This window comes from Cibotium barometz, chromosome 35 (genome assembly GCF_041138505.1).
Source record: "Cibotium barometz isolate CiBa-2024 chromosome 35, ASM4113850v1, whole genome shotgun sequence".
Lineage (NCBI taxonomy): Eukaryota > Viridiplantae > Streptophyta > Polypodiopsida > Cyatheales > Cibotiaceae > Cibotium > Cibotium barometz.
Window position 1 is genome coordinate 40,714,708 of NC_141080.1, and position 72,089 is coordinate 40,786,796.

Below are 72,089 nucleotides of genomic sequence, written 5' to 3' on the forward strand. Positions count from 1 at the left end.
TTTACACAATAATTTTTTATTTTTGTTATAACTTACATATATAAGCATACTTACTTATATATAAGAATACTTATATATATAGGCATACTCGTATATATAAGTATGCTTATATATACAAGTATGCTCATATATATAAGCATACTTACATATATAAATAAAGCATAATTATATACTTATATACAAATAAATTTATACTTGTATATATAAGTATGCTTATATATACAAGTATGCTTATATATATAAGCATACTTACATATATAAATAAAGCATAATTATATACTTATATACAAATAAATTTAAGCATACTTTTATACTTATTATATACTTATATAGTTACATACTTATACACACACATAAAATACTTACATAAATAATTATATATCTACATCTATCTAGATATACTTTTATATACATATACCTACATATATCTACATATACTTACATACTAATATATAAGCTTACATACTTACATACAAATAAATATAAACATAGATACAAATATAAATGTACTTATCTCCCACACACAAACCCAAATCATATCATTTCAATCTTGTGGTTACTATGTATATATGGGTGTGAGAGTGTTTGCCTCCACTTTTTAGGTGCTAGCTAGAAACAGTGACTCTAAATATAAAAAAATTTGTGATGGAAGTACATCTTTTATTATTGAAATATTTAATTAATGTTTTTGTGGCGGAAGTGTATTTTTGTGGCCGCAGACCCTTTGTTATTATTGAAGTATCTCTAAGAAAAAGCTGGCATTGATAACACAAGGGTCTCTTGCAATTTTTGGTATATCTCACACATTTATACAAAAATTTGTATTTATCTCCAATGGTGGTCCTATTTTTTTGTCAAATAAACCCACGCATACAAATACACAAATACCAATACACATATACATACAAAACACACAGACACACATACACCCATGCATACAAAAACACACACATGTTTATAGTAAATCTTTACCACATTTAAGTAGAATCAATTCTCTCAATGGAGTCCTATTTGAGTTCAAGTGTTGTTGTGGTCCTATCTATCTTGTTGTCTTTACCAATGTGGATGCTAGAGCTAGTTAAAATATGTGCAATTAGTTGTTCCAGCTTGTTGTAAATGGTAGCAAATAAGGGTATGTAAATGAGCGGTATAGGGTTCGAAATCATAAAGCACTATGTTCTTTTTTTTCATAAAATGAAGAGATGTCTTTGCTAGTAATGTTTTAATGTAATCTAAATGTTTTAGAAAATATTTTTATTCAGGTCTTGAAGAATGTTTTTTATGTCCACATGCTTTTGTTTTGAAATGTTACCCTATTTCATCCACATACATGCTTACTCCTTAAATTCATGCTCTTAACAACGGGTTTATGAGAACAGTTTTCACATGGGTCCCTAGTGCAGGGGCAAGGTGAAAGTGTACCAATGTGGTCAAGAAGTCGTGAATTTGTGGGCAGGTCCTCTAACAAAAAGGCTCGCATTTTATGAAGAGGCCACCTCTAAAAATATGCACTACACTTGTCCTAAGAAACATAGGAGAAGGCCTAAACGTGGTCCTTATATTGATGATGAGGACTTCGAGGATGGGACCATGGAAGAAGAGCCAAAAATAGAGGGGGACTCAAATGTTTTTGTTGCCACTCCTAACGATACAGTGGCACCAACCATGCATACCACTCCCCAAAGCTAACCCTCAAGAAGCTTGACATTTGCAATGGAAGGTGGGGGCATAGATAACAATGAAGGGCATGAGTCAAATTTTCAACCAAAACAGAACCGACATTTTGGAGAGCAAATATCATTGGGGCTCATGAATGATGCTTTGGGTCAGTTTAATGTGACTCGAGGCTCGGAGACTCCTTTGGTTCTTACTTGGTTGCTACAAATGCAATTAGAGTGCTGGGATTTCTATGTCTTCCAATCTTGATCCCAATACGTCTTCTTCTTGTGTCTATTAGTGGTGTAGTAGAGGCCATCACCCAGCCACCACACATAGTTTGGTGCCCCCACTAAGGATCAAAAGGATTTTGTTAGGACTTTGGTCAAAAGGTTGGAGTCCACGTGCTGAGCAAGACCAATGGCTAATTTTGGATCTGATGTGTTCAAAGGTGAGAAGGGTGCGGATGTTGTTGGAGTTAGGGTTAGGGTTGAAACAATGCACACACAAGATAGAGAAGCTTGAGAGCACACAAACTCACTAGATTAGAATAATAAAATGTGTACTAGATACAAAAGATAAGTACACACCCCAAAATGAGTAGATAAGAGGGTGTACATACGCACGGGGGAAAAAACCTCCTAGTGAGGGAAAAAGTACTCGAGCGGTCCTAAGTGCATTCACACATCACTACCATATAATGCTACAAATCCCCCCTAGAGTGATGATCTGAACATGTACAAGATATGGCCAATCAATCCTAAAAAGGTAGTAAGCCCAAAGCTTTATGAAAAGCTTCCAACTTTTCACGAGGAAGAGCCTTTGTGAATAAATCTGCCATGTTGTCATGTGTAGGCACATAGATGAAGCTCATTTCTGCTGCAAAGAGTCTTTCCCTGACATAGTGGTAATGCACCTCAATGTTCTTAGTGCGAGCATGAAACACATGGTTCCTCGCAACTGCTAATGCGCTCTGGCTGTGAGTGAAATTTGTAGTGCTAGATGACTGTCCAACACCCAAATCAGCCATAAAACGTGTGAGCCACACACACTCTACTAGCTATAAGAGCTACCCTTCCTGTACTCAGCTTCATAGCTGGAAGTGACAACTGTAGGCTGCTTCTTGCTGAACCATGATATACATGAATCACCAAGGCAAAAGCAAAACCCACTAGTGGACACTCGTGTGTCCAGCCCAATCTGAATCGCTGAAAGCATGCAGTTGTGACTCACTCCCCTTTGGATAAAATAATCCAAAATACTAAGTGCCTTATAAATAGCAAAAAATCCACTTAACAATCTACCAATGCTTCATACCTGGGCTATGCATAAATCTTCTCAATTGTGAGTCTGCATACTATATATCTGGCCTCGTGTTGCACACATACTATATATCTGGCCTCGTGTTGCACACATAAAGAAGGGATCCAATAGCCTGCTAATACAAACTAGCATTAAAAGAGTCTCATGCATCTTGAAGACAGTCAAGTATCTGCCTCCATAGGCGTAGCCACCACGGGTTTACAACATTCAAGATTAAACCTCTTCAATAGCATCTGTATATATTTAGATTGCAGCATAGCAATGCCACTGCATAAATTGAATCCCCAAATAGTAATGCAAGGGCCCCAAATCAGACATCTCAAACGATGATTGCAAATCATCTCAAACGATGATTGCAAATCAGCCTTAAAGGCTAAAATTTGATCTATATCGAGTCCCGTGATGAGTAGCATGTCATCAATGTATAGAACGATGACCACAAATGTGTCCTTACTCCTCTTCATATAGAGGGTACTCTTTGTTGGATTGTTGCAAAAATCATTTGCAACCAAGTATGCATGAATCTTCTCATACCATGCTGCTTAAGGCCATAAAGAGCCTTTTTCAACTTGCATACTTTAGACTCTTCTCTTTTCACAAAAAAACCAAGAGACTATGATACATACACCTCCTAATGTAAATCACCATTCAAGAATGTAGTCTTAATGTCCAACTAATGTAAATCACCATTCAAGAATGTAGTCTTAATGTCTAACTAATGTAAATCACCCTTCAAGAATGTAGTCTTAATATCCAACTAATGTACATTCCACCCATGATGTGCTACCAAAGCAATGAGATACCTAATGGTAGTCATACGAGATGTGGGTGCACCTAGTATTTGACAAATCTACCTCATGGCAAGAAGGCCATTGGTACTAAGTGGGTTTAGAAGTTAAAACGCAAAGCAGATGGTAGCATTGATCGCTAGGCCAGACTTGTTGCAAAGGGGTATGCCCAGCAAAAGGGCAGTATAGAGTTATACTCATCCTACATAGCATGCATCCAATGATCATCATCCTGTGCTTCCTCAAAGGAAATAGGTTCATTACATAAAGTAGAAATGAAGTACCTTGTAAACGGTATCTTTCAATTTTTTATCTTCCAATTTTTTTCTACAAAATTTGGCAAATCTACTAGGTTTTAAATAAAAATCCTAAAATCTTGGCCATAACAACCCTACAACAAGAGGTTGTAGGGGCATGACTTGTCCCTATAGTGCAACATTGCTTTTTCTTCCTAGCCTCCTGTGGACAAGAGGAAGGAAAGGAAATGTAGAAGCCCCTCGAGGATACCGCCACATTTTCATGCACCTGGGACCTCTCCATCTCTAAACCCTGCAAGTTGTGACTACTTGATTTAATGCTTGATTTGATATATCACTTTTTATCATGCCCATTTACAAAGTGCAAAGTTCAAACCTTGCATTCTAAATTTTTGATAAAAGGGTAGAATAGATACTAGAGATTAAATTAGTGAGGTGAGAGCCAAGATAACCTTACATTGGACTTCAAAAATGAAGGCTTACAAGGTACCTTCATCTGCATTACTCAAAAAACATCACTTAGTTAGAGCTTGGGGTGGCCTTCTTATCTTACTATACATAAAAGGAGAAGCCATGTTGACTTTTCTTACTATCACGTGATGAGTTTTTTAGGCATCTACTAGGCAAGACATCTACTATCTAATATCAAGAACTTTGTTTCACTTTTCTTGGTTCCACATGCAAATGATGAGGGGTAGGAGAAAGGTCCTTTTTTACATAGAGAGAGGTTAAAATTCAAATTAAAGTGCATATGGGGGGCCATGTTGAAGTTCTAAAAGACTAATCCAAATAGTTTAAGGGTGGTAGTTCTAAAAGACTAATTCAAATTGTTAAAGGGTGGCAATCTCTCTCTCATCAATCTCTCTCTTTCTTACACACACACAACGACCATCTCTCATCAATCTCTCTCTTTCTTACACACACACAACGACCATCTCTCTCATACATTTCTTGCTTGCAACTCCCATAGCTCTTTCCTTCTCTCCCCCACACACAAAGGTAAGTGTCTCTCTCTCTCTCTCTCTCTCTCTCTCTCTCTCTCTCTCATGGGCTTAGTATTTTGTGTGCAAGTGCTTGCGTAGAGCTTATTTTTTGGCAAACTCTAAGCATGGAGCTCTCTCACATTAGCATTCTCTCTCTCTCTCTCTCTCTCTCTCTCTCTCTCATGGGCTTTATTTGCTTGCATGCAATTTGAAGCCCTGCGGAGGGTGCATCTTCCCTCTCACATAGCTATATTCTCTCTCTCACACAAGAATTGTTAACTTACGTGCAGGTTGAAACGTGAAGGCAATTGCTTCTCTCATTATCGGTGCTTAAGAGAGAGAGTCTATATGTGTGTGTTTGTTGCAGTGGGGAGAGAGAGAGAGAGAGAATCTATATGTCTGCGTTACAATGCTGAAGGGGAGAGACACACAATGAGACAAAAGGTTGAAACGTGGAGGCAATTGCTTCTCTCATTAGCTGTGCAATTGCCTCTCATTAGCGGTGCTTGAGAGAGAGAGAGTCTATATGTGTGTGTGTTCGTTGCGGGGAGAGAGAGAGAGAGTCTATATGTGTGCGTTACAATGCTGAAGGGGAGAGACACACAATGAGGCATGTCATAATGCTACAGAGAGAGAGTCTATATGTGTGCGTTACAATGCTGAAGGGGAGAGACACACAATGAGGCATGTCATAATGCTACAGTTGTCTTTTGAATGGTATACCAAGCTCCTAGCGTCCTACCTGCTACCAATTGGAGACGGGCCATTGCACTAGTCATTAGAAATTACTGAATTCTAGAGGCCGTTGTCCGATGTCGTCCTTGCTGCCTTAGCCACCTGTGACCTGAGTCCTCGCTGCCCAGTGCCCACGTCCCCACCACGATGCCGACGAGTTGCGTACAGGTAGACGTGCGTCCGCGGCACTCCAGTCCATGCCAGAAAGACGTTCGTCCACGGCACTCCAGTCCACGCCTTTCTGGCAGTGGGCCAGAAAAATCAATAATCATTCAATTGACAAAAGCTGGTTGCAGGTTGCGTAATGTGTTCAAGTCTTTGGGCACCACTGAATTCTCATCATCAACTACTTTGTAAGGCTGGAATTACAAGTCTGATCTAATACTTCTTCTACTGATCATAAGTCAGTAATTACAAGTCCGATCTGAAACTTCTCCAACTGATCCATTGATCTCACACTCTGTTTCTCTCTCTCTCTCTCTCTCTCTCTCTCTCTCTCTCTCTATATATATATAGATATCTCTCTCGATCTCTTCCTCTCACACACACGACGAGCTGAAAGTTCCTCTCACACACACGACGAGCTGAAAGTTCTTCTACGCAATCTGTAAGGCAGTAGTCCTCTGAAACATTTTCTACCCCACTCAATATCTCTCGCACTCGTAAACACGAATTCTCGCTCTCTTATAAGGTATGATCTCTGCCACTCTTTATGTTGTTTCGCAAAACTACTCGTCCTGCAGAGTATGACTTGGATACTTTTTAATCTCATAGGAGCGACACACAAGTGCTGAGTGTTAAGCGAGGCTACTTGTGTGAACATGATCAACAGCTAGATGATAGCATTGTGAGCAGTTGGGAGGAACTGCAGCTTAGGGTTTTTGATGCGTCAGAGAAAGGAGCGAGACGTTGAGGTGCCAAACTAGGAGCTCGTAGGCTGGCCTTTGCTAATGAAGGCGGTTTTCAAATCATGGGGATAACAAAGCGGTCTGCTGCACGCCAACGGCCGCTAACCTGAAGTCTTCACACACACAGGAGTTGCTCTGCGACAGCTACTCTCTAAGCGGAGAAATCAGGGCGAGTACAGCCTTTGCTATGTTTAAGAGGCCGGTGTTAGCTCCGCCACAGTTCGGCGAAGCAGGTGTTATTAATATACGAATGCCGCGCCTTGTCTCCCGACCTGATCCGTGCCTTATAACCTGTTACAACGGTGAAGCGATCGTAACCAAGGCAGGAGACCTTACTGAGGAATGTTTTCCTTTGTGCTTCTCAGGGCTCTGTCCCAATTTTTCTATTTTTCTATAAAACACATTATAGTGGTTCTATCATTATCGGCTTTATTGGAAACGCGAATTGAATGCAGATCTGAGGTGAGTGTGACCATGATGTTTAATCTATATTCGTCCGGTGTTTTCTGAAGTTCTGGCGTGGTCATGTTTAATCATGCCGTTCTCTGTAGTTTTGGCCTTCAATTGAAAACAAGAGAGGAAGCGAATCTGCGTATCTGCTTTGGCTTTGATGTTGCTCGATGCTGTGGAGCTCATGTGTTTTCTACGTGTTTTCTTATGCTCTCTTTATTCATTGCATGTAGACTTCTCCAACATGGCACACGCGTAAAGTCGTATTGCGATATAAGGAACTTCATTTTATTTCCTCCTCTATTTTTAAACTCTCTTTCCTTGTTCTTCTTATTATTAACTCTTTCTTCTTCTTATTAATTCTATTTCTTCTTCTTCTTGCTCTTCACCTTCTCCCTCTCTCTCTACATATACATCACCTTCCTCACTTTCTGTCACGTTGTCGTGATGTGTGCGGAGTAGCCAGGAAAGTACGAGACTTCTAGCTGTGAGAGTTGGTGCCAAACCTAACAAGGAAACTCACGCACAAAATTTCCCAAGGAGTATTGAACATCACTATTTCCAATGACAAATACATGTGTCGATTCACCTCAATACATCCTTGAATTCATCCCGATGATTGCACAGAATTGCATGAAATCCTTTGAACCATTCACATGTGGGCATAACAAAGCCTTCCCATTTTTCCAATATACATGTGGCCAGTTACATCCATTACAACCAGTGTCACCATTCCCAACATCTCATAATGTTCTTTATCACCTGAAAAATCTGGCTTAAAATTCCAACAACTCACAAACACAAAACGATACATGGCATAGCTTTAACATATTCATATGATTTTAAAAGAAATCCATGGCCTGCATTTAGTTCCACTAGGATAGAATCAAAATCAATTCTCACTAGAGTCGTTGCTGTATTTCTGACTCTTTGATTCCATGTCACTTGAGGGAAATTCCTCACATAACTTCATATCAAAATCCACCTTTTACTTTTTTAACAAAACCTTTGAAGGTTTGTTTGCATCGTTTTTTTTTTTTACAAGAGGTAGGTAGGAAAATATAAAAAGATTTTATCCATAAAGCTTTACTTATCTGATGGCGGGGAAAGCGAATTATTCGAATTTCTTTTAAAAAAAAATCATTCCACGCTTCGCTGCAAGCAGCGTACAGCCGGCGGATGGTTGGGATTGTGAATTTGTAGTAAGCATATCATAAGGTAGAGGCAACTTTGCTCTTTATTTCGAGCCCCAACACACCATACACAGTCGCTCACTGCATGAAACCAAACCTTCTGGTCGAATGGACGCTGTTCATTCACTCTGCAGAAAATTTCCTTCCCCTCTGGTTCGCCGCCGTTTGCCTCCGGTGCCTTTTCTATTTTTTCCGCGGAGAACTCGGCGCCCCTCAACCCCCCCCACCACCTTTTTCCAGCTATACATGCCATTTAAAAAAAGCTGCGCATTTCGCTTCCATGCTTTCTAGAAAAATCCCAAATATGCTTTGTTTTAACCTTAGCACTAAGGTTGCAAGGCATAACCTTAGCCTTGGCACAAACACGAGATTCCCCAAAGCATTCTCACACCTATGAAGACATGCTTACAAGCTCCATGTTTCCTATCTCCACTCTCCGCATTAAATATACATAAGATACATGTACCTCTACATGATGATCCATGAAGTCCAAGTGCAGTTTTCTATCTCCACATTTCCCCAACATTCAATGAACTCTTCGGCACTGTGATGTTCATTAAATCTCCATTTCTCTTAACACCTTCATAGTTTATAAATCATCATATCGGCCCATGTGATTTATAGAATCCCCAATTGCCCATTCAAGTATTTCTTCATGCCTTCATAAATGCATTCCTTTGTGCATTGGTATGCCCTCATGCCATCATATATAACTGGATACTTCTAACTTGCCCATGGGCTCTGAGTAACAGCAAAAACATCATCCTCCATACTCATATACAAAAAACTCCTAAGTCTGACTCAGCCTTAGCTTGTCTTATTGAACCTCATATACAATATGAACATATGTACATGGCATCATATAATAACTCGTCATGGCACTTAACCCCATGCATCTGGATGTGTATTTGATGGCCTCACATGCACGGTTTCACATCATAGACGTGCCATGGCACGACATCCACCCCCTCTAAACCTGCACATCCTCTGGTATGTGCCAAATCATCATCAAGGTCCACATATAACTGGATGTCGTCTTCATCTTCTGCAGTTCCAGGAAGATTATCCTCTTCCTCTTCAATCATATCCATACTACCACTGTCAAGCTTCTCATCCTGAATCTCTTGTGAATCAAAAGGATCACCATCATGCCTTCTTTTAAATATCTTGATTCTTTTGCCAGCCACAAGATTCTTTACTTCTGTTCCATCAAGCTCACACAGAGTATACGTGGCATTTCCATGCACATGCTTGACAATGTAAGGGCCAAACCATCTTTTTGCAAATTTTCTTTGAACAGTGAATTGGTTGTCAAGGCTACTATCATACATTAGAACCCAATCACCTTCTTCAATAGGTTTTGGCCGGAGTCTGTGTCTACTATCAAATCTTTCTTTATTTTTCAGCCTTGCATCTTTCAAGCGAGCTTTAGCAAGCTCTACATCTTCAGGCCTCCTCTCCAACTGTCTTATTCGCAATGCAAGGAGGTCATCTCTGCTCAATCCTTCCACCCAGGGCAATACATTCCAAGTTAGAATTACTTCTTCAACTGGCATCACTGGCTTCTGACCATACATTAATTCTGCAGGCATGTATCCTGTCACATCACTAAGCTATGAGTTGTACGGTCAGCCCACAAGGCATATGGTAGCAGCTTTGGCCACTCTCTCGTCCTTTCTCTGCATGCCTTAGCCAAAGCTTTAATGATTGGAGGATGTCCTCGCTCACTTTTCCCATTGCCCTCAGGATTGTAAGCACATGTTAGAGACAGTTTGATACCAATTCTAGAGAAGAATTCCCTTGCTTCTTCAACATCTAGCTCACCTCTATCAGCTGTTATTTTCCCAACACAACCATATCGACAGATCACATCTTCCAAGAGAAATTTGCATACTGTTTCCGTACTCTTTGTTCTAAGAGCACGCCCTTCTACCTGATTTGTCAAATCTTCTCTTGCAAGTGCTATATACCGCATCTGCCAAATTCCCAAAGGCATTGTAACTAGATCCACTACCCATTTGTAGTGCATGGCAGGTGGGTAGGTTGGTTGCAAGCCATCACGATGCCGCACATTTGAGTACATTTGGCATACTATGCATGTTTCCACATATTGGGAAATATCCTTGTACATTCCTCTCCACCAATATTTTTCCTTTATTTTGGTAAAGGTGGCCCACACACTTCTATGCCCAGCCCAGAGACTCTCATGGAATTCTTTCAAAAGCTTTCCTTGAGTCTCTTTATCACATATGACTCTCTGTGGCGGCATAGCATTCCTCTGTTTAGGATGCTTCCAGAGATACCCATCCTTTAGAAAGTAACCATATGCTTTTCTGCGGATCCTCTTAAATTCTGAGTCAGACCAATTTTCTTGCCTTGTCAGAGTACTCAAATATTGACCAATAAGCAACCAATCTCCTTCATATATTTCTTCAATAAAAGACTCAAGTGCATTTGATAGGCAAATATGATCCCCTTTTGCATATGCTGTAGTATAGAACTTTGTACCCACATAATCAATGTCACTAATCATCTCTTTCTCATCGTCATACCTGGCTCTTGATAGCATATCTGCAAAACTGGATTATCTTTTCCCGCAATATGCTCAAACTCAGGATTTAGTGACTTGATATAAGCAATCCACCTAAGCATAGCAATATCTGGAGTGGTACAACTTGCTATCATCCCAAGAAGTGGCAAGCAATCAGTTTCCACTAGTACAGATGCCCCAATAAGATATTCTTTTTCACATTTTAGAGCAATGACTATCCCCCATAATTCTCTCTTGATCTGTGGATACTTTCGTTGCCGAAAGCTTAATACCTTTGCTCCAAATCTAATTACATACCTATGATCATCCTCATCATCTTGCCCTACTGTCCATCCTATCCCAGTAGGACTGGTATCAACTGTAACAATCACAGGCCTGCCACACTCATAATCTGCCTTTCTCAAAGTGGGTGATGATTGGAGCAAATGTTTCAGCTTCCGCATAGCTTTAATATGTACTGCACTCCACAAAAATTTTTGATTTTTCCTCAAAAGCTGATAAAGAGGATCTGCTCTACATGTGCATAATGTGGGATCCAAATAACATAAAAGACGCATGCTCCAAGAAATCTCCTCAGCTCTGTAACATTAATGCATATTTCCTTCATTCTTTGTATTGCATCTATCTTGGCTGGACAAGGACGACGTCCACTAGTACTACAAAGATGTCTCACTATTAGCACTTCACCAACCCCAAACACTGATTTCAGCCCAGATAAAGTAAGATTCACTTCTTCAAGCCTGGATAGAATCATGTCACAATCCTTTATATGATTTGCCACAAACTTGCGGCACCCTTTTGAATCCAAATCCTCATCTTTGTCTTTCTCATCACAGCCCTTTATTGGCACATCATCCAAAAATGGCATAGTTTTTTGTGGTATGAAGTCTCGTAAGACTTTATTCATTCCATTCATCATATGTGCCACTGAGTTAGTGGCTCCCTGTGGTAAGGTACACATCCTTACTAATCCCAAAGGAGTTCTCATTGTGGTCAAGTCCCTGCTTTGCATATCCAGCTGGAACTGATCATATCCCGAATACAGATCACCCATAGAGTATATAGCTTTCCCTGCAAATGCTTCTGCAAACTCATCCACAATTGGACCTACTCCCACATTCCTGATTGTGACTTTGTTTACAGGTTGCATGTCTTGAATAAAGCGCAATGTCCCATTTTTCTTTGGTACAGTAAACCATCTGTTGGAATATGGGGCACATGAAGGCTCCAAGATTCCCATCCTGATCTTTTCCTTTAGTAATTCCATCAACTTTGGCAAGAGAGCCTTTGGTACTGGAATTGGCCGCAGGTTCCAGGGCACATGTGGAACAGTAAAGATCACCATTGGTGCTGTTACACTTGGATCAACACAACCTATCTCATGCGGCTGAAAGGCAAAAGCTTTCCCATGTTTTACAAGCATCTCCTCAAAGCATTCCCTTTCAACTGGCAATAGAAAATCCTTCTCACCAATCTTCAGCTCTTTCAGAGTTTCTTGAGTAAATTTATGCCCAATTTTCTTCGGATCTCTAAGATTTGGCTGCATAGAAGCTTCATCTATCTTCTCCTTGCTTCCCGGTGGCAAGGGCAAGGCAACTGGTTTCACCTTCTTTGCAACCGTTTTGTACTTTGTATCAACATGAGCATCCATCTCACAATTCATGTTTTTACATTCCACCCCCTCAAATTCCTGGATTATATCATACATCTCCACAGATGACACCTTTATCATTTCATTTCCACCCTGTAAGCATGCTCTTCCCATATCAAAAAGCACATCCATAGTATCTATAAATGACACCTCATCAAGCACCCCTGAAATAAACTCATTCTTCTCCAAAAGACCACACTGCTCAAAACTTTTTTGTTCATTTTGTATATGTTTTTGCATGCCACGCTTTAAATCCTTGCTTTTTACAAAAACCAGTGACCCATAGCTGGAGAATCCCTGAAAATTTGCTGAAAAACTATTTACATTGATTGAGTCCTGCGAGAACTCATTTCCCCTTGTACCATTGGAATCCCGCTTTACAATGGCACCTGGCCAAAATCCCTCATCTCCCTGTAATTCATGAACTCTCTGTTTATCTTTGGGAGTGACTGTGCCCGAAGAGATTCACGATTCCTTTCATGATTAATGCAAACTGTCAAAAACTGAACAGCTTTTTTGCCATCTTTACTCCTTATTCTTGCATAAGCCGAACCATCATCCAAAACCTTTGTTTCCATCCTTACAGCTGTAATGTAGGGTTGCCCAAGAATGAGGGGATACGATGACATCTCCTGAACAAAGAAATTCTGATCATCCTTCACATTCCCTATAGTTACCCTTACATTTGGACATGCTGCATAAAGCTCTCCAGATGAGTTATTGGCTGCTTTAATCATCCACCCATGATCCACATTCATTGGCCACTTACATTTGTTGTAGAGATTTTTAGCCATAAGATTTATTTCAGACCCATGATCAATTAGAGCGACATATGGCTCTTCCAAATCACCTATCTTGACAAGGGTTTCTGTGTGGTTGCTCTTGCCCAATGGCTCCTGGAGTAATGACTCTTTGTAAGAACTTCTTTTTCTTCATCCTCTTCCACAAAGCGCACTTGTCGTGCCCCATCAGCAGAGTGATTACATTCCACCACATTTTCTCTCTCTTCCTTTTTCTGTACCTGTACTCTATGAGTCTTGGAAGTGCTTGCCTCCCCTTGTGATGGAATAGATTCAATTATGGACTGCCTTTTTCTTCGTATAATATCAATTATCTCATCATGAAATTCTTTCTTTGCAATCCCCAAGACTTCCCCTAGTGTGAATTCCACCCTGCTGTTTAGAATTCTCTCTTCAAGCACCTTTTTGAGATCTGTTGCAACTTCAATATCAGATTGAAGCTTGTAGAGTGGACTTTTCCCTTTACTCTTCTCCTTCATTTTTGCTGGCACTTCTTCCATTGAAACATCATGTGGAGGTCTGCTATGCTGTGGAGGCATATGTGATGGCCCAGGATCCTTCTTTTCACTTCCACGTGTAACTCTTTTTGATGGCCCTCCTTCCTCATTTTCCCTTTTACGTTTCTCCTCTACCTGTGCCTCATTATTTTGGCATTTGGCAATATAGGCATGAATGGATAAAGAATCCACAGGCTCCTCCCAGCCAGTCTCAAGACGTATACAATCACCTGCCTCATGCAAAGCTTGCTTTGACACTTTCTTTGATGCAATTAATTCCATTGTTGATGGCCAAAAATTCTCATTCTCATAATCCTCATCATTCTCAAATCCCTGCTTTAGTTGACCAACCTTTAATCCATAGGTTGCTGCCTCAACCATAGAAATGGCATGACTAGCAGCCATATCCTCTACCAGCTTTTTCATCCCTCCTTTCCCAAAGTTTGTACTCAATGGAAGACCAGTCTCTGTAAGATGGATTTTCCCATCTTTGAAGAACACAAGTTGATTTTTAAGAGCTTCTTTATAGCTGGTACAATCCTTCTTTGCATGCTCTGGGTCATCACACCATATGCATCTATATGTAAACCCTTCTTTGCTTTGAGGCCTTTGCATAGAAGCCTGCCCCAATGGTAGACCTTTTTCTTCAATCCTGGACATCTTCAATTTTAAGTCACGCATACCCTTGATAAGCTCATCCATCGGCCCATCTATCTTTGGAATTGTAGCAGCTGGTTTGGATAGATTCTCAGGGGTGACAGCAGTTATGGGGGTTGCAGAGCCCATCACCATTTTATCCCTCCTCCGCTGCCGCTTTGCTAACATAGTAACTGCATCCTCAACATCATTCCAATCACTCTTTAATCCTTGCTCTGTATTCTTATCCTCAAGGAGGATTTCCAATTTCTCCTGGAGATCTTTCCCAGCTGCTTGCAAGAAGAGCTCTGTTTTTTCTCTATCCAAAGTTGCACGCTCTATCCTTGACAACTGGGCATAACGCTTCTCAAACTCTCTTAGCAATTCTGTGGCAGAAATTCCCATTTTAGATTTTATGACCCATTCCAAGAAAGTTCGTTTGGTCACTCGCTCAGAATCCTCCATGAAGTATTCATCCTTTAAAGCAAGCTTGAACTCTTCCCAATTTCTGCCACCCTGTGCTGTCTGCAATCCTTTTATGCGCTCTCTTATTTCAGGAACGCATACCAGCTCGAAACTTCGAACCATATCCTCCTCACTCACCCTGTTTAGCTCCATCTCCTTTATATAATTACGCAGGTATTTTGTAATGTCCTTCCCATCAAATTGATCCACCTTTTTCACAATTGATTGTAATGCCTTGGTCGTGGAAATCTGTCCCCTCTCAGCAGCTTGTTGCTGTTGCATGTACATGGTAAACATTTGAAACATCTGCATAACTCCGGGGTCAAAATGAACCCCCTGACCCTCAGAATTCTCAGCCATAGCTTCCCTGTATATTTCACCACACTCTCACCCCAGCAGTTTCACGTCGGGTTCACCAAAAAGCTGTCGTGATGTGTGCGGAGTAGCCAAGAAAGTACGAGACTTCTAGCTGTGAGAATTGGTGCCAAACCTAACAAGGAAACTCACGCACAAAATTTCCCAAGGAGTATTGAACATCACTATTTCCAATGACAAATACATGTGTCGATTCACCTCAATACATCCTTGAATTCATCCCGATGATTGCACAGAATTGCATGAAATCCTTTGAACCATTCACATGTGGGCATAACAAAGCCTTCCCATTTTTCCAATATACATGTGGCCAGTTACATCCATTACAACCAGTGTCACCATTCCCAACATCTCATAATGTTCTTTATCACCTGAAAATCTGGCTTAAAATTCCAACAACTCACAAACACAAAACGATACATGGCATAGCTTTAACATATTCATATGATTTTAAAAGAAATCCATGGCCTGCATTTAGTTCCACTAGGATAGAATCAAAATCAATTCTCACTAGAGTCGTTGCTGTATTTCTGACTCTTTGATTCCATGTCACTTGAGGGAAATTCCTCACATAACTTCATATCAAAATCCACCTTTTACTTTTTTAACAAAACCTTTGAAGGTTTGTTTGCATCGTTTTTTTTTTTTTACAAGAGGTAGGTAGGAAAATATAAAAAGATTTTATCCATAAAGCTTTACTTATCTGATGGCGGGGAAAGCGAATTATTCGAATTTCTTTTAAAAAAAAATCATTCCACGCTTCGCTGCAAGCAGCGTACAGCCGGCGGATGGTTGGGATTGTGAATTTGTAGTAAGCATATCATAAGGTAGAGGCAACTTTGCTCTTTATTTCGAGCCCCAACACACCATACACAGTCGCTCACTGCATGAAACCAAACCTTCTGGTCGAATGGACGCTGTTCATTCACTCTGCAGAAAATTTCCTTCCCCTCTGGTTCGCCGCCGTTTGCCTCCGGTGCCTTTTCTATTTTTCCCGCGGAGAACTCGGCGCCCCCCCCCCCCCCCCCCCCCCACCACCTTTTTCCAGCTATACATGCCATTTAAAAAAAGCTGCGCATTTCGCTTCCATGCTTTCTAGAAAAATCCCAAATATGCTTTGTTTTAACCTTAGCACTAAGGTTGCAAGGCATAACCTTAGCCTTGGCACAAACACGAGATTCCCAAAGCATTCTCACACCTATGAAGACATGCTTACAAGCTCCATGTTTCCTATCTCCACTCTCCGCATTAAATATACATAAGATACATGTACCTCTACATGATGATCCATGAAGTCCAAGTGCAGTTTTCTATCTCCACATTTCCCCAACATTCAATGAACTCTTCGGCACTGTGATGTTCATTAAATCTCCATTTCTCTTAACACCTTCATAGTTTATAAATCATCATATCGGCCCATGTGATTTATAGAATCCCCAATTGCCCATTCAAGTATTTCTTCATGCCTTCATAAATGCATTCCTTTGTGCATTGGTATGCCCTCATGCCATCATATATAACTGGATACTTCTAACTTGCCCATGGGCTCTGAGTAACAGCAAAAACATCATCCTCCATACTCATATACAAAAAACTCCTAAATCTGACTCAGCCTCAGCTTGTCTTATTGAACCTCGTATACAATATGAACATATGTACATGGCATCATATAATAACTCGTCATGGCACTTAACCCCATGCATCTGGATGTGTATTTGATGGCCTCACATGCACGGTTTCACATCATAGACGTGCCATGGCACGACAACGTAGGCTGTAATGCCTGTGTGACCGACGGCGGCGGCAGACCAGATGGCCATATCCGGGGTTCAGTGGGAGAGAGGACGTCCATGCGTAGTCATGGGCGGCCAGGCTAGTGTGGACGGCAGGCCACACACTATATAGCCTGGGGGATGAGGGGCAATCCTCATTCTTCCTCTATGGCTGGGTGGTGAGCCAAAGGCCGTCCCCTCTCGTGGTAACGCCCGTAGCGGCGTTACGGATATCTAACACTGGTATCAGAGCATGGTTCGAAGGGATCGTGCGAGTCCGCACATGAACGGGAGACCGGAGCCCACTCGATGGTTTTCATCCACAATCTCCTCACCCTTATCTCCACAAGGGAGTGTGTGGAGGAAGGAGGGCCAAGACTTTTGAAGGGAAGAACTCTTTCTCTCTCTCTGATTCTCTCTCCCCGTCACACACAGCATCAAGGTAAGCAAAATTTGTTTGTTTTCTTTTTGTTTTTTGCGTTGAATGGAAATGCTGCGCAAAACTGTAAAAGGATTTGAACGTGTGTTGAAGTGGGGGGGCGCAGACCAGCCCCACGAAAACATTGGAAACACACGCTGTGTGTGGGGGGTGGGGCGGCGAAAACCTCTTATTCGCCGGAGTGCTTGGCATAAAGTCCTATGCAAGGTGTGGGGTGGTTTGCCCCAAGCAGCAAACCACCAACTGTCCTATGCTTACGCCTGTAGGGCAAAGCTGGAAACATTGAAGAAATGCGCAGCCTCACAGGCCAAGCGATATGCCATAGTCGCTCTCCTCTCCTATCTGTGATTCAAGGCCCCAAGGAGGTTCTGGACAGTCAATTGAACCGCAACACACACGTTCTCTCAATCAGCTCCGAAGTGCAAACCACTTGCAGCACAGCAAACGAATGGGGACTACGAGAGCGACAGCGTCGGCGCGGCTGGTGGTGGTTTTGTCCACATTAGATGTACTACGGGAGCGTCGTCGTCGTCGTTGTCTTCTAGCATGACTAAGGCCGGCGGCCAGCCAGCCAGCGGCGGCGGCGGCCAGCCAGCCAACCATGGGCGGCGGCGGCCAGCCAGCCAGGCCAACCATGGGCGGCCAGCGGGCGACGGCGCCAGCCAGCCAACGGCGGCGGCGGCCAAGGGCCACCAAACAGCCGGCGCGACTGACGGACAGCAAACGCCAGCCAACCCTCTAACGGCCAGAAAAAAAAAAGAAAAAAAACATTTATTTTTTAAAAAAAATAAATTTCATTATTCATTTCTTGAAAATTAAAAATCAGAAAATTCAAGGAAACCCTCTCTCTCGGCTAGGGAGGAGAATAATTCCCGCATGAAATAATCCCGTCAAGGCACCTCTCAATCATTTAAATTCTTGTTATGAGTTGCAGGCATTTTTCTCGTGGATCGGAGCATCCCGGAAGCATCCTTGTAGAGGCCCGCAACGCACAACAATTCGACAGGCGACCGTAAAGGGGGGTGACTATTATTCTTTCTCCACCATTGCTCATTTTTATTAGCGTTTTTTTTTAGTAATTTCCGACTTCTCGCATTATTTTTGCAAGAATTAAAAATGTCTGCTAGGCGTAGTGTGTCCCCACCGCCTTCTACTTCTCTAGGTTTTTCCAGTCTCTTGTCCTCGGTCGTGGGTTTGACCCCGACGGAATTGTCAGGCCGTACACGCCCGACCGTTGTTCGGTCCGGAGTGCGCTTATCGATCACTCGTGATCCGCCAGCGCCCTCCTCGTCTATTGACCCCGTCTTAGGACCCAGCGAGAGCCCGCAGCGGCCGCATTGGCTGATGACCCCTTTCTGGTCGATGAGCCAGAGGACATGAACACTGACGTCGCCGAGGGGACCGAGGAGGACCTCTTGGATTATGACGACGATGACTATGACCTACTGGACCCTGCTGATGTCCTGACCGAGACGGAGCTCTCTAGTGGACTATTTAAATATCTTAATGCCAAATTGAACACTATGGGTAAAGTCCAGGCTGATTTAGTCACGATGCTACAAAGCATCTCCACACGGTTAGATGCACTGACAGCCGCCTCGGCTAATACTCCGACTCCTCGTGGTAGCCGAGCTCCTGCGGCACGGGTGAGCGTAGCCACGCCAGTGGTTGCAGGAATACAGGCCGATGCGCCTGCGGGGCCGTCCGTAGCAACAGCTTCGTCGTTGTTAAAAGACTTAAAGCCGCCTAGTTTTGGTGGCGAGGAAAAGGAGAGAAACAAGGACTCAGTCAATATGTTTCTAGCAAAGTGGTCAGATTTACACGCGCTGCGACAGTAGCCTAGCCGTATACAGCCCGTAGAGGCTAGCCTCTCATTAACCGGCAAAGCGTACAAGTGGTGGATGAGTTTGACAACTCGCCCTGCCACTTGGACGGAATTTGAAACAATGTTTCGAAAAGAATTTTTGCCTGTTAATGAGGCAGAGAGAAGCTGGGAGTTATGGGACAAGTGCTCGATGGAGAACAAATCCCTAACTCAGTACATCTCAAACTACAGGGAGATAGTACTCAAGCTAAAGGGAATCGATGCATTCTAGACATTGCGAGGCTTTAAGAGAGGCCTCAAAGATGATTACCTTGAGTACGTAGAACCCCTACAGCCTAAAGACTTAGCAGAGGCAATTCAATATGCACAGATATTCGATGACATCAAGCGCCGTAGTGCGCGTGGTGGTTCTAGCAGGGCCGAGGGTAGTGAAAAGAGGAGGTCATGCCTCAAAAGAAAAGAGTTCCGCAGTGACAAACAAGGGGATAGGACGGACCAGGAAGGACAAGGTGGTCATTGGTCTAAAAAACCGCGACCATCCAGGAAAAAAAGAGAAACCGAAAACCAAAAGAAAGAGCAATATATTAAAGCGCGAAAGGAAAATCGCTGCTTTAATTGCAATGAAGTAGGACACACGAAGGCTGAGTGTCCAAAGCCTAAAGCCAGCACGAGTGGCAACGAGCCCAAAAAAGATGGTAAATCTTCTAGGCAGTTGCATACAGTGCAGAGACTCCCTCTCAGTTCCGCAGAGTTCAGAGAGGTGACAGTGTGTCATTGTGATGAGAATCACGCTTGTTCAGTGACACCAGCGATGTGGCAGCCTACTGTAGGTCCGCATGACATGGTGCGCATGTATGGCACCATAGGTGGCCTTAGAGTCACAGTTTTTATTGATGATGGAGCTAGTCACAACTTCTTGAACTACTCGTTAGTCAAGAAGTTAGGATTGACTGAGACCCGGAGTGATCATGAGTATACTGTTGGCCTAGCCAACGGATATGACAAAACGGTATGGAATACCGTAGTATTGGGGGTCCCATTATCTATGCAAGACTACAAGGCTCTGCTTGACTTTCAGGTCATGCACTTAGCCAGAGCAGACGTATATCTAGGCAGGGAGTGGCTGTATGGCTTGGGCCCTAGTCTAGCTCAGAATTACTTACATAATACGCTACGTTTTGAGCATGGAGGTAGAGTCATCACCCTGCAGGGCGACCGTACTGTCCCTGCCACACCACTTATTTCCTCCATGGAGTTGTGTACAGCGGTCCGCAGAGACCAGATAGCAGAGGTATATGCTTGTTACCCTCTTTTGAATTCTGTTTTCGTAGATGAAACGATAAATGATGTTTGCGTAGACAAACAAGAAAAACAAAATAACCTTGGACGAGACCCACTGTTTGAAAACCCTGTTTGGCATGCATGTGATTCAAACAAGAAAAAATCCAAGGTGAATGAGACATTAAAGAAAAAGTACGTAGATACTTTAACGAATTTATTAGAGGAATTTCACGATGTTTTTTCTGATGATTTACGAGATGGTTTACCACCATCTAGGGAAGTAGACCATGGACGAAGTTATGCCAGGATCAAAACCTATAAGCAAACCTGCTTATAGGTTAAGCCACTCCGAGGCACAGGAGGTGGAAAAACAATTAACGGAATATTTGAACAAAGGCTTTATTCGGCCTAGTTCAAGTCCCCGTGGGCATCGCCTATTCTTCTGGTAAAGAAGAAAGACGGATCTATGCGGATGTGCATAGACTATAGGGCTCTTAATCAGATAACGATTAAGAACAAGTATCCGATGCCACGCATGGATGAGTTGTTTGATCAACTCTATGGATCGAGATACTTCACGAAAATAGACCTGAGATCTGGGTATCATCAGGTTAGAATTAAACAAGAAGATGTTGCGAAGACAGCATTTAGGACCCGTTTCGGGCATTTTGAGTTTTTGGTTATGCCATTTGGGCTAACCAATGCTCCAGCGACGTTTATGACGCTGATGGACAGTATTTTACGTCCATATCTAGGAAAATTCGTAGTAGTTTTCCTAGATGATATTCTTGTGTACAGTAAGACACAGAAAAAACACATAGAGCATTTGCGTCTAGTGTTCAAGTTGTTGCGAGAGCACAAACTATTTGCAAAGAAAAGCAAATGTGAATTTTTTGAAACAGAAATTCACTACCTTGGCCATATTATATCCGCCGATGATACGCGGATGGAGCCAGAAAAAGTAGAGGCTATTCTTAAATGGCCAGCGCCAAAAAATCTCGAGGAACTGCAGATTTTTCTTGGCATGTCGGGGTTCTACCGACAGTATGTGAAGGACTACGCGAAGATCGCAGTCCCGTTGACTAACCAGTAACGGTCAAAAACAAAAAACATTAGTTGGGGGGACGCCCAACAGAAAAGCTTTGACAAGCTCAAGGTGACCGTAGCAGCTGCACCTGTTTTGACAATTGTCGATCCGAATGAGCCGTTTGTTTTGGAAACAGATGCGAGTAATGAGGCCATTGGGGCCGTACTTATGCAAAGGGGACGCCCAATTGCATTTGAAAGTAAAAAGTTAGATCGTGCACAGCGTAACTACTCGGCTTACGAGCGAGAGTTACTAGCGATAGTTCATGCACTGAAAAAGTGGAGACACTATTTATATGGTGCCACTTTTGAGGTCCGGATGGACCATGAAAGTCTGAAATGGCTTTCAAGTCAAAATGAACCGAAGGGTAGAAAAGCTCGGTGGGCGGAGATTCTACAGGAGTTTGACCTTCAGATACGTTACCAGAAAGGTAAGTATAACATGGTGGCAGATGCACTTAGTCGCATGCCACTGATTAATGAACTTAGTTTCACAGTCTTCAAGAATGATTTCTTGGAGTCCCTACGTGGTTTATGTGAGCACGATCCATCTTTTACAGAGGTCTGGCGCGCTGTACGCGTACGCACTTCTTCATACACGACCACCTCTCTCGTTGGCACGTATTGGTAGTCCGGAGAGACTGGCCGAAGGTGCAACGGGAAGGGAAGCGAGAGTTAGTCCGGAGAGACTAGCCGTGTCTTCTGGGTGCGGAGAGTTCTGACGTAGGCCCTTCATCACCTTTGACTGCCACGGCTTCAAAGGGGAGTGATAAACTTCGTCGGGGGGAGAAATATGCTAATTACTCCATTGACGACGGGTACTTACTCTACAAGGGTAGAATATGTGTACCAACTATTGGTGACTTTCGAGCCCAAATTCTTAAAGAAAGTCATGATAGTCCAAGTGCGGGTCATCCCGGGATTCAGAAGACCTATGCACTAGTAAAAAGACAGTTTTATTGGCCTAGTTTGTTTAAGGACGTCCAAACTTATGTGCTGAAATGCAATAAGTGCCAGGTCAATAAACATGAACGTCTTAAGGTTGGAGGACTACTCCATCTGCTGGAGATTCCTCAAGGGAAATGGGAAAGCATTTCCATGGATTTCATTACTGGTTTACCCAAGACGAGTCGAGGGACTGACTCGGTGTGGGTGGTAGTGGACAGGTTAACTAAAATGGCAAAGTTTATTGCCACGAAGAAAACTGTTAAAATGCCAGAGTTGGCAAAACTCTTTATTGAACATCTCTACAAGCTATATGGCCTGCCCGCCGGCAGATATAGTGTTGGATAGAGATAGAAAGTTCAACAGTCATTTTTGGAGGGAAGTCTTCAAAAAGCTGGATACTACTCTGAGTATGAGTACGGCAGATCATCCGAAGTCTGATGGTCAAACTGAAAGAGTTAACCAAATTCTAGAGGATATGTTGCGTTCTTATGTTAGTAAGAAGCAATCTAATTGGGAAGAGTACTTACCCTTACTGGAGTTTGCCTATAACAGCTCTAAACACTCAGCAACTGGATTTACACCATTCATGTTAATGTATGGATTCCAGCCGAGATCTCCAATGGCTGTAGGCCTAGAAAAGGAGAAGATTCAATCTGTCAAGGATTTCCTTGAAGATATGAATGATATGCTCAGAGCCGCACGTGAGAGCATTCGTAGCGCTCAGGATCGCGCTAAAACTTATGCGGATAAAGGACGAAGAAAGGTGACCTTTGCAGAAGGTGACTTTGTATTCCTCAAGGTTCCTGCGCAGTCAGAAACCATGAAAACGGGAAAGTGTGATAAACTTTCTCCGAGATATTGTGGTCCTTTTAAAATCCTTAAGAAGATTGGGGACGTAGCATATAAACTTGAGTTACCGGAGAGTTCTCAAGTCCATCCTATCTTCCATGTCAATAAACTGAAGAAATCAGTTCACGGGTTAGAGAACGCAGTTTCTCCAGAGATTTTGGTGGACTTGATAGAGCCACCAAAGATACCACATGAACTTGAAAAGATTCTACAGTATCGTGATAGACAGACCCGACATAAAGCGTACCAAGAGGTACTTGTTAAATGGACAGATAGGGATGAGGAGATAGCTACCTGGGAACGCCGTAGTGCAATTTCCAAAAGGTTTCCCCAGTTTGTTTTCAAGGACGAAAACTCTTCTTAAGGGGGGGTAATGTCACGTAGGCTGTAATGCCTGTGTGACCGACGGCGGCAGACCGGATGGCCATATCCGGGGTTCAGTGGGAGAGGACGCCCATGCGTAGTCATGGGCGGCCAGGCTAGTGTGGACGGCAGGCCACACACTATATAGCCTGGGGGATGAGGGGCAATCCTCATTCTTCCTCTATGGCTGGGTGGTGAGCCAGAGGCCGTCCCCTCTCGTGGTAACGCCCGTAGTGGCGTTACGGATATCTAACACTTTCTCTCCTCCTCTCTCTACGTATATATATTGTGTCTCTCCCTCTTCTCTCTTCCCTCCCCTCTCTCTCTAATAGTTTAGTCCTAGAATTTGTACAATAGAGTCTTTCCCCTCTTTCTACTAGTTAAGTCACAACCCCATCTATTGACCACTAGAGATCGGGCTCATATTAGAGATGGGTGGCGTTGTAGCCTAGTACATATGGCGAGCTAGATGTAATAAAGCCATCGAGGGTACCCACACTCGGCTTGTGGAGTCCATCAAAAGCATTTGGCTCGACATTATCCATCCCTTCCACGATCAGTGGATGGAGAAAGTTGCAAGGTGGCTCTGCCCACATGTGGAAGCGGCACAAACCTTTCCTGAGGCTCTAGCAGCCAGCCCCTTTTCTCACCGATAGAGGAGATGATCCCACTTGGCATTACAAACTACTTGTGTGGTTATTCCCTCCCCCCCCTCCCCCTGTATGAGATAGCTTTCTTCTCATAGAGCAGCCAACTGGAGAGGAAGTGCATCTTTCTTCACCTTTTGATTATTTGATCCCCGCCTTGTATATGAGGCGAGGTTGTATCTAGCCCTTCATGGTTGTATTTAGCCCATCGTGATTATTTTTTCATTAACTAATAGAAGGATCTATTTCTCGAGAAAAAAGAAGTCCTATAATTCATACAATATAGCCTTTCCTTTGTTTAAAGAAGGTGGGTTTATGTTACCCCAAGTACCCCCACCATTTGTAACTAGCTAGGATTTGAACTTGTGGCCTCAACCATGGGGCTCCAATTCCTTACCAACTTGGCAACACATAGAACTTCTTGGTGGAGCTAGCTCTACTCCAACATCACTTTTTTAAAGTAAAGGCAAGGGGAATGCTCGAACAAGACGAGTGAAGGGTAAGGATTTTGTACTAAAAATTACCACACGTTTAAGTTTTTGAGAAAAATTAGACATCTTTTTCTTTTTCTCCCTCCTTTATTAGATCTTCTTGATCTCTTTCTCTCTTTTCGTCCTCTTCTCTCTATCTCACCTCTGGTCTTCTCCTCTTTCTATCGTCACATTTTGTATTTATTATGCATATCATTCTCTCTCTCCCTCTCTTCACTCTTCCCACCCTTTTCTCTCTTTCCCTCTTCTCCTCTTTTTAGCGCTCTCTCCCGCCCCTCTCTCTAGGGAATGAGATGATTTGCCTGGGACCAAAAGTCCTGGGTTCAAACCCCCCCCCCCCCCAAAAAAAAAACTTTATCGAATAAAGTGCACTCAGCATGTGTTTACTAAGAACGGTGTAACTACAGGAGAATCTTCTTGGTTCTAAGGGTAGTTGGAAAAAAAAAAGATTCAACTCGCATGCGCATTGCTGCCAAAGCCTAACACATGCAAGGCCGCGCTCTAAGGCCCAATTTTTTAAAGCTGGTGCATGCTGCCGCGTTGCGTGCGCAGCAAGGAACCCCTTCCACGGTGCCTGCGCAAGCATACTCTGATGACCCAATACGCAATACGCGGCTTTGCGGCCATTTTTTAATTATCGCTTAAACTAGTTAGAGTAAGGTCCAAGGCGGTAGGCTCAAATACAGTACTCAGGAGTATCCACTCCATATTTTTGGTTCCCTCAAGCTCTGCATTACGATCATGGCACTCTTCTTCACTTCACCGTCGTCTTCGTCTGATGTTTGTTCTGATTCTCTCTCATCTTCCAAGTCGCATCGCTGTCTGTTCAAACCGCCCACCGACTTCTCCCACCAACTCCCGCCCCCTCCCCACCGCTGTATTATCACCACCGCCGCTGCCAGAGCCATCCATCGCGACGCGGTTTCTCTCGCCAGGAAGGTTGCGCGCGTGATTAACTCAGGTAGGCCGCTGATCTTAACTCATTCATAGTCACGCTACCCTCAGTTCTGCTTATGTAACACGGATCCATCATTATCAACTGCTGATGAAGTTTCATGGAATGTTTCCTTGTATGCTGTAGGTCGAAGAAGGAGGTTGGCGCAAGTGAATCAATGGCAACCAGCTACAAGGGATCCCGCGCCACCGGTGACAATTAGCAAGTGATTTGTAAACCTTGGAATGTGATCATTAACTTAATCCATCGCATTTTGATTAACTCATGGAAGAGGAGTTGCAGCACACATCTTAAGGTCGTTTAGATCAGTGTACTAGAAGGTGCAAATCTGCAGTCGTGATTAACGCTGATCTGATTAGAAATGATATCACTTCTGTTAACTGCATGTAAATATTGATGACTCGAGTTTAACCTTGGAACTTATAATTTGTGTTGCTGGTAATGAACAGATCGACCGCCTCCTGCGCTACTGTTATGGACAATAAACGCTTTCATGGAAAGGTACGTCTCTAAACATCTAATTTTGTTAGGTAGAGGTTGATGGGCATGTCAAACATGTATAATTAGCATAGTAAGCTCACCGGGCCGTGCCTTAGGTAGAAATATTTACTGTGTGTCAGGTTGTCAAAAGGAAAACTAGTAACAGTCGACCTCATCCAAGCTTACTTGGAGATGCACACACATGTGCGTCCCTTGCTTCCCATGATCTACAGTCTAGATAGTAGCTTGTTGATAGTCGGATGGAACTCCAAAGAGCTCAAGTTGTTGGAGTTGTTGGTGAGTTGAGCCGTAGGTAAATGGTGCTGATGAAAGATAATTAGGGTTCATAAGGTATTGTTGGTGGAGATTCACCTAAGTTGATTAAAGGTTAGGAAGGATTAAATAGATACCTGGTTAACGCCAATCCTAAAGTGAGAATTAATAAATACGACGGCAAAGTGAAGTGAAATACGAAAATGCCACAAGCTAACTCTAATGGTCGGTATACATAACTTAAAGTTTAACGAAGGTTAGTTAATGAAGGTTATTTAAACGTTGGCATAGGTAAATAAAGAAACTAAATGCAAACGTTACTGGTAATTAGGATGGTTGATAAACCCCACATTCGATTCTCTAGTATTGTGTACAAATAAATGGAGGGAGGCTTACGGTGACACTTTTATTAAATAAAAATTATAGCCAAATATTATATTTTCAAATGGTAAGGCCCTCGTATATAGGTGGTACAGTATAAGCTTAATAGGAGTCATTTCTAGACATTTAAAAATCTATCCGGTATTACTTACCATACGCTAATTGATCTTCACTAGTTCTATACTCTTCACACTTTTTGTAATGTACTACTTTGTGTTGATATGATTTTCAACATCGTTGTTGCAAGCACTAATAAAATAGCTTAATGATTTAGTGATGGATGGGGTTAGCTAATTGGGTAAAGGAAAACATCAAGGATATATGTGACATTTTGACTGATGAAGATATCTAAGTGTCTTAATGGCAATAAAGGACTTAAGTGAGTTAGAGTGTTTTAGGCAAAGTCCACAAAAGAAAACAACCATCTAAAAGACTAAGGTTGAGGAGGAGGAGGAGGAGAAGAGGTGGAAGTCGGAGTGTGGAGATGAAGATTCGAAGCTACCTGTTGAGTCATCCAAGCCCTTAGATAGAGCAGTTGAGGGTTGAGTAATGGTGTTGTGAAGGGTGAGACTCCTTGCCCAATATGGGCCACAAGATAGCGTGCAGGCTCAGAGGAGGATGGGGTTGGTCAAGTGGCAAGCATGGTTGTGCTTTACTAGTTGTCTTCACCTCTGAAGTACTAGTTATGATAGGGGGATGGGATAAGGTTGGTCAAGTGGCAAGCATGGTTGTGCTCTACTAGCTGTTTTCACCTCTTAAGCACCAGTTATGATAGGAAGATGTAGTCAAGTGGCGAGCATGGTTTGCTCTACTCGTCGTCTTCACCTCTTAAGGACCAGTTATGATAGGTCGCAAGTGTGTTCCTCGTACTAATGATGACGATAGTAGAAACAAGTACGTGCTGCATCTAGTAGCAAGCAAAGCATTGGAGGAAAGATGAGAATTGGATCCTTTGGAGGAATGTAGCCATCCAACCAAGGAATCTCAAGGTGGCAAAAGAGGTTTTCTGAAGAGGTGATGAGAATTCAGGGTCTAGAGTCATGCTACCCTTATTATGGTTGTGGGGGGGCTGCTACTAAAGGTGTTTTATACGTCGAGTAATGGAGTGCCTTATCAAATCGAAGAAGATCAGTCTACTCTTGGGGAAGCAATGCAGAGAAGCAAACCAAAATCGAGAAGCCAATTAACACCTGATATTATGTTTGAGCATGGAGAAAATCCATACCTCCACTTTGCAAAGTAGATATAGGCACCACATACTTTAGTGAGGCTTGGCGAGGTAGCTGCAAGGAGCCCATGAAGCCCAACTCCATTCGGTGGAAGACCTTAATATTCATGATATACCAACGCTTACCATTAGGCGTGACGTAAGTTTACTTCGTGATATACCAACGCTTACCATCAGGTGTGACAGGTGTGACGTAAGTTTACTTCATATGAACTTTTATAGCAAGGTTGTGGTACTTAATGAGGCTATTTAGCTTGAGAGGAGGAGGTATGCATCTATAAATTGGTAGATAGGAGAAATCTCAACTGGAGAGGAGTGATTGCCATGGAGTCCTCTAGAAGAACAAAAACAAGAAGCCATTGCTAAGTGTATATTAATGGCCGATGAGGTGATAGCTCAAGTGGTGAAGATATTTGCCTAGGAACAAGAGGTTCTCGGTTCAAAACCCCCCTTGGTGCTTCCTCGGTGGCATCGCCTGTGCGGGTGAATACTTAAGTACCTATAGGTGGTGAAAAATCAGTAACTACAAGAGGATCTTGGACTTAAGGTCAGTCGGGAAAAAAAAAGAAAAAAAAAGAAGAAAAAAAGTGTCTATTAATGAGCAGAGTTACAAATAGAGCATTTTAAAAGCATGAATTCAGAAGGATGTCTTAAGAAGAAAGAGAAAGAAGTAGCTCTAAGCACGATAGCCAGGTTATGACATAGTAGTCATGAAGCTTAAGTGTCAACATTGCCCATAATCAAATAGATTCGAAGGCAATGATGATGAAATATCATAAAGAAATTTTAAAACCCTTGATTGATTATGTCACCCTCTTTTGTTCAAGTCAACATCTCAACTTGCTACCCAATATCCCCTATGGCTTTATTACTTGGTACCTTTTTTGGGTGTAAGAATAGGTTGATTATTAAACATGTTAGTGCAAAACTAGGTGAGGTTATATTGAAATTTTCACTTGTTTATGATGGAGTAGATGGAGTATGATGAGAAAATTTCTAATTTCTAATTCTATGGAGTTGGTAAAGTCTTAAAATTGGAAACTCTACTCTTGTATCATGCCAAGCATTAGATTACCCCACCAATTCGGATTCAATGATCTAATTACATTTGAGTTTTAGGAAATTGATGCTTTTCTCTTCTTTGATTTCTTGCACATTTTGATAATGTGATTTTTCATGACTATATAAAGGTTATTATATGTTTTTATTAACCAAAGTAGCTTCTTTAAAATAGCCAATGTTTATGCCACATGTTTGCCAATTAATAAGGGCATGTTTAGGGGATTTAGGATTTAGGTTTTAGGGAAAAAAGGAAGATGGCATATCCAAAGGTTGTAGGCACCTAGGTGCTGCTATAGACATTTAAATGATGAAAGTACAACTAGCCCTCAAGGTGAAGGTGTCTAGGAGTAATTGACAATGTTAAGTAAGACCAATCTCATTATATTAGTAGGAAGATCCGGCACACCGAGTGCAAGTCCACCATTATAAGGTTGAGAATCATTAATTGTGTATGACACTACCTTTGTCCACGTGCACTTTAAAATAATGATTAGTAAAATGAATTCTTAAAATCTCATAGAATAAGACCTCTTAAGCATTTCATGCTAGTGTGCTCTCTTCATGGTCATTACATGTTTTGCATTCCATATATAGCCCTTCATCATGGCTAGTTCTCCATAGTATGCACATCCCTTCATGGACCTTGATTGAGGGCCATGTGCTTTATAGTTTGATCATTCATACATGAGTGTCTTTTTTCACATGGACCTTGATTGAGGCCCATGTGCTATATAGTTTGCTCATTCATACATGAGTAGGCCTTTTTCCACATGGTCATCCATAGACCTTGGTCACATGATTCTCCATTCAAATATGGTATCTCATAGTTTTCTCCTCAGGAGTGCACTACTAAGAAAGGGTCGTCTTGAAATCGAAATATTTTTTTTAAACAAAAACACATCAATAATGAAACTAAGAAAAAAGTACTTTGAAAAATTAGAGAGCATTTTACCTTGTGTCACGTACATAAGTGTCATTGGGCCTCTTAACAAGCACTATCTAGCAAATGGTTAGTAAAGTAGGGTATGCATCCCTCCACATTGTGTTTCTTGCAAATATGTAGGTAACATTTGTTGAGATGTCAAGCTCAACCAAAGTTGACACTCATGAATCACGAGTTGTTGGATGTTTGTTCCTCATGTACATCACTAGCACGTTTGATAGCCAACACAATGGATCTTCGCCAGTGAATCTATAGGTGGACTACTCCTACATAGTTCACTCCACCGAGTCATGACATACATATCTTGCTAGCTCACCTACTTAGTGTATTAACATTATGGACCGCTTGCACATAGTACTCGTCCCTATGTTGGTTTTTACTTATTTTCTATAGGCCTCTTTTAAGTAGAGAGAAAAAGAAGATTTCAATTTTCATTTTTGTGTGTGTGTTATCTATTATTGTGTGAGTGTGTGTGCTTGCAAGAGCTCAAGCTCTCTCTCCTCCCTCGTCGATATTTTCATGGTATTAGAGTCTAGTTTAAAGCTAAGGCGTTGAGAGTGGTAAGCAAAGAAAGTGGTGCACATGTAAGAGCATCATCGTCTCTTTTCCTTCTTGTTTAGATACGATACCCCTTGGGGAGCTACACATCTCTGATTTAGAGGCTGTCTTCAGGCGTGGAGGTGCATGTGTGGCGTGTAGTCCTTTGTACTAAGTTTGCGGCCAAAATCATGTTTTGGGCATGCTTCAGCCTCCTTCGTTTAGCCACTACAAGGTCTTTTTGGGCACTTCTGGGAAGTTTGGGTTTAGAATTCTTTCTATTCGCTATCCAGACAGAGAGCACATGTATTGATGATTATGGGTGTATGTACATGACTCTGATCTCATTTGGTGTGACATATAGGTTGTGCAAAAGTACCGTTGATACTGTTGTGTTACAAGTTGTATACATAAATTGTGTGTTTGCAGGTTTCTAGCTATTGCAAGCTAACATGTATGACGGGCTCAACTAGATTATTACTGAGAAGCTAGGCAAGAACAACTTCCATGTTTAGAAGTTCAGAATGACCAATTTCCTAATGGGTAAAGGATTTTGGAATTATGTCGAAGAAGACAATGAGGAGCCTCCAGAGTTTCCTGAAGAGAATGCCACTCTAATAGATGTAAAGGCATTCAAGGATTGGAACCAGGGTGCAAGGAAAGTCATGTATTAGCTTTCAATCAATGTCATGAACACAATGATAGGATACATACAAGATGCCAACACTCCAGCAGTTGCATAGTAGAACCTGTTGATGTTCCAGACCAATAGAAAGACAAAGAAACTGGTGGTGTTCTAGACCAATAGAAAGGCAAAGAAATTGCAGCTAAAACAAGAGTTGCTTATTGTGGAGAAGAAAATTGTGCTATCAGTGAGCATACTTTAAAGATCAAGGATATTATTGAATCCCTTTGGTCTATCAATGTATCGGTGTGAAAGATGATGATCTAGTGAGTGTCTATCTAAATGGGCTTGGCAAAGAGTGCAAGCCATTCAAGACCCCTATTACAATATGGGAGAATGTGTCTTTGCTGATCATAGAAGAAATGTTTCTGGGTCAGGACTCTTCTTCACAAGTCAAGAAGAAAATTTTTCGGGTGAGAACTCTTCTTCACAAATCAAGAACATATCAAAATAGGTTTTTAGCCCAATTCAAGTAGAGGTTGAGGTAGAGGTCGTGGTTGTGGCCAAGGTGGTTTTCAACATTGAAACCAAAATTATAGACCACAATCGTCAAATGATTCGCAATAATAGTAGCAATCATATACAGGTGGAAGAGGCCAGTCTCAAAGCAGGGGGAGCCAGAGAGGCCGTGGGGGCAATTATCAAAAATAGACAACAATTAGGAACATGTCTAGAGATGGCTATTATTGTGACAAACCTGGTCATTTTTTTACAGAATGTCACAAAAAGAAGAGTTTCATGAAGAATGGAAAATTAAAGCAAAACAATTGTGCATATTCAAGCAAGCAAGCTGAAGATAAATATAAGCAAAACAATTGTGCATATTCAAGCAAGCAAGCTGACAAGCTGAAGATAAATATAAGCATTTATCTGTTATGTAGTACATGTTAAATACAATGACTGCAGATGTATCCACAAATGCTTATGATGTATGGTATGTGGACTTGAGAGCCTCTAACCACATGACCTGTCATGGTGAGTGGTTTTGTGATGTGAATAACTTGGAAAAACCAAGTTATATAGAGATGGGTGATGACATAGCTCATCCTATTTCTCATATTAGGAATGTGCCATTGGTTATGGCAAGTTAAAGTACTTGTTTGATGTACTTTATGTGTCCAACATCACAAAGAACCTTGTTTCTATTGGGAAGATGTAGGGTTTGCACGTACGCTTCAACCTGGATGGCTGCTATGTAGAGGACTTGAACAATAAATGTCGTTTGTTTGCACAGAGCAAGAGAGTAGACAAAATGTTTACTTTGAATGTAAGCATGCCTAAGATCAAAGCTGCTATGTTTGCACAAGGTACAAGTGTTAGGCCGATATGGATATTTGGCACAAACGTGTTGTTGGTCATGTAAATGAGTAGCGATTTAAGTCCATGTAGAATTATAGAGTTGTTACAGGCTTGCCAAAGTTTAAGGTAGATGGAATGCATAAGGTTTACAAAGCATGTTAATTTGGGAAGCAAACAAAGAATGTATTTTCACATGTGGAAGCAAGAGGGCACTTGATGTGGCACACTCAGATATATGGGGACCGATAAAGACAGCATCAATGGGAGGATGTCACTATTATGTATCTCTCATTGACGACCACATAAAGAAGGTATGGGTGCACTTCATGAAAGAGAAAAGTGAAGTGTTTACTTTCAAAATGTCAAAATGTTTACTGAAAAACAAACATGTTTGTAGATTAAGTGCTTGAGGTTAGATGGGGGGGGGATACTTCTCCAATGAGTTCAACGCATATCTGAAAAAGCATGGAATTCAGAGGCAATTCATACACAAGTACATTGTACAACAAAATGGTGTTGTTGAGAGGAAGAAGAGACGTTGCAAAAGTTGCTCGTGCATGAATGGTTAACAAGAGTATCCCTTATCATTATTGCGCTAAAGCAGTTGTGACTTTAGTTTACATTATGAATAGAACTCCCACATTAGCTTCACGTCAGTTTAACTTAAGAGGAGAAGTAGAGTGACAAAAAACGAGATTTGTCACACTTGAAAGTTTTTAGATGCATTGTATATGTACATATTCCTGATGAGCTATGCAATAAGCTAGATTCAAAGGCTAAAAAATGTGTTTTCATTGGTTACTCCCTTGAGCAAAATGGGTGCACACGTTATAACCATGTCACACGTGAGATGAGGATGAGTAGGGGTGTTGTATTTGATGAGATAAGCGACTGGTATGCTGATGTAAAAGACTCGATTAGTCCTGATGGACAAGAATAGGTGATTGCACAAAATGCAAGTCAACAATCAGAGTTGTTCCTTTAGCACCGAGTTTGTTGATAGACCATGGAATTGCAGGAATCCACTCCACTACAATCGACGCTCTCCTCTCTCTCGTGATCTCTAGCCACCGCGTCTTGGAAAGTCTCTTCAAAAGATCTCAATTGCACTTCTTGAACCCCATCACCGCCTTGCCTTTCTTTCAAAAGATTGCACAACCCGGCTTACTCGTTCTTCGATACTCTTTCTATTTCCATTTGCTCACGTGTGCTTATCTACTTAGCTCACGACATTTTTCACCACCTTATCACACACTACCTTATGTACACTAGATTCATCTATACATTGTGTTTGTGAGAGGGTTAAGATCCCCTCACAACGTGAAGGCAAAGAAAAAGTCAATGAGTCCCTTGGTATGCATGATATTTCAGCAGGGCATTCATTTGTTAATGGAGAGTTTAGTGGCTAAGAGAAGAGCCTCGACGAGGCGTTTAGGATTCCAACTATTAGGACAGTTGGTATAAGGAAGGCTAAGGTAGCCACAAGGGCACCAAGGATAGATCTAGGACCAACACAGGTCGTGAATAGGGTGAAAAACCCTGTTCAGATATTGATGTATGATGGTTATGTAGCTCACCATTATGCATACATGAAAAAGGTTGTGCAAAATGTTAAACCCACATGTTTTGAGGATATTGTTGGGCATGCAAATTGAGATACAACCATGGATGAAGAAATGGTTGCATTGGATGCAAAGAAGACATGGGAATTATTGCCTTTGCTTGAGGGTAAAAAGTCTATTTGCTATAAGTGGGTGTACAAAGTGAATCACAACTCAGATGGAAGCATTAGTAGGTATAAAGCTAGGTTGGTCACTAAAGGTTATGCTCAGAACTACGGCATTGATTATGATGAGACATTCAGCTTTGTTGCCAAGATGGCAACCATGAGAGCCATAATTGTAGTGGCTACATCAAAAGGTTGGGTCTTACATCAAATGGATGTAAAGAATGCATTCTTGCATGGTGAGTTGCCAAGAAGAAGTGTATTTAGACTAGCCACCTGGTTATGAGGATTTGAGTCACTCAGATTATGTGTGCAGGCTACGTGTAAAGCCTCGTATGGTCTAAAATAAGTGTGGAGAGCATGGCATCACAAAATCACGGAGTATCTTGTTACCATTGGCTTTCATATGGTAGAAGCAGTTCATTCACTCTATATGCAAAAGAGTGATAAGGGTATTATCATCATTACCATTTATGTGGATGAATTGATCAACACAGAGGAGAAGGTTGTTGACATTTTCACCAAGGCCTTGGGAGTTGAAAAGCTTCGCAGATTCCGCAACATGCTTGGAGTCTTGGAGATGGAGTTGAGCTTAAGGGGGAGTATTGAGATGTCAAGCTCAACCAGAGGCTCATGACGTGCTTGGGCAATTGTTCCACATTTACATCACTGGCACGTTTGATAGCTGACACGATGGATCTTCACCAATGATTCTATGGTTGGACTACACCTACATAGTCCACCTCGAGTCATGGCATACTTATCTTGCTAGCTCACCTACTTAGCATGTTCATATTATAGACTACTTGTATATAGTACTCTAGTACTTATGTTGGTTTTCACTTATCTTTTGTAGACCTCTTTTGAGTAGAGAGAAGAAGATTTCAGCCTTCCATCTCTCAATGTGTGTTATCCACTATTGTGTGTGTGTGTGTGTGTGTGTGTGTGTGTGCGTGCGTGCTTGATCTCAAGCTCTCTCTCCTTCCCCAATCTTTTCAACATTTGGAAGACTAAAAAGCACCTAATCTAAAGGCTCTTAGTGCTTAAAAGCCCTAAACTCATTGCTAGAATCATTTTTATCTATAAGATAACCAAATTTCGTAACATTTAAAGACTTATCTATGCTAAAAGCATTTCCATCTAAAAGATAATCAAATTTCCTAAAGCTTAAAGACCTATCCAAGCTTTTTGATTAATTCAAAGGTACTATAAGTTTTAAGAGCTTCGTCTTGCAATTGGGTGTGGAGCTAATACCAAAATCTTTGAGTCTCTCAAGATAAAGTTATGTACAAATTGAGACTTAGGATTGACAACGGTAGATTGAGCAAAGAGAGCTTGAAACTCCAATGCTTTACTTCAATCATTTCCTAAGTGATGCACTTAAAATCAACATAAGAAGAAATGTTTCCACGAAGTGCATCATGGAATGTAAACTAATAACCAATTCCAAGTTCATATTCCACAAGCACATCATACTCATCTACACCAAATGGCAAAGCATTACAATTACGAGTGAGGAGAAATAACATAGTATTGATAAGCGTGTTTTGTCTTCTAAATAGTAGTCACATCTACAACTTCTTCCTATTATAATCCCGGGGATTTACTATGGAAGCTCATATGGTACCACGTGAGTGTAAGGGAGGGGGTTTTTTGAAGTAGGGACATAAGCGTATACATTAGGGTTAGCCCCATATTATTTTCTTCTTCCTAGCTTAAATTTACGGGGGGGAGGGAAGCGATGGAGGAGGAAGGAGTAGGGGTGGGGTAGGGTAGGGTAGGGTAGGGTAAGGTGGAAGGGAGGTGGAGGTAGAATTTTGAAAATTGAAATACCCTTCCTAATGGGTAAACCTTGACAAGAAAGGAAGTAGATTCCTTTTTTAGAAGAACACAAGTCATTTCCTAGTAGATATCAGAGCCCCGCATACCCTTTTAGAAGGTGTAGATAATAAAAAGTCTTAATGTAGACAATGTGTAGAAAAATTATACATTTAATAAAGGGGATAACTCTTAGAAATATATCATATAAGTGTAAACAAAGGGGTCATATCAGCCCTATAAGGTCCGTAGATAGTCACGGGTTGCTACACATAAGTGATGTTCCCCCTTTACTTAGAGTGAATCCCTCGAGATTATAATTTATTCAAAAAAAGGCAAACTATTTATTATATAAGCCTAAAACAGAGGTAATAAAAAGATTTAAAAGAAGAAAGTTCATTATAAAGACGAGGAACATCCTTGGTGTTATAGAATCAAGGGACTTACAAACTTTGCTAATTGGCACTATACCTGCTCAACCAGTACTAGCATCGACTCATGGGCATGCTAAGTCCTCTTGGACATGTCTAAGTTGTTCGAGTCTCTTTGATTTTGCCTTCAAGTGACTACACAAAAAATGGGCTTGTGAGTCAAAAAAAAAATGGGCTTGTGAGTCCAAAAAAAATTTGTAAGTTTGGCTGGAATTAGATAGAACAACACACACACCCTACATGCCACCGCTCGATCCCGTGACCTCGGGACTGTGGGGAACCACCTTAACCACTCCACTAACTGGCATTAGACAGTAATTCCTTTGACGAAATAAGGATTGCAATGTTTCCTTGGATAGATTAATGCTTAATACTCTTTTGTCTCTAAGATACGTTGCGCTCTTTTGTAGGCTTGCATTTTCAACTAAATCAGTACTACTCTTTATGTCCTTTGTTTTCTTTTCTTTCTTTTTTTTTTCAGAATTCAGATGACAAAACAGTTGGCGAGGGGATTGAAACCTGAGTTTAGGAGTGTTTTAGTGACTTGATGTTTGGGGAGTAGCATTAAACATATTGAGAGACTTAATTATAAGAAACTACGTAAAACGCTCCCCAGTGTTCAGGAGAAAACATTTTTGTCAACAAACTATATAACCTGGGTCTTAATTTTTGCATATTTTGAGCTAAAGTATAGCTAAGATGGCTTAAATTTTGCAGGTTATGCGTGATTGATAAATTAAAATTTACGTGTGAAGTTAAAACGGATGCGGGACGCAGAACGTTGTGGTATAGCGTGCGGGTGAGCAGTGTGAAAATGGGCTCAAGTCCTGTTGCTCAATTGGTCTCTCGACATTATGGCTTCGAAGATTGACATTATGGTTGCAATGCAACAGGTGTTTTTGCTAGCTTTCACATGTTGTAGCAGTAGCGTCTGTTCCATAGCCTCCCATGTGAGATGGATAGGGGAGACTGCCCATCCACGTGCTTGCGCAGGCATGATCTTCTAGAAATGGTGGGAGTTACAACACTTTTCAGTGAGTGTCCTCGTTCTAGTCCATCTCTGTAAACCCCCATTAAAGGACAAGTTTTTAGCAGTTGTTTTTGGACAAGTTTTTTAGCAGTTGTTCCACAAAATTGTCAATGGGGGAGCTTCTTCTGATAACATAATAAAAACTATATTGTCATTAGCCAACTTGACTTCCTCCTAAGCTTGGTGATTATCTCACATAACACCTATTTGTTTAAGCTCTTAATAATATACTCTTTTGACTACCTACTTCCAATTGATTTGGACCTGATCTTACGTATTATCTCCATAGCACACATCTTGTTTAGTGAATGGTTAGTTAAACTAGTTGTCTCCCTTGTTTCCTTGGAGATTGAGTGCCTCTATTTCAAACATGATTACCTTGGTGGTGGATACATCTTTATCTTAGGCTTTTTTAATCTTTCATGATAGAGCACCAATCTAGTGTAATGGTTAGGCCATTGTTGGTAACTTCTAATTAGTTCTCTCATGGCATGTGATCGATGTTTCGATGCTTGCATCATTGAGTATGTATTCCCCTTGGACTAATCCCAGAGGTCCTAACTCAAAATCACCTACATGCACATGTCATTAACTTGGGAGGGGAGGTCACCTTGCAAACCGGCCCCATATATCATATGTATTGAAAAATATATATAATGTAGGTATATTTGTTCTATAAAATTTGATATGATGAATTAAGAAATTTTATGGAAGACTTGTGCAAAAAATTTTCTTTGATATTCCACAAAATCCCAAAATTGGCTTCACATGTGCTATTTTAGGTTCTTTGACTCCTCCAAAGCTTAACTTTTAGTTTTGTTTACATAGTTTTATGAAGAGAAATACCATTTTTTGTATTAGCATTTAAGATATATATTATGTGTTGATACTTATTTTTTAACAAATGAGACAATTCATGTAAATGTGAAGCCTACAAATAAGACATATTTTGGAAATGACTCCTCCCCCCCTCTCTCTCTCTCTCTCTGTCTCTCTCTGTCTCTCTCTCTCTCTCTCTCTCTCTCTCTCTCTCTCTCATAAACTCAATTTCTATTGATTTCTTTATGGTTTCCATTGGGAAAGCATCGTAGGGTTCTATCCTTGAAGCCAATTACAATGCTACATTTGAGAAGTCTTTTTGATGATTATTCTAGCAACCTCGCATGGCTTTGCTAGTCACCTTAATATAATCTAAATGAGACTCATCTCTTCTTCATATTACATGATTCCAAGCAATGTGCTACAATGGCTGCTTTGACAAAAAACATACTCTTCAATTTCTAGGCTTGCTCTAGTCCCGTCTTGGTTTAGTTTTTGCTTGTTTCACCCTTCATGTTCTAGGTGGAGGTTTATCCTAGGGAAGAGAACAACGAAGTAGATCGAACTAGAAATGGTGGGATTCATAGCACTCTTCAGCAAGTGCCTTGGTTCCAATAATCTATCTCTTAAAGGACATGTTCTTAGGAGTTATTATCCCTTGCATATTGATGGTCGCCATCATATAGGTAGGTTGAGTGAGCATGTTGTGTTAATTCCGCGCCACTGGTGGGCAGGGAAAAATGTAATTATTCCCCTTGCACGTGAACTACTTCATGTCAATGGATCTCTTGGTTTATGTGGTTAGTAAACCCACCTTGCTAGTGGCATTCTTGGTGGAGATGACTTAAGTTTTGGATGGCCTACTTGCTCCTATAAAAATAGATGCCTTTAATGCTTTCTTCACCCTGGAATTCCTATTGGTACAACCTTTTCTCTATTGTCTTTAAAGTTGAGTGCTCCATTGTGAATTTGGATCATGGAAACTTGGTGTCTCATTTGTATGTTTTCTAGGCTTTCTCTTTTCTCATCATTACAATGTCTATGAGGGAACTAAGGCTTCTCCTTATCCTCATCATGAGCTTTCTATATTAACTCCATGTTCCCCTCATTTTAATATACAGCTATGAAAAGCGAGGTTGATTTTTGCTAATTAAATTATATTTTTTTAATTTCACAAGAATATAAAATATCCTTAAATTGATTCCACATGCCCTTTTGTAGGTCTTTTCTCCAAAGCTAATAATATTTTTAGTTATGTTTACATAATTTTGTGAATATAAGTACCCTTTTTTGTGTATGCTATCATTTAAGATATTTCACATTGTTACTATAAGTCCACAAACACATTAATTTTTTACAAATGAGACAATGTGTATAAATGTGAAGCCTACATATAGGACTTATTTTGGAAATTAGTCCTCTCTCTCTCTCTCTCTCTCTCTCTCTCTCTCTCTCTCTCTCTTTATATATATATATATATATATATATATTTATATATATATACACACACACACACAAACACACACACACATATATATATATATATACATACATATATATATATATACATACATACATACATATATATATATATATACATACATACATACATATATATATATATATATATATATATTATTCATACATATATATATATATATATACATATACATACATACATATATATATATATATATATGGTGTAACTCCTTGGTATGACACATGCTCATTTTGAAAGTCTTTTTAAGTTCTATTCCTTCAGATTTTTTCGGTGTCTTACCTTTGCCTAAAGTTGACATCTTTTTCATAATAGTTCTAAACTTGGGGGGCCAAAGATATTCATCTTATTGAGAATACTTGAGCCTTGCAAGATAGAGAGAAGAAGAGGAAGAATGCAATGGTCTTACCAGCTTGCACCTCAAGCCACACTTAGTAGAGAAACCCTCTTTTGTGTAGAGATCAACCTTACACCTCTAGCCACTCTTAGTAGAGCAACCCTCTCTTGTGTAGAGCTCAACCTTGCCTCACTTGTTATTACTATAAAGGATCTTAGAAAATGAGTGGAGAGCAAAGAGAGAGAGAGGTATGGAAAGCTTAACCTCTACTTCGCTACCATGAGTGAGAGCATAGGGGAGAAGGAGACAGGCAGAAGAGAACTAGCATTGACATACCATCACCCTACAGCAAAGAAGAGAGAGCATACAAGCAAACTTTAATCACAAGTGCAAGAAAATTAAACTCAATTGTGAGAATGGGATTATGTATTTTCTCATAAGTCAAATTTCTTATATACAAGACTCATATGGACGTATATATACAATGCCCATCCAGCCAAGTAATGTCTAGGGGCCCAAAAGCTAGTTTAGGCTTATTTCCTAGTTTGTGTTTACACTACTAGTGTTAAACAAGTCATAAGTTCAATTTTAACTATCTTCTGGCATTACACAAGGCGTAAGCTTGGAGATATCCCATAATCATTTACATGAAGTGCATTGCATAGTACAATAAATATTACTCGATATGATAACATGCTTTCCGAGTAATGTTATCCAAGGTGGTAGATGTTATGTGGTAGAAGATTAAGCTAAAGGATCTTGTGCTATAGCTCAAGAATTTCGGAGGGGGGTTGGGGAGGGATGGTAGGGTTTGGAAGGTTGGTGGCTGCATCCATCAGAATATCAACCTTCTTCTCTATGTCGGGCTCTCAGATCTGTAATCTACTATTCTAGCTACATAATGATTCTATCTTTGGAATCCATAGATCTCTTAAAGTCCACACATTTCTTAGACATCTTGTCTTTGTACTCATCCATGAGCTTTAGCTTATGTTATGCCAACACCTCAACGGGGATTTGCCTGTGGTGTGAGCTCCTCTTGAGTTTGCACATTTGCTGCTCTAGCATATCTACGCACATTCATAGACCATTATGTGTACACAAAGTGGTGTATGTATGCTCAAACCCCTAATGTGCATGTGAAGCTTAGAATATGCATGCAAAGCTTTGAATATATATACGTAAAAGTGAACTTGCATGCATAGAAACATGCACACATAGATAAGAAAGTGCACACATAGATAGGAATTGGGTGCACACATAGATAGGAATTGGGTGCACAGATAGATAGGAATTGGGTTCACAGATAGAAATGTGCATAGAAACATGCACACATAGATAGGAATTGGGTGCACAGATAGAAATGTGCATATACATCTTCTATAGGTAACATTTTTAGAGATTTAACATATAAATAATCCCTTAGTGAATATACAAGTGCGGTGTTAGGCCGTGACTGTGTGTGGGTGCCTTAATTAATGGTATTTTGATCATTAGCTATCCTCAGTGGGGTGAGATGGACCATACTGTAGACCATAGGTTTTCACCCACATGCCCCCCCATCTTGTGATGTACCCAAACAAATTCTTCATAAGATCAACCATCTGTTTCATATCCTGTCGCAATCCCTTAGCAGAACCTACCGGAACCATAGGTACTCCTTGACTAGCTTGTGGTACCATCTGCATAGCCTAGGCTTCAGCGGGCTTCATCCTGTCAATCACTGCATTCATGGGTGTAGCCTCCACTCTACGAATCTCCGGCTGTGCTACAACTGGAATCATCCCCAGTTGATTCATCCGTTGCAACTTCCAATCCTTTGATTTGGCAATTTCCACCGCATCCTCATAAGACCTGGGCTTCTTTAATTCCACCTTCCAGCGAATACTCCTCTTAAGCCCGGCTACAAACTTGTTTTTCTTCATCATGTCAGGAGAGGTACCTGGTCTTCCCCTAAAGCCGTGCATAAAGTCTCCCACAGCAAAGAGAATTTCTTCACATAATCATCAATTGATTCCAACTCACCTTGTGTCAGAGCTTGCACCTCATGCCAAACCTTGTTGGGGTCTTCTACCTTCTTGAACCTGTTGCTAAGTGCTGTCTTTAATCCATTCTCAGTCATATCAACAGCAACCCTCAATGACTCCTCATAAGCTCTGTACTACTAGGTCCTTGCATCCCCTTTCAAATAGATGCTCAGTAGCCGCAACACCTGTACCGACTCATTGATGTGGTTGCTTATGCATGCAACCTCCATCCTTTCAAGGAAATCTCCCACATCCTCATTAGGACTACCATAAAACTCTGGATAAGACATCATTTTAACCCCCAAACTTCACCCCAAATCCCAAGAAAAACGCTAGAAACACCTTCCTTCAATCTCCTACTCTGGGGCATACACCCTCGTAAGAGAAATCCCTGAGCAATCCTCAGTGGGGGCACCAGAAAACTGTCGGGAGGCTGGGAAAAGAAGAAATGCCTCTATAGCTACCTACCCAGCAACCTTGGAAGACACAACAAACATAAGGGGCACCACCAGCACAATGCTGGAAACAGAAATTTCTCAAAATACCACACAGAGATACCTCAAAAAAACCCTGTATTCCACAAGCTAATGAAAACCCGCACACTTATCCACAAATAATGCAAAAAAGAAGATCCCTCTTCCACAAATAATGCAAAAAAGAAGATCCCTCTTTCACAAATCAGCTAGCTCCACTCGGCTTCCTTCACTCCCTTCGGCCATGGCTCTCCTTTTACAGCACCTTCACAATCCAAAGCTTCTAAAAAGAAAAACTTTCAAACTCTCCACTTCGCTGCCAGCTTGCTGTCCTGTATGTTCAGCAGCCCTCGCCTCTGCCCTCCTTGTTTCCCAACCTGAGGCTCTCTCTCTCTTTCTTCACCTTTGCTCTGCTCAACGACCCAAGAGACCTTTCTCTTTGTTCACAAGGCGGCTATATCCCTTCTCCTTGCTGCTGTACTCCAGCCAAGCTGTTTTTTCCACAAGGCGGCTCCACGCTACGCTCCCCAGAGCCCTTGACGGCCACCGTTTGCTGACGACTAGCCCTTGTACCCAAATGGCTATTTGCACTGTGCTCCCTTCACACCAGGCGGCTGCTTTCTCTGTCTCGCTGACCACACCGGTGCACCCAGCAGCTACCACACCAGCCGACACTTCACACTCGTCCCCTTGGCGACCACCACGCCTTCTCGCCAGCTCTGTAGTAGAGTCACCTTTGAGCACCAGGCGGCTCCTATCCTTCTTTATGCTGTCTGTTGTGCAGCGCCTTTTGAAGGGAGACTCCCTTCTGGACGGCGACCAGTCCACTCTTCACGCCCGTCAGAGTCACCCTCTGCACTTGTCAGCAGCACCACCCGACTATCTCCACAAGGCTCTCCTCTGTCCCTTTTGCACCTACAAGTCCATTCCTACCTTCTACTCGGCGACCCGGGCTATGGCGACCAACTTCTCCACGCTGTCGTGGCTACAGAATTCCCCCCGATGCTTCACCCACACAAGGCGGCTGCTTTTTTTTTCTGCACCCTGACGACCCTCAGCAAAAACGATCTCTTTTCCACCAACGTCCCTCACGAGGCGGTCACCTCCTCGCTTCCTCGCTAGCTTCTAGACGACGTGCTGGCAGCCACCAAGGCTTCCACATGGCCCACAAGTTGGCCACACTTAATGTATATATATTTTAATTATTTTCCAAAGCCTGACTAATGGCTACCATCCCTCTCATTACCTTGCTTTCCGGGTGAACATGCCACGCCCATAACCTTCCAAAACCACAAGAGCTGCCTACGTCCATAATCATCAGCATCATCATTACTAAGACACGGCCATTTCCCAGCCATACTTCAATGCCTATCAAGGCCTTCATCAAGATCTTTTTAAACACCAGAATTCACACAAATACCACGTCTCATCACCATGGCTATTATGCCCAAACCCTCTGCAATGTGGAGACATACGGCCATTCCAAACCTGAAAGACCCTCCAAACTCAAGCATAAGAGCAATTTATATTTTGCTGGCGTCCCTTGTAGATTTCAATATTTACAGTCTAAATTGGGCTCTCTTCACATAACCAGCATATGTACATCCATTTCTATCATGAGCTCATCATCAAAGCCCCAATCATTGACATCCTCATACTCTTCCACCTCTTATTTACACACATCCAAGACACCTTCTTGACAAATAAAAAGCTCATACAATAAAAACTTCAAGTCTCCAGCAGCTGCTCCAAAGAAAAATGCATGCACTAACTCACTCGAAAGCCATTCAGTCTGTACATTTGCGAGGGCATTCAGGGCAAAGTTTTATTGCACACCATGCATCCCATATGTACACGGACGCAAAACACCTTTACAGAATTTTGCCTGACACTTCGCTCCTTGAGGACTGAGTATAAATGGTTCGTGCTGCTCAATCTCCCCGAATGGATGGACAACTTTCACTTGTCCCCACATCTTCCAAAGGAGGTCCTGCGCATGCTAAGCTTTATGAAGAAGAAGATCTTGACTGAATTGATTGTAATTACAATTGTGGCTTATTAGCCATTGTAGTTCCAAAGCATAAATGAGGACAAATTTAGCTTAATTAACTTACTTCTAGTATTGCACCAGAATCAATCGAGAAATATTTTGTTTCCATCCACTATCATAAAGTTTAATTAACTTACTTCTAGTATTGCACCAGAATCAATCGAGAAATATTTTGTTTCCATCCACTATCATAATTATATAGTTGTCTTTGAAAGCCAAGGAGAGTTGTTTGCAAATTGAGGAGAGAGAGTGGATTATGCTAGTGTTGATGGTTGTTTAGTGTTGCCCCACTACTGGATTGCAATGAAGCTTGGCTAGCTATAGAGGCATTTTAGATTGAAGGCCAAGTCTCACATGTTTTGGTGCCCCCACTGAGTACAAAAGAGATTTTTTTTAGAGCTTTGATAAGCAAGTTGGAGTCCACTTGCAAGTCAACTCAAAACCTAAGATGGTGCAGGTATGAAATGTTCAAAGGAGAGAAAGGTTAGGATGTGGACAAATTTCTATAAGAAGAATAGAATTAGCAACCCTTAGCAACAATAGAGATGAAGATGCCTATAAGTTAAGGATGGTGGGATTTCTCTTGGAAGAAGCAGCTAGAGATGTGGTTGTAGAAGAGGAAAAGGGTAATTGGGAGCGGCTAAGGAATGCTTGGAGAAGGAAATATGGGAAAGATGATTGATAAATTCATGGATCAAGATCCCTAATGAATCAACTATCTAATTAGATCCTAATCTTGATCTAATCCTACATTAATGACAACACTAATCTAAGGTGGATAAAAATGAACAATATTCATGGTGATAAGTGTGTGCTAATTAAGTTTAGACTCAAGTTCAGTTCAAGATGGAAACTTTTACTCATAAAAAGACTTGAGATGTTGGGCTTGTATTCCAATGCTTCAAATGTCCTCCTTTTATATGAGAAAAGTACAACAAAGCTATGATAGCTCATTAACTTGGCTAGGTGACTTGGCACTCTAGCATCACTCATTTCAACACCCCCCCTTGATGCTAGATTGGGTACAATTTTTAGGCTTTCACTCTTTCTCTCTCTCCCCTTGTGCTAGGCTACTTTGGCCTTTATGCTACTTTGGCATCATAGCTACTTTGGCTATGAATTTTAGCTTGAGTGCAACATATGGCCTCATAGGCTGATTACATCACACTTTTTGTAGAGACAAGAGGGGTGAAAAGTACAATGGTTCTTTCTCTAGAAGAGCACGTCTTCAGTTGGGACAGCTTTGGCCTCGATGTAGTTTGCGTGCTTCTTTTTTTGATAGCAATCTTCTTCTAGGTGACCAATTTTTCCACAATAGTCACAAACAAGCTTTAGTTTATCTTTATTGCGACATTCATTCTTGGTATGACCAAGTTTTCCACAATGATAGCATCTTGGAAGTTGAGATGTTGATTGATTTGTCCTTTGAAATCTATCACCCTTTGTATACAATGCTTGCTCACTTGAATGTGATTTGAATGACTCTTTATATTTGAATTTGGATTCTTGTTCAAAAAGTAGAGATGATTCTACATCTTGAAGTTTAGTGTTGGGCACATTTTCAATTGTAGCAACAATTGATTCATAAGGTTCTTTGTCAACACTTTTTAGCAATACAGCAATAGATTCATCTTTCTCAGTGACTTTCTTTAATGCACTAAGTTGTTGTTTAATACCTTTGAATTTAATGATGTGTTATGCCATGGTCTCTGTCTCCTTCTTGTCAAGCTTGTAGAACTACATGAGAAGGTTGATCTTTGAGCTCTTTGAGTCGGTGCCGAAAATCTTGTTAAGTTCCTGCCATATCAACTTGGCATCCTTGATGCCAGCAATGTGACTAATCACATCATCACCAAGATTTTGAGCAATGAGGCCCAACGCTTTGTTGTTTTGAAGTGGCTCAACCTCCACTTCTTCATCCTTAATAAGGTGCCAAATCCCCTTATTACGCATAAGCAAGTACATGGTCTTGCTTTGCCATGTGACAAAACCATCACCATTGAATCTTGAGACGACTTCTACATGCTCCATGATTGGAAGGGGGTCTTACCTTGAGCCTTGATTTTGAGCAATGAGGCCCAACGCTTTGTTGTTTTGAAGTGGCTCAACCTCCACTTCTTCATCCTCAATAAGGTGCCAAATCCCCTTACGCATAAGCAAGTACATGGTCTTGCTTTGCCATGTGACAAAACCATCACCATTGAATCTTGCAAACGACTTCTACATGCTCCATGATTGGAAGGGGGTCTTACCTTGAGCCTTGATTTTAGTGCTCAGGTAGTGTCTAACCCTTTTATAAGTGATTACAAATTATATGCTAGAGATAAACTCAATGCGGTGAAAAAATCACTTAAGTTGAGCAATGCAAGTGGTTAAGATTTAATGCAGGAGAGTGGAATGCTTTTGAATGGCAATGACAAATCTTCAAGGCTTAAATCATTCCTAATTTTTCAACCTTGAAGCTCTAATTCACTAACCATTTGCTAATTATATAGTAATTATGCTTAATTTGTATAATTAGAGAGGACAAGAATTGGAGGATGAAATTGGGCTTATGGGAAGCAAGTTTGATGGGGCTTTTATAGTAGCTAGATTCTCATTGATGGTAATCAAAGGCCCAGCCCAATAACCACACCAATCTGTGGCACAAAACGTAAAATTTATGCTAATCTTCACGAGACTGGTTTTTTCACTCTCTCGTATACTAAACCATTACACCTGGGATTTGGACTATAGAGCTCTTGTACCAAGCACTAACTAAACCTAGAAGGGATTCGTCTGGTTTTGCATAGAGACTTCGAATGGGACGAAATAGGGGCAGCGGTTGTATAGCAAAAAACAGCCTACATAGTAAAGATCTCTCTAATTCCTTTGGTATAGTGCTTAGTAATGAGCTCAAGAGCCTCCCTTCAAGAAGAATTTGGAAATGGTTTATGGAGTAGGCAATTCCAAGCTTGGAAATTTGGAGCCACAAGTGAGGTGAGTAGATAGGGTGAGATTAGTGAAGAGGGAAGATGAGTAATGATGAGATTAAGCTAAAGAGAGATTAGAGAAAGCTAGAGCTAAGCTAATGGGGAGCTTAAACCAAGCTCTGATACCATGAAATTCATGGATCAATCTCCCTAATGATAATCAACTATCTAATTAGATCCTAATCTTGATCTAATCTTACACTAATGACAACAATAATATAAGGTGGATAAAAATGAACAATACTCATGGTGATGAGTGTGTGCTAATTAAGTTTAGACTCAAGTTCAGCTAGGTTACAAGATGGAAACTTGTACTCATAAAAAGACTTGAGATGTTGTGCTTGTATTCCAATGCTTCAAATGTCCTCCTTTTATATGAGGAAAGTACAACAAAGCTATGATAGCTCATGTGGGATAACTTGACTAGGTGACTTGGCACTCTAGCATCAGTCATTTCAACAATGATAGCCCAGAAGACCTTTGGAGAGATCTCAGTAAGTTGTATCAAGGGGAAGAGGAAGAGATTGTAGCCTTTGTGTGTGAGTAGATTTGAAGGGGTCTGGAGAAGGATCTTTAGGGTTTTGGGCGAGAATCATGTGCCACCAAACTTCTTGAAGAAAGATTTATAAAATTGTTGCATGGAGCTATTAAGGAACAAGTAGAGTTTAAGGATCCAGACACCTATGCTGCAAAGGCAGTAAGGATGGCCACAGATTAGTGGAGGAAGAAGGTGAGGAAACAAGAGCTGGCTCGAAAGGAAAGGGAGGCATGCATGCAAATTAGATATGACCGTGGGTCATGTGGGCACATAGTGGAGCTTGTGGCCATGCATGTAGAAAGGGAGCTTCGTGTGGAGGCTCCAAGGATTGTAGAGCCGGATAGAGTACATGATGGTCTGCATCAGAAGATTAAAAGGTTGATCGAGAAAATTGGAAATATTAATTTTTCTATGCAGATTATTCAAAACCAGGGAGAAGACCACAAGGAGAGAGGACACAAAGGAATCAAATGGAGCACTTCCAATGCTACAATTGTGGAGAGAGGTGCCATATAGCTCCTCAATGTCCTAAACAAAGGAGAGAGCTAGGAGGTATGTATCCTATCATTCAAAGGCAAGAAGGTAATAGGGGTGTTGGGGGATGCAGGTAATGGGAATTAGGTGCCAGTGCAAGGACAAACATAACATCAAGGTCCTTTGGGTAATGCGAATGTACTCGAAGCCATTGTGGAAGAGGAAGATGAGGCTAATGTGTTGGCCAATAAGAGGACAAGGATGCAGAGGTTAGAGTCTAAGGATGCAGGTAAAGAAATAAGAGCCAAAAAGAAGAGAGAGAAGGGAAAGGCAACCATTAGCAGCCAAGTAGGGAAAGGCCAGAGCTAGAAGAAGGAAGATTGGCATGGATGACTTCCGATTGGGTGAGGCGGAATCCCCTTATAATATATTGGCTGATGTAAAACACGAGAAGGGTGATATCACCTATGGTCAGCTTTTACAATTGAACTCAAGAATAAGGAGACAATGGCACAAGCTTGCAAGTGTTAGACGAGTTAGATTTAAGGTGCCAGAGTCTAATGTGGTTCAATTGAGTAGGGTTTCTAATGTTTTGCCTACTGTTGATGTTTGGGTTCATGGCAGGAAGGTGAGAAAAGTTTACATTAATGGAGGATCTCAGGTGTGTGTCATGACTGAAGAAACTATGCATAACCTCAGATTGGAGGTGACTAGAAAGTCTATCTTTAGTGCATCTTTTAGTGCATAACCTCGAGTTGGAGGTAACTCGAAATTCCCGTCTTCACTGCATAACCTTGGATTGGAGGTGACTGGAAAGTCTATCTTCAGTGTGAAGATGTCCAACAGCTTGAAGGTGAAGTTTCTTGGTGTGGTTGAGGGTATGGAGTTAAATGTTCTTGGTCAAAGAGTGGTAATTGATATGCATGGTGATGCTAGCAGGGGTTGGGGCATATCCCATCATTTTAGGAAGGCCTTGGCTAATTGCTGTGAAGTCAAGGTAGGATTGGTATAGAGGTTGCATTGATTTGTTTGTTTATAGGGAAAAGAGGATAAGATATGATTTAAAGACTGGCAAGATTTTGAAAGTTGGAGAGAAGTCGGAGTCAGATGTAGGGGTTGATTCAACCTCCCTTTTGATAGTTATGATGCTTATTCTACAGGGTCCTCTTGAACAAAGCTAATCATGATCCAGGGTTGGATCAAAGCTTGTTGAAGCTTGAAGGCAGACATATGTGGGATGCATGTAGCTAATCATATGACTAAAGAAGCTCATTTTCAAGGTGAGAAGACCAATGTACCGAAAGCTAAGTTAATCAAGATACTTGCTAGTGATCTGACTAGTGAGGAAAGAGAGCAATATGGAGCTTTGTTTGACAGGTATCCCAAGATTTTTACCAAGGATTATAGTCAAATGAGAGGTACTTCCAATGTGGTTCATGAGATAAAGTTGAAAGAGGGAGCAAAGCCAGTAGCATAGAAGTTAAGAAGGTTGGGTACTATTCAAAAATAGGTTTTAGAGGCAGATTTCTCTAAGGCTTGTTTCACGTACCCTATTGAGATGATGCAGAATGTCTTTCCTTCGTGGTCATTGTTGTTGAGATATCGCGCTCATCTAGTGAGGCGGTGGACACTGATGACCCGCCTGGGGGATAGGCCCCACACTTACAGCATTGGCATGGTTGGTGAGATCATGGGTGATATGCGGCCAGTGGGATGCAAGGCTGTGTGACAGTCATTCTAGAGACTGGCATAGCTATAGTGCCAGCTCATTTAGTTGGGTTCACACTATAGAGAACCCTAGTATGTATTTGGGGTTGAGTACCTTTTCATAGGTGTGTACTCTTATCTTTGTATATGGTGTGTTGAGTGTTGAGTGAAGAAGAAGAAGATTTTCAGCCTCTCACCTTGTGTGCTCTCTATTAGGGTTTTGTGAGCGTGTGTGTGCTTGCAAGAGCTCAAGCTCTCTTCTCCCCTGCATCTTTGTGCCTAAAAAGGGTAATAAGTGAAGGGTTTGTATGGATTACAAACCTCTTAATGCAGCTACAAAGAGGCATCACTATCCCCTTCCTTTCCAGGATGAGATACTAGACGGTGTGGTAGGACATGAGGGATATTCAGTCTATGATGGGTTTAGTGGCTATTTTTAGATTAGAATAGTCCCATAGGATCAAAAGAAGACCAGATTTATCACTCCTTAGGGGGTATTTTGTTAAAAGGTTATGCCTTTTTGGCTTCTCAATGCATATGCCAATTTTCAAAGATGGGTGGATAGGGGCCTTGCTCCTTACATTGGATCCTTTGTTAGATTTTTTATGGGTGACTTTTGTGTTTACAATGGAAGGTGGATGTGAAGAGGCTTGACTCATGTTTGGATGACTTGATGAAGATGGAGCCTAGCTCAATCAAGCTAACTACAAGTTAACAAGAGTCCAAGTTGTACTCTTAGGTCATGAAGTGAGAGTGAGAATGGCATAGCCCCAGATCCTACAAAAGTGGAGAGCTTACTGCAAATGGATAGTCCAAAGTTAACCAAAGAGCTTATGAGTTTTGTCTAAAACTTAGGTATTTATCCAGATCTTTTTGTATGCTTGCAGAACATGTTTACCCTTTGCAAAAGACCAGTCAATGAGATCCATTTATGTGGAATCAAGTAGAAGAGGATGCCTTTGAGAACCTCAAAAACATATGCTTTCTACTATTCCTATCATGATGCCCCCAGATTGGAGCCAGCCATTCTATTTGAGCCTTAGTAATGGAAAGCATGTAGTAGGAGTAGCGCTTATGCAAAAAGGCACAATGCCATCATACATGAGACTCGTCTACTACATTAGCAAGACAGTGAGTGAGATGGAGAGGTCATGGCGGCACAAGGTTGAGTTGCTAATATGGACTCTTGTGCATGCCACTAGGAGGTTGAAATCTTATTTGATTTATAGATCTTTTGTGGTACTTACCTCTTGTAACTTGCTACCTCATGTGATGAGATATCCAAGTGATAACCCGAAGGTGCAGAAGTGGACTATGACTCTGCAAGATTTTGACATGAGCTTCATCAAAGAGGATAGTATGAGAGCTCACATGGCAAACATGCTCACCTACAAGGAAGTCCAAGTTAAACCAAAACTTATTAAAGAAGTTGAAAAGCAAGTTGTCCCTAGTCCTAACATGCATGAAGAGTTGTAGTAGGATATAGATGCAACATTGTTTTTGGATGGAGCATTTAAGAGAAGTATTGGCAAAGAAGGTGCGAGGTTTGTTTTTATTGACAAGCAAGGGAAAGAGCTATGGTTTGGTAGTCAAGAGATACAAGTAAAAAGCAACAATGAGGCCAAATATTTCAGCCTCTATTTGGGTCTTGAAGAGCGCAGAAGGAGAGAGGTTAATTGTAAAAGGTGATGCCATGCTTTTCATAAGGTAGGTACATGGCACTTGGAAGGTTAACAAAGATGAGATGAAGGGCAAGGTAAGAAGGCCTCTTAACAGTTTTCAAGCTTTTCAAATATGACATGTGTCCAGGAATGATAACAAGGGAGCTCATGAGTTGCCAGAGCAAGGTTTTATCAAAGATGTGCATGCTATGGTGATCCATGAGCCTTTGTATCAAGGTAGAGAGTCTCTTTATGAGGAAGAGCATGTTCTTCTTACAAGTTTTGCAAGGAAGAGCTTGGATTCTTAAAGAGGAGAGCAATTGTCAAGAGAGCCATGAGGTATGTGTTGATTGGTAATGATCACCTTTATCACAAAGGAACTAATGGTATTCTGAGGAGAGTTTTATGTCAAGATGAGATCTAGGATTTATTGAAAGCTTTCCATGAGGAGGGATGTAGAGGCCATTATGGAGCTGACATCACAAAGAGAAAAATCTTACATCCAAGCTTATGTGGCCAAGCATGAACAAAGACATTAATCATTGGTGCAGAAGTTATCATGAGTGCCAAGCTTTTCAAAAAAGGGTTTTAATTCCAGAGCCTATGCACCATATTTTGAGCTATGGAGAATTTGAGAATTGGGGTATGGATGCTACTAGACCTCTTCCAAGGACTAGAAACAACAAGCATTACATTATCACTGCAATAGACTACCTGACTAGGTGGCCAGAAGCCAAAGTAACAAGCAGTGCCACAAAATTCATTTATGAGATGGTTTGTTGTCATTTTCCACAATACTCTATTTCATATGTTATTACCATACAAAGAAAGACTTCTAATATAGAAAGCCATTGACCCAATATTCTTTATACATCATCATGCCATGTGGCAACTCCTTTTCCACATTCTTTTATGTGGCTCTCACCATTCACCCAATATATTATGTGGCTCTCACCATTCACCCAATATATTATGTGGCATTCTTATCTTTCCACAATATCTTGTACCTCGGGTGCATTCACACACTCAACCATGTGAACTAATCATCTCTCAATTTGACCAACTCATCCCTCACCCCCAATAATTTGGCATTGCCAATCTCAACATTCCCCCTCAATGCAAATTGGAGTGTTCAACAAGTGTGTGTGCATGTATCTAGCCAGCCTAGACACCTCAAGTCTATTTTGAGCACCGTTTTGTTCTGGAAAAACCACCAAGTGCTTTTTGGACACCCATGTGCCCAGGAGAAGGAATCAACCCATAAAGTGTGATACCTATGCATGCACACCACATTACATCCATTTCGAGCACCCATGGGCTCGGGTAGGGGACCCTCATAACATGGGTGAGAAAATATATAATACATTTCATGCATTCAGGCAAGGGTAGGGCACCCGTCTCAAAAAAAAGATCATCCATGGCTTTTCCTAAGCCAATATAGGGTGCAGAAGAAATACACTTATATTTTGCATGTCTAAAACATGCCATGGTAGAGGGGTTTTCAAAAGTGCAAGTGCACCACAAAAATGTGCTAAGGTATATGCCATTACAAAATATATATATATATATATATATATATATATATCCATAATGGCCATCCATTTACACACCAAAAAAATTTGAGGCTAAGGGTTTAACCCTTTGGATTTTAAGACCCACAGACGAGGAATAAATCTCAACACGCCGTCATCTTCCTCTTCACATCTCCCCCTCCACGAACAGCGTATGGTCCTCCTCAGCGTAGCCTCACCTTCATTCATGGAACTCCTCGCCATGTCAGCGGTGAATTTGCATGCTAAGCAACACACCATGCTTGAGGGATTCCCGCCTCTTGATTACACAAAACTGCTACCAGTTGTCGCTAATATCTCTCTTGTGCTCTTGCACTTCTCCTTGTGGTAGGATGTCAACGTAGCTCTACAACTACATCCTTTCTAACACAAAACCACTCTTCTCTTTGGAGTATCCTCTTGCAATCGTCAAACCTTCTTCAAGAGGTTTACATAGCCATCATCATGGCCTATTGTGGCTCACAATTTGCATGCTTCTCTTCTTTGCATGCAACGTTTCCGAGGGTGCTTTCACAGATTTCTTTCTAGAAACCAAAGATGCTAAAACCATCGTGTAAGCCTTCCATGGCTTCCACACCATTTTTCTCATCTTCCATGAGCAATTTGAGCTAGCACATCTCCATTTTTGGTGTGCTTAAGATAGGCTCCATCCTCAGCACATGACTGCTTATCCCTTGCTTGGACAAGCTTGAACCTTCTCTTGCTCTTTTCCCAAGTGCAAAGAAGACTTTGAGGCAAAACCTTCTCATGCTCTTTTCCCACCTCTTTTGAACCAAAAACTTTGAGGCAAAACTATAAAACCAAGCTTATCTTGAGACACCATTGTCTCCTTGGTAGCTTCCTTCTTGACAATGTAGACTCCAAAGGTCTTCATATTGTTGAAATCTCCATTTTCAGCTGTGTAGGCAACTTCATGATCTCTCCAATCACCAACAACGTAATATCTCTCCAAATGCAATACTAATGGCAAATAGTGTGCTTAATTTTTTTCATAATAAAATAAAAATAATGCTTAATAAAATAACCTCATAAACAAGAAAACTATACATAGATATGTACCATGATCAAGAGCCCGTCCTAGCTGTGATACCATGTTGAAGATCCTACTATAGGATTGATCATGGGTGATTAGAAACGTATTAAGCATAAAATATGGTGGTTTAAACCACACCAAAAAATCCATGAGAGAGAGAGAGAGAGAGAGAGTAGCACACTCAACAATACTCTATTGCATATATTGTTACCATACAATGAAACGCTTCTAATATAGAAAGCTATTGACCCAATCTTCTTTACACATCATCATGCCATGTGACAACTCCTTTTTCACATTCTTTAATGTGTCTCTCACCATTCACCCAATATATTATGTGGCATTCTTATCTTTCCACAATAGCTTGCACCTCTAGGATGCATTCATGTACTCAACCAAATAACCCAAGATTTAGTTTACATTGCACATTTCAGCACCTTTGGAGCTGGTTACTGATCAAGGAAGAGAGTTTAGGGATGATGTGCTGAAAGATCTTGCCATGAAGCTGGATATAAAGCACAGGTTTACTACTCCTTATCACCCCTAGTGCAATGGGCTTGTGGAGAGTTTTAATGGTGTCTTGCAGAAATTACTATTCAAGCTAGTGGAGGACCATCCAAATGATTGGGATGTGAATTTGGATAGGGCTTTGTGGGCATACAGTGTGTTAGAGAAGAATGCTACAAGATTTACTCCCTATCATTTAGTTTATGGGTGAGGAGTGTGTTGCGAGTTAATATTATGTTTCCTTCACTTGAATTTATTTTGCAGCATAATTTGGCATAAGAAGAATAAGAGAAGAGGAGGTGGAGCAGTCTACACTCTCTTCTTTTGGATAGAGAGGAAGCTATCAAATGGTATGAAAAAACTAGTCAGAAAAGGATTAGAGCATTCACAATGAGAAGCTGGGCGCAACAAAGACTTAGAAGGTATGCTTGTGTTGAGGTACAACAATTCTCTTGATACCACATTCCAAACTAAGTTTAAAGTAAAGTGGTGCATGAAGCTTTTTCTAATGGGAGCTACCATTTGAAGGATCTTAATGGCTAGTTGCATTTAAGCAAAGAGTCAATGGCTTGCGATTAAATCCATACCACATCAGGGTTATGTAGAGCAGACAAGACAAGGTGAAACACTCAAAAGTGTTTCACAATAGCGTTGGCGCAATATGTGATAGGTTTTTTTGTGCTCCGTACAAATGATATCTCTACAACTCCCAAAGTGGGAGTCTAGGCTTGGTTGTGCTTGTTTATGGATTTGTGTGGCTTAGTTTTGTTGGTGTGCGACAATGATTTGAATTTGTTGTGTATTTTTGCATATCATCTTCTTATTATATAAATATAGCATGGTTGTCTCAGTGTGCTTGAGATGGTCTGAGTCTTTTTGTGCAAGCTTGGGAAGTGATGACACAAACATTCTCTCTCTCTCTCTTTCCTTACTTGAATTTTGCTACTCATCATCCTTGGAAGCAGCAAATGATGGAGTACTTGAGGTAAGGCAGCAGGGAAGGTGATAGGAGATGGCAGCTAGTGCACTTATTGATGATGGGTGTGATAGCAACCTCATGTGGAGAAGGACATTGTCACATATGGGAACATGGGATCCTCTTGATTGATGGGCAAAGGGTAGAGCCAATTGCTTTCAGTGGTGAGGAGGGTATTACAAGCATTTATTATTGATCGTCGGCATTCATGTTGGAAAGATCATAATCTCATAGGCACAACTCTAATTGTATCTGATGCCTATATTTATGCTTTGTATGATGGTGGAACCTAGTATAAGCCTTGAGCTATGTGCCTTTTCTGACTGAGAGAGCTAGTGTTTGAGAGGTCTTTGGGTGAGTTGGTGTGCTATCATAGCAACAAGGGCTAACATTTATAAGAGGTAAAGATTATTTATAAGGTATTGACCTTAGTTAGCCCAAAAACTTGAAGAGAACTGCAGTCGGCTTCAGCCTTCTGGCACATCTGAGCAAGGAAAGGGGATCCACTTGTGCAGAAGAGAGGCCAAGTGGCTACACTTTCCTTGGTCTGAATTTGGCAAGCGTGTGTATTAGTAGAAGCTGCAGGCGATAGAGTGAGCAGTTATAAAACGGCAAGGAGGGTTTGTGATGGAAGGCCAGCCGTCATTGAGGAGGTTGAGGTGCTGCCATTTTGATTTCAAAGAGAAGCTGAAGACCTTGAGCTATTGTTTCTAACTGTGCAAGAGAGAGAAGAAGACTGCAATCGGCTCAAAAGTAGAGGAGAAATGCCTTGTCATGCATGAGAAGGAGAGGCTGACCGAGGAGATACTGTCATGCTGTGGTTCTGATTCTGACGTGCTGCTCATCAAAATCATGTCCTCTAATCCAAAATATGTGGAGAACCTTGCTTTCTATTGGCAAATCAATTCATTCTACTAAAAGGCGTGCCATAGAAGCTTCAAGAGAGAAGTTGCCTTTGGCCGTGTAAGAGAAGGAGCTATTGCTGTAGATTTTCTAAGCAGAAGACTGAGTATACTTCAGTGCTTGGCCTCATGTGTTTCATTTCTAAAGCGTATACCTAATCTCTATAAAGATAGTGATGTACTTGACAAGGAGATGTTGCTGGAATTAGCTCATTAAAACAAGTAAAGAGTAGATAAAGGAAGTGGATGGGTAGTTGTTGTTGCTAATTGATAGAGAGAAAGAGTGTGCAAGCCAAGGGTCAAAGTCTTGACATTAGGGCATCTTGGTGGTCTTTTGTGGGTTTATACAAGACAAGTGGAGTGGAGGACTTGTGAAGTAGGCATCTGAAGTTCTCTTAAAGCTTTTTCAACTGGTGAATTGGATCTCTTTTCAATTTGAAAGACCAAGTGGAGGTGAAACTGTCTCAATAGCTTCTTCAATTGCTGTTGCCCGTTACTGTGAGTTGGTGTGAGAGAGGAAACACCTCTTTTCCTATCTTCATACCTTCATTTTCCTATCTTCATACCTCTTTTCCTATCTTCATACCTTCATTTTGAAGTACCAAAGTCATTGTGGAGAAGGGTTATGTCCTGACCTTGTCTATATAGTGACAAGTCTATATGTCTAATAGCTATGTACCAAATTTCTTGTGTTGTGAATACCGTGTGGTGGTATCTTGTTGTCATCAATTTTTAAGAAAGTCTATGAGTTGTGGAAACCATACATCATAATCATTGTATAATCTTTTTGTCACTTTGTAAAAATCATTGTACCTTTGTGTGAGAGTGAGACAGGGGAAGTTGAGAGGGTTTTCTTGGAAAGTTGGCATGTGTTGCCCCAAGTTAGAGTGAGTTCAAAAGTTATTCTTCTTTGATTGATTGTATAGTCTAGCTGGGTTTGAGATTAGTTTGAAATCAGCACAAGTATCACACACATTTGATCTTGCTTCTGGTGTGCTAGTTTATTTGGTGATCAAGATGACTACTATGATTTTGAATTTGGTTCCTGAACCACATATCCAAGACATTGTTTGTGTTATACCTTTGAGGTGCTTGGCTCCTTGAGGAATGAGTATGAATGGTTGATGTTGCTGAAGCTCCCTGAATGGATGGACAACTTCAACTTGTCCCCACATCTGTCCAGAGGAGGTCCTGCATGCTGAGCTTTGTGAGGAAGAAGATCTTACCTCAATTAGTTGTAATTACAATGATGGCTTGTTAGCCATTGTAGCTTCAAAGCATAAATGAAGACAACTTTAGCTTAATTAACTTGCTTCTAGTATTGTACCAAACTCAATTGAAAACTCTTTTGTTTCCATCCACTATCATAAAGTTTCAATTATACAATTGTCTTTGAAAGCCAAGGAGAGTTGTTTGCAAAATGAGGAGAGAGAGTGGATTGTGCTGGTGTTAGTGGTTGTTTAGTGTTTCCCCACTACTAGATTGGAGTGAATCTTAGCTAGCTATAGAGACATTTCATATTAAAGCCCAAGTCTCACAATGGTATACTGGGTTATTGGTCAACTGTATGCTACTTAGGTCATGACAACGGCCCTATCCACGAGCTCACAAAGTGATAATGCACTTTAATATGTTTCATGAATCCTAGCATAGTATACTAGGTTATTAGCCAACTGTATGCTACTCATATTGTCATAATAAATGACAGCGGCTATATCCACAAGCTCACCTATATCACCAAGTAGCTTTTAAAACCAACCTACATCATAAGGTGCCATAGCAGCACCCTGTACTCTGCCTCCATACTCAACGCGGCAATTGTCGACTATTTCTTGCTACTCCACCTCACAATAGCACTCCTAAAAAAAAAACATAAAGCCACTATGGTAGATAATGGGATTCTAACCCATGTTTTCAAATTCACAATCTGACACTCTCACCCATTGAGTTATACCGCCCTTGGGGATAGCTCCTTGCCCCTTTAGATTTAGAAGGGGCATGTCCTTGAAATCAATTCAAACACATCCATAATCACTATCAGATTTGAACTAATAACCTAGAATATATTCAAAGTCTATCATCTCTTGTTTTACCAATTCCACCAAGCAAGTATGCTCATTATCGATAACCCTTTGAAATTGAATAGATTGTAATTATATCGTGTTTACCATTTTCACTATGAGAGCAAATGGGGGAAGTAAAGCTCTTTTGAGAGAGAATGGATCAAATCTCTTACTACTCTACCCAACCCACTCAAGCCCTCATCTGCCACTTTCTTATCTAGACACCCCAGCTCCGCTAGATGGAGCTTGCTTTGGACTTGGCCAAACCCATGGTTCTTTACTAAGGGTTCTTAGCAAGCAGGAGGGATTAAGGTGACCATGCCGACCCAGAGCAGCAACCCTATGTTGCTAGCTCAAGGTCGCCTACACTTTTTTGTGTTCTTATCACATCAATACTTTATTTTGCCTTCTCTTCAAATCACCGGTGTGTTCACATAGCATAGTCTTGTGTATAGCCTCTAGAGACATGGGACCCGCCATGGTGCTTTCACCTCTCGCCTATCGAAGTGATGTTCTTTTGCTTGGTAGGAGGAACAAGTGTCTAGAGAAGGATTTCCTACTTACATGCTTTTAGCAACTCTTCCCTACCACTGCTTAGATCTCTTGGCTACAACAATACCAGCCCATACCCATGTAGTTGTATCTCTATGCTAGATTCATTAGAAAAGTCTATAATCAATTATGGACTTTATGTACCTAAGAATCAATCTAGTGACATCCAAGTGTGGCTTTCTAGGCACCTGTATAAACTCACACACAAGTCCAACAATCTAGCTCAAGTCTAGCCTAGTAATGGTCACATAGATATCAAGCCACCCACTATGTGCTTGTACATAGTGGGGTCCTCCAAAATCTCACCTGTATCTTAGGAAAGATTTGGGTTCTACTCCAATGGCATTGAAATAGGCTTATAGTATGTTATACCATACTTAGACATGTCCAAGACATATTATCTCGATAACAATAAAATACCATAAGGTAATCTTACCACCTCTATACCCAAGAGATACTACATCTCACCCAAATCCTTCATCTCAAACTTTTGCTTCAAAAGCATCCTGACATCATGTTGTCAGAATCACTATCACTAGTGATAATCAAGTCATCCACATAAATGCCTAATAGCATGCATGATCCCTCTATCTGTCTTTTTCACATAAAGTTAAAAAATTACATTGGATATCTAAAATCCAGTGATAGCAAGATACTCCCCGATCTTGTTTGACCATGCTCCAGGTACCTTCTACAAGCTATACAAGGCTTTATGTAACCTACACATAAAATCCAGGTGTGTCACTCTCATAATCTGGTTTTTTTTATTTTCTACATATCTCAACCACTTACCACCATGATTGGTCATGGTGGTCAATGGTTAGAGGTGCCAGAATCCACATCCTAAACCATTAGGAAAATTTTTGACTTAAATTGGGCCCTTTAAGGATTGCTACACAATCTCTCTCTGAAAAATGGGCTCATAGTGAAATTTTTGCAAATCAACTCAGAAGTGAGCGAAGTTTGGACATTTGGCCATGTCATCACCAAATTTGAGGACCTTGAATATGAAAAATTGCCCCATCATCTTATATATCATTGGAAAGGTCTCGAAGGGTAGATTCCAAATGTCCAAACTCCGCTCACTTTCGAGTTGCATGCCATGTCATCACCAAATTTAGGGACTTCTTGAATATGCAAAATTGCCCATCATGCTATATATCATTGGAAAGGTCTTGAAGGACAGATTCCAAATGTCCAAACTCTATTCACTTCTAAGTTGATTTGCAAAAATTTCACCCCATGAGTCCATTTTTGTGGAGAGAGAATGTGTAGTGATCCTTAAAGGGCCCAATTTGAGTCCAAGTTTTCCTTAATGATCTTTAGATCCTTACATATCTCTTTTTATGGAACTGGGCATATGTTACATTACAAACAACTTCTCACTTCTATCATCACCTTCTTTGCTTGATGATGCATAGTTCCTTGCTATACAACTTTTCACTTTTGGAATCATTCTACTTTTTATAGTCATCCTTTACCATATTCCATGTTTGCCACAGTATTAGTACTCTATGCTATTTGCATTTTGATTTCTTTGCCAACCACCTTGTCCTGTCTCGCTCCCCTTTCCTCTAGGGTGACCTCGTCCATCTATATGAGATTAATTTATTGTTGTTATTGTTGTTATTGTTGCTAGTTTTGATTTCCAAATCGACTATCACCTCTTCCTCTAGTAGATGACAACCTACCTATGCCTCTACCTGTATCTAAGTAGAAGTCCTACTCATTTTCATTTTTAGAGCCTCCCCTAATATTTATCTCTTCATGGATGAGGAGAGTAATCAATACTTGAAAAATAAGAAAGCTCTCTTGAACTCTAATGGAGGTCTGAAACTTACTGTAGTCTTTGCCAAGACCATTCAAGGTCATCAAAACATATCATCATCATCTATTAGGGTGATCGAATAGTAGCAAGGCCATCTACTAAGGAATCATTTATACTCAAATTTCATTTGGTCACTTTATGTAGCTCCTGCTTTAGTTGCATCTTCACACTAAGTAATCATTCACTAACCTTCACAAAGTAATCATTTATACTCAACTTTCCTCTGATCACATTATGTAGCTCTCCTGCTTTATTTGAATCTTCCAAGCTTGAGTGTTTTTTGTGCTATACATATTCACCAAGGTGTCCCAAGTCTCCTTAGGTGTTTATTATGTATCATGTATATGCATAATTAGTGAATCTGTTACACTAACAAACAACCAATATGACACCTTTATGGCTCTTTCATGCCATGCTTTATATTCCCGTATGGCTCCAATCTTTGGTTCCTTTTCATCACCTATGATAAAATCTCATACCCTTGTCCTATAAGAAAACTTCTCATCATGAACTTCCATGCTCATAATCTATTGACAAGATATTAGAAATCTTTATTTGTAGCAACTTACCAAACAATGCTTGTAAAAAAAAACCTTCTGCAATTGTAGTAGCAAATCTATAGTCTAAAGTGATAGTGTAAACCTGTTATAATGGCATTGTATGTGAGCCAATCATATAAACATATATGACACTTAGATTCTCTACACAGACTATTCTATAACCAAATTTCTACTACAACTTTGTACCGAAACAAAAACTAGGCATACATAGTCAAAATTCACACTTCATAGAGTGCTTGTGAAAAACCTATAAAGCCAAAACAACGAGGTTTGAATTCACCCAAATTGCACCAAAGCATGAAAAAACTCAGTTTTAACATAGTTAACTACACAAAATATAGTCTTCTTTCTTTACCCAGGGGGATGCTTCAATCTGAGATAGTGATCTCCTTATCTGCTCTTATAGCTCTCACAACTACCAAAGGTGTTTCTCCAAAATCAAAGAGAGAAAGAGATGAAAATACCCTTATCCATTTATGGTGTAAGATTCCTCCCTCCAGCTTTTGAGGTGTACAGGTGTAGAACCTCCCCTTCTGATCTTGTAATTATTCCTCTCTTTGAAATAAAAGAAAGATTTTGTTTTACCCTATTTTGACCTAGAGAGAGAAAATGTATAGAGAGAGATAGTCCAAAATTGAGATATTTTTGGATATAAAAATCCTCCTAGTGTCTAAAATGGTTTCCCCTGAAATAGAAATTCAGAAAGAACTTTCCAATGTGTAATTGGAATTAATTGAAAATAGGTAAAAAGGACCTTAGCCTAAGGGTCCTGATTTTCAGTTCTCGTATTATCCTCTAAAAATCCTCTACAAATTGAAGAGATTGGAGCTTCTCTCTCTCTTCAATCTTCCTTGGAGTCTTCATCAATATACCAAACCAATTGATTGGTTGAGGGCCTCTACTTTGATCAAAGAGTCAAGCAATTTAGAAGGTAAATTGTGGTTTATGGTCTTTTTTCTTTAACCTCCAAATGTTTCTCTCTTCTCAACCCCTCTCAAGCTTGAGAAGCATTTAATTGAATGGCTTTTTAATACAATTGAAGTTCTTTAATGAATTGTGGTGATAAACTTACATAAATTTCTATTTATGCTTAAATTAAATATTTTTTTAAGCATGTCTCTCTCTCCCCCAAAGAATGGTCATTCCTATGACCTATTCTATATTCAAATGAATCTTCTCATGAAGCAATTCTCTAATCTAAAAGTAATTGCTATGCTTGTCAAATTAGAGGCCAAATAAGTGGCTTTTTAATGCTTTTATGCTATTTAATTTATGGAAAATTTAAGAATCAAGTTCATAATTGGATATTGATCCAATAAATGGTTATTCTAATCATAGGGATTACTAAACTTTATGCTTTCAAATTATTGAGAATTATCAGTAATAGCAGCGGAGCTATGGTAAAATTTTAAAAAAATTAACACAAATCATTTTAATTCATAATATGAAAAGAGGAATGAAAAGAGGACTTCCTACCATATTCTAGGATTAATCATCCTAGATTAATTGAATAATTCTCATTATAATCATGAAAATTTTGATTTTTATGTTTATGCATAAATAGTTAATTAGAAAAAAGAGAAATTTTTAGTAATCCATTTTTATGTTAAAAGAGTAATCCCCATGACAATGGAAATCCATGTATTCCAATGAAGTAAGAGAAAAATTGGGATGCTAAAATAATGTATATTTTACTTAAAAATTAAAAAAGGATTTTAGTTAAATTTATCTTTTTTGCATAGATAAATTTAAATGATGAAAGAGGAATTCCCACCATATTGGAATTCAACTATTTAGATGGGAAAAGAGAAATTCCTAGTATATTGGAATTAATGAGTATTGTATTTAAATTCAAAGATGAATTTTAGATAAATTTATTTTATCTGAGAAATATTTAAATGTTAAAAGAGGAATTCCTATGACATTTGGAATTCCATCATTTAGATAGGAAAAGAGAAATTTCTAGCATATTGGAATTAATGAGTATTGTATTTAAATTCAAAGATAAATTTATTTTATCTATGAGAAATATTTAAATGTAAAAGAGGAATTCCTATGACATTTGGAATTCCATCATTTAGATGGGAAAAGAGAAATTCCTAGTATATTGGAATTAATGAGTATTGTATTTAAATTCAAAGATGAATTTTAGATAAATTTATTTTATCTATGAGAAATATTTAAATGTTAAAAGAGGAATTCTTATGACATTTGAAATTCCATCATTTAGATGGGAAAAGAGAAATTCCTAGCATATTGAATTAATGGGTATTTTATTTTAGATGAAATTACTTTATGTTGATGATAAAAGAGGAATACCCATGACATTGGAATGCAATTAATTAAATGCAAAAAGAGGAATTTCCATGGTATTTGAGATCCAAGAAGCTAAATGAGAAGAAGAGGAATTTTTAGTATAATTCAATTTATGATTATTTATCAAAAGTGAAAATATGGGTAGAATTGATTTCTATAGATCCCATGAATTCTTTTATTCAAAAGAGGAATATTGAATATAATTCAATTGAGAAATTGAGAATGAATATGGAAATAGTCGTCGAGAAAAAGAACCTTTAATTAGGCCAAGCAATTGGCAGAAATTTAGAAAAAGTTTCGTTATCGGGATCAACCTCGAAAAAGCTATTAAATGGGAATAGCATGTGACTGGATGAGATAAGGTGAAAATAGGATAAGACAAGATGTGTATGGGATGTGATAGGATGTGATAAGATGTAAACAAGATGCGATAGAATGAAAATGGATGTGATAAGAATGTGTATGGGATGTGATAAGAATGTGTATGGGATGTGATAGAATGTGAATGGATGTGATAAGAGGTGTATGGGATGTGATAGAATGTGAATGGATGTGATAAGATGTGTAGGGGATGTGATAGGATGTGATAAGATGAAAATAGGATGTGATAAGATGTGATGTAATGAGAATGAATGTGGATGTGTATGTAGAAGAATGGATGTGGATGTGTATGTGGAAGAATGGATGTGGATGTGTATGTGGAAGAATGAATGTGGATGTGTATGTGTGGAAGAATGGATGTGGATGTGTATGTGGAAGAATGATGTGGATGTGTATGTGGAAGAATGGATGTGGATGTGTATGTGGTGGAAGAATGGATGTGGATATGTATGTGGAAGAATGGATGTGGATGTGTATGTGAAAGGATGTGATGTCGATGTGAGTGAATGAATGAGATGTGATGTGATGTGAACAGGGATAAGAATGAATGAGATATGTGAAATGAATGAGATGAGATGTGATGTAAATTGAGATAGATGTGAAATGAATGAGGTGTGATGGGATGTGAATATGGGTTAATGCGAGTGGATGAGATGTGATGAGAGTAAACGAGGAAAGATGTGATGAGATGGAAAATGATGTGATTGGATGAGAATGGGTATACATATGAATTGGATATGGATTAAGTAATGTGGACGGATGTGGAACAATGTGAAAGACGAGAGTTCATTATAAGAACTGTATTTATGACCTGTTTTTAAATGACTATTTTATGTCAAAAATACTTGGGAAGCATTTTGACCGTCTTGTGAATGAGGTCGTGGAGACCTAGCTGCTGGTAAAGTTGCAACAGCTGACGGAGAGTCAACGAAGGACGTCTCATGTAGCAAGGTCGACCGAGGTCTTGACCAGCCTCTGTTCGATTCAAATGGTGAGCTTCCGGTACGGTGGATGAGGGACCAAGGAAAGCGGCCTATGAGTGAAGCGCTAGGTGACCTACGAAGGATCCTAGAGAGTGCTGACCATACGGTGCTTGGGCTCTGGGTCACTGAAGATACCCACACGTGCGTCGGGAAAGATATTGGAACAAGGAGTAAGAGTTGTTTTCTAAAACCGAGCATGGATCTGGTTGATTGACATTGCTGGTCCTCAACGGATGAGTCCATGGCCGTGGTTGATCTTGCTGATCTTCAACGGAGATTCCATCTTGATTTTTATAAGTGAATATATTGTCAGGTACTATGAGCTAGTTAGGAACTATCGAAAAGGCCCTGAGGGACAGGTGGTGAGCATTCTAGTTGCCAATGATGCCATAGGTACACCGATGAGAAGGTATGATTGGAAATTAGGATTCAACCGGATATTTTGGAGGATTATGATCAGTGACACTATGGTTTCATTAAATGATTGTTTTAAAGATAGCTGAATCTATGAAAAAGGTAATTTTGGAGGATTATGATCAGTGACACTATGGTTTCATTAAATGGTTGTTTTAAAGATAGTTAAATCTATGAAAAAGGCAATTTCATATTGGGTGTGTAAGTGGTGCGACTCGCGTTAAATTTGCATGAATATCCGGCTAGGGGGCCTGGAAACTCTTTTCTCTGGTACCCGAGACAAAACCTAACCAAATTCCTAATTGGATCCCATCACTACAGTGGTTGGGTGGTTGGCTAACCCATGGGACTGAGGGTTAGGCTGGACTGATGGATCCCTAAAATAAGACTCAATTCTGTTATAGTACGATAGATGAAGTAAATCCCAAATAGTAATTGTTCTATGGAAAAAGAATCAACGGCTATGCCTCTCGATGGGGAAAAAAGCGTTGGTTTCTATGATCCAAGTGCAAGTTTCTTCCTTGATCTGACCAAGTGACTCATAGGCTCGGTCGGATCAATTTGGTCAGTAATGACCCTGACTACATTAGAGTATAAATATCCTGGTGGAATCGCCCGTGCTTTCCGGTAGGGGGAAGTTTTTCTGGGTTTGGTTTTGGAAGAACCAAGGGATTAGTCTCTTGACCGGATATCCATGGGTGAGGCCCTGAGTGAAGGATCTTGGCCCGTGCAAGAAGTGCTACTTCTACTCTAGCACCCCCGAATTCGTTGCATGGAGGGGGTAGGGATCCTTCATATGGCTTCATTTCTTGCCTTGTTCTTACCTCTTGCATGCCTCCTTATCTCTCACATAAACTAGAGCTCTAATACCATCATAAAGAGAATGCAGGGGGGAGAGCGAGAGCTTGACAAAAAACCACACACATACAAGCACACACATACAAGAGAGAGAGAGAAAGGCACAAGAGAGATAGATGTCTATATTTTCTTCTATTCTCTTCTCCTCTACAACCATTAACATAAAGAAATAAGAGTACATACTATAAGGAAAAGTACTCTCCTACTTTAACATACAATGATCGGTCCATAGTGTGAACTTAACTATATGAGATGGTGCTATATCTATGTCATTCCCTAGTAATCCAAATATGTATGTCACACAGCTTGCCATCCACTGGCATCATATCATAATCTCACCAACCATGCCAATGGCATAAGTTTGGAAGCTATCCATAGCACTAGTTAACCGTGATATCTTTATATACAATGTGGTCCTTTTGGTGGTGTGGTTGTCTCACTGGCTTATGTCGACCCTTTCTCTTTGGTGCCCATATTTGCTTTTTTCCTTCATAATATAGCCTTGTCCCTGGATTATTTCTTTTGGTACCTACTATTTAGCACCTTCATCATGGAAACATTGGTGTTGCTATAGGGATTGGTGGGTTTGGGCACCTACAATTTTGATTCTACAAGGTTAGAAGTGTTAGTGGCATGGGTGTTAATAGTGTTAGTTCTTGGAGAGGCAAATAATGTGGTACTTGATGGAAAATGTTGATCTTTCTTGGGTGAGGCGTTTAATGGAGCTTGGTTACTTATCCCTACAGCCAAGTAAAAGGATTTTTGAGTAACATGGTCAAAGTATGGGTTGCCTTTGAAGCTAGATAAGTTCTAGCACTTCTTTAATTGGAGAAGGGTTTTTTGGTGTTGAGATTAAGCATGGGCTCCTCTTCTTCATCAGAACAATTACCTATCTTGAGACTAGTTACAAGATAGTGATTCATGTTCTAGTCTGTTTGGCATCAATTGTTTCCCACCCACCCTTATCCAAGAAGCGTTTCTTCATGCATCGTACAACTTCCCTTCCAATGGGCTATTCCCAATGTGGAACATGGTAGTGATGAACCTATACATGTGGTTTTTAATGCATTTACTACTTCCACTTGTGCTTTTGTGTGTGTCAATGTGAATGGTTGTATCATGCACTATCTCATGGGACATTAGGTTATCGCCTAGCACTTGTGTCGACACTAACATTTGTTCTTACCGAGTCTTTGTGGTCATTCTTAGCCACAGTCTAATGGGCTTCACCTCCTAGTCTTCCTCTTTTAGGTTAATGACCTGGGCCATGTTAATGGAGATGTGGTAGTTATGCAACTTGACTTGCCTAGCCTTAACTTTGCATTGGGCCTCTCGTTCCTCTTTTATTTTTTCCTTATTCTTCTAGTGAATGACCTCCAAAGTATTTGCAGTCAAAGGGCCATAGTACCATCTTAAATTGCTACTCTAATGTTGAATAATCCTTTTATCTCCACACTATCAAGTGTTTGGATGCATGTAGATCCTTGAGGTGTGAGTTTGCACACTAGGAATGGTACCATTCATTTGTACTTTAGCTTGCACTTTTGGTTCTCCGTGGCATACATGAGAACCATGTCCCAGAATTTGATTTCTTTGTCCTTAAACTTTTCATTGAGCCATTGCTTGCGCCTTAAATTTTCAATGATCATTCCATAGACTACATGTAGTTGAGCTTCACCCAAGCAGTTAAGCTCAAATAATCAATCGGTGATGATATTTTTTGTCAACCTTTCCTTAATGTAAATTCTTAGAATTGGTACTAAGAATTCCATGGGCATGACAAAACGTGTTCCATATGTCAAGTTGAAAGGTGTAGTGTGCATGGTCACCTTGTAGGTGGTTTTATAATCCCAAAGAATAACATGTAACTTTTGTTCCAAGTCATTGTGGGGGCCTTTAACTATATTGGTCAAGATAGCACAAATACTCTTGTCATCTGTGCTTTCAGCATGGCCACTAGCTTGGAGTAAATAGGGTGAGGATTTGTGGTATACTACCATTACTTTTTTCAACATGAACTTGATCACATCATTGATAAAGTTGGTCCCTCTACTATTGCTTATTACTAGTTTGAGTGGGTACCCAAATAGTAATTATATTCTCATTAAAAAAATTGGTCATTGCCGTGTCATCAATCTTTGTGGTGGCTGCACAGGCCTCAACCCATTTGATAGTGGCAATGATAAACCATTCTTGAGTACCTCAAGTAGTAGGAGTGACTAGTCCGACAAAATTAATAACCCATTTCTCAAATGGTTGAGAGACTACATGGTGAAGAGGCATTCTGTCGCATGGTAAATTCATTGAAACCTTTTATGAATTTTGTTACACCTTCAAACAAGATACTCCATCACAAGCTTGCTAATAAGACCTTCTTTGCAACCACCCTGGGCTTGCTCATACTCAAATTCTTGAGAACATTACCTCATGATTCTATTTCAGCCTAGCTTGTAGAATTTCCCCACAATCAACTGGTAGGGGATTGTCTTTTTAATAAGGCATCACGCTTTGTCTCAATTAAGGGTCTCCCTTGGAAAAGACCGTTAGCTAAATAGTTAGACAATCTCTAGAAAAATGTAGAGTTTAAATAGTGGGTGTCTAGAAGTCCATCCTCCAAGGGATGCGCAAACAAGTGGTCGGCATAAACATGCTATGAGCCCTTCTACACATGGTCACATCGAAATCAAACTCTAGCAAGATCAAAAGCCATCTGGTTATCCTTCCTATAGCACAAGTCTTATTCACCAAGTAGAGAAGTGTCTAGTCTACGAAAAACTTGAATTTATTTTCTGTTTTAGCTCATCCATGAAAACCTTAAGGAACTCCCTAAGGTATTCCTTGTATGCTATGCACATAAGCCTTTGTGGAAAGTTCCTGGGGTGTTAGTGATAAGCCGAATGCAATAACTCTATACGTGTAAGTGTCCCATTCTATGGGGTAAATGTAGTCTTATGTTCATCATTCGGGTCTATCTCCACTTGGTTATAACCCAAGAACCCATCAAGGAAGCTATAGGCCTCCTCTCTCGTGCATATACACAGTGAATGGAAAATGGCAATGAGTGATGGTCTTTTGATATGGCTACAGTGACCTTTTTGAGGATAATGCAAACCTGGATTTTTCCATTTGTCTTAGTAGGCACTATGACTATCAGGGATAGCCATTCCGTGTGCTCTATCTCATAAATGAATCTAGCTTTGATGAGTTTTTCAATTTTATCCTTGACCATTTTGGAGTATTTTGAATTCATCTGGCCCTCTGTCTTGACGGCTTTGCTCCTTCAACAATCAGAATAGTGTGTTTAATCGCCCATCGAAGCCTTTATGTTAGTGTATTTTCAAGCAGCGAAGTAGTCTTGGAACTCTATGAGTAGTTCAATAAGGTCTTTTTCTTCTTCTAGAGATAGGCCTTTCCCAACATACACTGGCTTTGGATCTTCATCAAGTCCCGCTAGGTTGACCTCCTTAACTTCAGTTGTCCATCATAAGACATTATAAGCTTCCCATTAGGGGTCCTCTTTTCCTTCTTAAAATGTATAAAGGGGTAACCCATGTTATACATTTTTAAGTGCTCTAGTACCTACCTACGTTTCTTAAACTAGTAGCTAGGTGAAAGCATGAAAGGGTGCATATACTATTGGCCAAATAGTACAAAAATTCAAGAGTACTAATATCCTATGTGAGAATATTGCTTAACAATTTTCATTCACAAAACATTACATCCAGTGTAGCCAAACCTAAAAAGTACGCTAGTTTGACATGCAAAAAAATCAAAGTGCTCACAAGTACAAAATTAGTACCAATTTTTCCTTGGTATTAAAAGGAGTACTTTTTAAGACACCCTTTCATGCTTTCACTGAGCTGTAGAGCAAGGTGATTTCTTTTATCACTTTTCTCTACTTGATCGACAATGGCTACACAAGATCCTTCTCCCTTTTTTGTGTGCCATTCCTCATTATAGTCAAGTGTATCCTTTATCAAGTGTTTGAAAGCTTCCTGTTAGTACTATTGTAGACTATTTTACTAATGTACAATTCTGTACATCACCATGTCCTTTGAGATCTTAATCATCATCCTCTTGATCATATTTGCAACCTTTTAAAGTTTGGATATAGGTAGTGTTTTAAAGCACTCTTATCACATAATTGTCTCTTCGGGAGCTCCTTTTGACAATATAATAAGACTATATTATGGGTAGCCAGCTTGACATGGTACCCAAGGATAATTTTTGTCAGGTTAGGTCACCCTTCAAATTGATAGGTTTAGAAGATGTAATGCCTGTATTTTCATAAATTACCTTATTTTTTTATTGTCATCCAAAATAAATGTACGTATCGTATGATCAAAAATCCCAAAAAAGAGAATGACACCCATTAAAGAGAACCTTAGTGGCACCTACTACTGTTGAGCTTAGTGAGTACCTTGCATAGTGCCTATTTGTTGTTGCGACCTTTTAAATTTTGGATGTAGGTGGTGTTTAAAACAAATTTAATAATTATAGAATTATCTTTTCAGGAGCTTCTTATAGTAAAGACTGTTGTGAGTTGCCAGCTTGATGTGGTTTCCCGTTGAGCTTGGTTGACTCACATTATGCCTAGTTGACTTATGTCTCATGTCTCATGTCTAGCTGAACTTCCGCCTAGGCTCACGCAATGACTTATGTCTCATGTCTCATGTCTCATGTCTAGCTAAACTTATGCCTAGGTTCACATTTGGTGGGCTCACGCAATGACTTATGTCTTATGTCTCATGTCTAGCTGAACTTATGCCTAG

General features: G+C 40.4%; 1 protein-coding gene across 5 annotated transcripts; it reads left to right on the plus strand.

Moving 5' to 3' along the window:
* Nucleotides 1-6,159: 6,159 nt before the first annotated feature.
* Nucleotides 6,160-38,066, plus strand: LOC147618445 (uncharacterized). 5 transcript variants are annotated; one of them, XR_015262120.1, is made up of 5 exons: nt 25,301-25,930; nt 26,051-26,129; nt 26,374-26,425; nt 37,505-37,586; nt 37,681-38,062. XR_015262120.1 is itself a non-coding variant. In XM_086774882.1 (4 exons), the coding sequence occupies exons 1-4, from the start codon at nt 25,711-25,713 to the stop codon at nt 37,517-37,519; spliced, it is 366 nt and encodes a 121-aa protein (XP_086631008.1). In that variant the 5' UTR covers nt 25,301-25,710; the 3' UTR covers nt 37,520-38,061. The 5 variants fall into 5 exon arrangements, 3 of the variants coding, with proteins under 3 accessions (XP_086631006.1, XP_086631008.1, XP_086631007.1); XR_015262121.1 differs by lacking the exon at nt 25,301-25,930 and adding an exon at nt 6,166-6,433 and having other exon boundaries at nt 26,051-26,244; nt 37,505-38,066; XM_086774882.1 differs by having other exon boundaries at nt 37,505-38,061.
* Nucleotides 38,067-72,089: the final 34,023 nt, after the last annotated feature.

What these genes read in the sequence shown, in the direction of transcription:
- LOC147618445 (XM_086774880.1), top strand. Translation starts at nt 18,856, where the DNA reads ATGAACACTGACGTCGCCGAGGGGACCGAGGAGGACCTCTTGGATTAT.